The 72,089-nt window shown below is 36.4% G+C and overlaps 1 long non-coding RNA gene across 1 annotated transcript; it reads left to right on the top strand.

Moving 5' to 3' along the window:
- The first annotated feature begins 17,160 nt into the window (after positions 1 to 17,160).
- LOC111720295 lies at positions 17,161 to 23,804 on the top strand. Its single transcript, XR_004232906.1, has 3 exons — positions 17,161 to 17,267; positions 20,426 to 20,480; positions 23,602 to 23,804. It is a non-coding gene; the product is annotated as an uncharacterized LOC111720295 (long non-coding RNA).
- The last annotated feature ends 48,285 nt before the right edge of the window (positions 23,805 to 72,089 follow it).

Raw genomic sequence — 72,089 nt, forward strand, 5'->3', positions numbered from 1 at the left:
CTAGGCATCATTTCTGTCATACCATTTAACAAATTTCCCAGCAATTTTTTGTGCTGAGTTCTTATTCCAGAAGTGAGAGTCTTTGGGTTTCTCAAACAGCAAATTGCTTAAATGTACCTAACCTATTATTGCATTGAACCACCATTCTAATTTCTCAACCACTACTAAATGATTTTGATGACTGCCAATTTATATAGAAAAGCCAGTGCTTTATGTGGATTGATTTTCTATCCCACAAATTTGCTAAAATTACTTGTTTCTAGTAGTTTTTCAGTTTTTTTCTAAGATTCTCTAAATGTGCCATTATATCATCAGAAAAGAGTGATGGTTTTCTTTCTTTTTCTTCTCTTATAAATTCTCTCTTCTAAGTTAACATTTCTAGTACAATCTTGACTAATTGTAGTAATAATGGGCATCCTTGTTTCATCTCGATCTTAATGTGACTATTTATCCCCATTACATATAATACTGGTTCTGCTTTTAGATAGATAATACTTATCATTTTGAAGAAAACTCCATTTATTATCTATCTTCTCTAGTGTTTTGATGTGGATTTTTTTTAGGAATAAGTATTAAGATGTTTTCCTAATCCTTTCTCTGCATCTACTGAGATAATCATTTCATTTCTATTAATTTTGTTAATATGGTCAATACTGATAGGTCAATTAAGTTTTCAGTTCCTCTAAGCTGGGATGATAAAAGAAGTGAGTTTACTACTTTCCTAGCCCAGGCTCCAGTTTCTCAGTGATCATAAGCACTTTTTCTGCCCTGGAACTGTGAGGAGGGTCTCAGATCTACTCTGGCTCTAAGTTCCTGTGTGCCATGGTCCTCCTCCTCCTGTGACTGTGAGCCAGGACTGTCAGTCACAAATGTGTCCACTGAACTAGGGCAAAGCACCGGGGCCTTGCCCCAGTGCTATGACAGAGAGCCCGAAGTGACCAGCTTTTGGACTTCCTTACTCTGTGTTCTGTGTGCTGAGACTTCAGGAAGCTGCCAGCACAACTAGAATCAGAACTGTCATGGCCACTACTGCCACCACCCCCGATGGCACGGCTCTTGCTTTGCTGGTTTCCCAAGACCTTCTCCCCTTAGATAAATCTTGTCTGCAAACCTAAACTGTCTTGGGTGTCTTTTGCTTGAAAGGTCTGGAAACCATACTTGCTGCTACTAGTTTAGAAAGCCCAAAGCCCACTCCTGGACTGCTGAGGTCAGGCCTGCCCTGCTCTCCCACCCGAGTGCAGCAGACTTTGCCTGATGAACTTCTAAGTTTTCATCAGCTGGGAAATTGTTTCCCTGCCTTTGGGGGCGGGGGGTTAGATGCTCTCAGTTGGCTTAATCATTATTTAAAGGTATTTGGAGGAGTTTGGGGGAGAGCTCCGGTGAGTCCCTGCCTTTACTCTGCCATCTTGGCTCTGCCCTAGCAATTTTTCTGTAATTTCTGCAGACCAATGTGAATGATTTTGCAAAGTATAAGCCCAAGCATGAATCCGATGAGGATATATGAGACAAGGGACTGTTTCTCCTTTCTCCCTTACAAGGTGAGAAAGTGGTCAAAGGCATTGCAGTGTTACCTACACTTTGAAAATGTTGTCAGTGAACTAACTGGTTTTCCCAATTTTTTCCTTTTATTCCACTTTTCTTTTAATCTTTTAAAATATTTCTTGTAATGTCTCTAAGATTCTATGCAAGGAAGTAGAGACCCTACTAGAAAATGGGGTGATTTGACACACAAATGTTACAATAACCCTGAGCCATGGCAATATTGTTACTGTAAATAAAAAGAAAGGAATAAATTGCCAAAGATATTAAAGAGGTGGGTTGGGATAAGATTTGATAACTGACCTGATCATAATTGATAGTGAGGGAGAGCAAAGATTCAGAGATGAATGACAGCAGAACTGAGTGACTGGCCAGAAGCCAGTGTCCTCAATGGATGAAGAAAACTTTACTGGAGTGACAAATTTTTGGGGTAGATTATTTGGTCATGTGCAGGATGAGATTCATATTGATACATTGATTGTGTCTAATCTCAAGGAAGAGAATATTTCACGAGACAGATCTATGGATTAGGAAGTTTTGTGCAGAGATAATTATGCAGCCAAAAGGACATGATGAAATCAGCAAGAAAGAAGGGGTAGAGGTAACTATACTAGAGGATATCCTATTTTATTGAATATGTGATGGAAAGGGACCCATAGAGAGAAATGAGAAGTATACAGCTGAGAAAGGTGATCCAGCCAACTAGAGTATCATGAGAGTTTGAGGAAGAGAGAATCTCTACATGGAGAGAAAACCAAACTGTGCCAAAAGTGGTAAGTATAAAGATTGAAAATTTTAAAAACTACAAATCAGCTCCCTAAAAAAATAGCACAAGATACATTTACATGTGAATTTTACCAAACATTTGAAGGACAATTAACTTCAATACTATATAAATTATTTTTAAAAATAGGGAATAAAGGACTTCTACCAAATTCCTTTTATGATACATAGAGAGGGTACTAAACTAGATTAGATTAAAACAGAGAAAGAAAATTATAGACTAATATCCTTAATGAATATTTATGCAAAGATCTTAAATAAAATATTAGCAAAGAAATTACAGAAAATCATCCCAAGGATATAATACACCAAGTAGTATTTATACAAGGAATACAGGGCTGATTCAATATCAGGAAAACCATTAGCATAATTGACTATATCAATAGCCAAATTAAAAAACACCATATGATTATCTCAAGAGATGGAGAAAAAGCATTTGATAAAATCCAGCACCCATTCCTATTAAAAACACTAGAGAGTATAAGAATAAATGGACTTTTCCGTAAAATAGTCAGTAGCAACTATTTACAACCATCAGCAAGCATCATATGTAATGGGGATAAACTGGAACTATTTCCAATAAGATCAGGAATGAAATAAGGTTGCTTTCTATCACCATTACGATTCAATGTTGTACAATAAGAGAAGAAAAAGAGATTAAAGGAATTTAGAATAGGTCATGAGGAAACCAAATTATCACTCTTTGCAGATGATATGATGGTATATTTAGAGAACTCTAGAGAAACAGCTAAAAAGCTATTAGAAATAATCCACAACTTTAGCAAACTTGGTAAATTTGCAGGATGCAACAAACAACAAAGTTGCAGGATACAAAATAAATCCACATAGAGAATCAGCATTTTTATATATCACTAACAAAATCCCACAGCAAGAGATACAAAGAGAAATTCTCTTTAAAATAATTGTAGAATGTATAAAATATGTGGGACTCTATCTGCCGAGGGAAAGTTAGTAATTATATGAGCAAAACTACAAAACACTTCCACACAAAGAAAGTCAGATCTAAGCAAAAGGAAAAATATCAAGTGTTCTTCAATAGGTCAGGTGAATACAATAAAGATGCTAATACTCCCTAATCTATTTATTTAGTGCTATACCAATCCACCTCCCAAGAAATACCTTACTGACCTAGAAAAAAAATAAAATTCATCTGGAAGAATAAAAGGACAAGAATTTCAAAGGAATTAATGAAGACAAAAGAAAATGAAGGTGGCCTAGCTGTGCCAAATCTAAAACTGTATTACAAAGCAGCTGTCATGAAAACCATTTGATACTAGCAAAAAAAAAAAAAATAGAGAAGTTAATCAATGGAATGGGTAGGTTCACAGATCAAAATAGTCAATGACTATCGTGATCTAGTATTTAACAACCTTAAGCCTTCAACTTTTGGGATAAGAATTTATTATTTGACAAAAACTGCTGGGAATATTAGATACTATTATGGCACAAAGTAGGCATAGACCCACACCTAACACCCTATACCAAGATCAGGTTGAAATGGGTTCATGATCTAGACATGAAGAATGATATTATAAACAAATTAGAAGAACATAGGATAGTTTACCTCTCAGATTTGTGGAGGCTCGAGGAATTTGTCACCAAAGTAGAACTAGAGATCATTAATGATCACAAAATAGATCATTTTGATTATATTAAGTAAAAAATTTTTGTACAAACAAAACTAATGAAGACAAATTAGAAGGGAAGCAACAAACTGGGAAAACATTTTTACATCCAAAGGATCTGATAAAAGCCTCATTTCTAAAATAGAGAATTGATTCAAATGTATATTAGTTCAAGCCATTCCCTAATTATAAATGATTAAATGATATGAACAGACAATTTTCAGATAAAGAAATTGAAACTATTTGTAGTCACATGAAAATGTGCCCAAATCACTGTTTATCAGAGAAATGCAAATTAAGACAATTCTGAGATACCACTACATATCTCTGAGATTGGCTAAGATGACAGGAAAAGATAATGATTAATGTAGGAGGGGTATAGGAAAACTGGGACACTTGTTGGTGGAACTGTGAATAGATCCAACCATTCTGGAGAGCAATTTGGAACTATGCTCAAAAAGTGATCAGACTGTGCATACCCTTTGACCCACAGTATTAATACTGGGATTATATCCCAAAGAGATCTTAAAGGAGAGAAAGGGACCCACATGTGTAAAACTGTTTGTGGCAGCCCTTTTTGTAGTGGCAAGAAACTGGAAACTGAGTGGATGCCCATCCATTGGAAAATGGCTTAATAAATTATGCTATTTGAATGCTATGGAATACTAGTATTCTATAAGAAACTACCAGCAGGATAATTTCAGAGAGACCAACATGAACTGATGCTAAGTGAAATGAACAGTACCAGGAGAACATTATACATGGCAGCAACAATCAATTCTGATGGATGTGTCTCTCTTCAACAATGAAAGGATTCATGTGAAGACCGAGTTAGCACCCTGGATACCTTAGAATCAGCTGGAGTCAGGATAGCATTCAAAAAAAAAAAACTTTTCTTAAAAAAAAAGTGCATGTCTATTGATCAGAAATTGATTGAAAAAAATTGTGACATATGAAGAAAATGCAAAATAAATCTAGTCAAGAGGCATTTATTGGAGATTGACCATGTGTCACTCAAAGGGCTGAACTCTTGAGGAGAAAAGCAAAGGTAAAACAATCTCCCATCCTCAACTGGAAGACAATACAGCAAAAGTTTTGTGTTTTAGATGTAGAGAGCCACAAAGGAAACTAATCTCAGGAGGAAGGCATTGGTTGGGGGGGCAGGGTCTAAGAAAGGAAAGAACCATAGAAAAGAATTCTTTCAGAGCACAGAATCAGAGTCTCAGAGGATGAGGAAGCCAGGAGGTGGAGGCAAAATTACATACTTTCCAGTTAAAGGAGCCAGAGAGTGTAAGAAGCTTTTGGATCCTGGATCTGAGAGTACTTAGAGTAGTACAGATTCTAAGACTAAAGAGGTTGAAACAAGGCAAACTGGTGGAGGACTTTAAAAGCAAACATAGGATTTTATATGTTATCCAGGGGCCTTTGAATTTTATTGAATAGGGAAGAAATATGTGTCAGACCTTTCTTACCAGGTCTATTTTATTTTTTTTGCTTGGTGGGGGTAGAATACATTAAAATAGAGGGAGAATTGAGAAAGGGAGGGGACTGCACCAATGTGGTGATTGAAGATATGGAAAAAAGGGGATATTTGAAGGTAGAAATGACAAGGTTTGGCAAGAGATTATGTGGAATGATGATTCATTCAACTCATGGGAGATCCTTTGCTGTTTAAGGAGAGAAACGGAGGGAGAAGAAGGGAGGGAGAGGGAGAGAGGGAGGGAGAGACAGAGACAGAGACAGAGAGAGAAAGAGAGAGACAGAGAGAGACAGAGACAGAGAGAGAAAGAGGAGTTAAGAGGAAAGAGAACACCACCTTGGAGGAGGACATAGCCAGGTGGAGAGCCTCAGAGTGGATTCAGGTCAGACTGAAAAAACAGAAAAGCCCCAGCTGAGAGCAGAGTCATCACAACCACAGACAGGAAAGCTTATGTAGGAGAATACATGACCAGTGGTGTCAAACTTAGCCAAAAGAACAAGAATGAGAAGAACTGAGATAAAGTCTTAGATTGGCACCAGAAGACATCCTTTGTAACTTTGGAGAGTATAATTCAGATCTGTTAAAAAAGATAACTTCAAAGGATGCAGAGCAATCTAGGTAATGCTTTATGAACTGATGCAGGATGAGAGAAAAGCACAGTACCTATAACTAACATAAATAGAAAAGAAAACAAGCAGGAAAGATTGCCTTCTCTTGTTAATTGCATCAAAAAAATCCTAGGCATCTCCTAGAAAACAACAAAGGATATATGGTTCACTCCACAAGGTGGAGAAGCTAAGGATACAGGTACAACTCTCTTGGGAGCTTTTGTAAGCTGCTTCTTTAGGAAGTATGTGTGTGTGTGTGTGTGTGTGTGTATTCTTGCTTATATCTTTGTATGACAGGAAACTGCTCAATGGTGAAAGGGTGAACATGATTCTGAGAATGGCCAGGTTTTAAATATATAATATATAAATAAACCACATGAGCTAATCCATGACAAAAAACTGTCTCACTATTTTCACAGTGTTTACTAATGTTTTAAATTGTTGAAGCTAGGAATTATGATTTGCTATAAGAAAGTCATTTTGGAAACAATAGAAAATTTGTCACTATTACCAGTAGAAAAGATTAACATTGAAACACTGAAAAGAAAAATTCTTCAATAATTCAGATCTCCATGAACAGTTGAGAAGCCTTGATTCTCTGCAGAAATAAGAGTTTTAATTTTGGGGATGCCCACAAAAACTCCATTTGGCATCCTCCAATTTGGGAACATTGCATTAGACTTTTCCTACATCCCCCTCATTATATTCTCCAATTTTCTAGAGTTTGTATACAAGTATGTGCTGAGTAAATCCTTGTGGGAAAATATAGGGAATGTGTCCATGAATTGAAATCTTACTATAGCGTGCTCCAAGATTGTTTTAAAAAATTTTTCGAAAACATAATTTAATAAGGATTGTATGGCCTCCACTCCTCTGCCATATTCGATTTCTCTGGAAAAGACATGGCCTCCACTCCTCTGCCATATTCGATTTCTCTGGAAAAGACAATCAACAGTGTTTGTAGTTTAGATAGGGACCATGCTTACTTGGGGGTCCAGAATTTTGGAGACCAATTCCTCCATTGACATAGTTAAATGAAATAGGCATATTGGACTCCAGTTTAGTGCCTCTGACCTCCTCCCATTAAATTTTTCTACATCTATCGCTATCTACATAACATTTTTTTTTCTGGGCATATATATTCCTTTGTTAGAGGTCATTAAATTAATCTATACAGAAGATGGCGGAGAAGACACACGCGACTTTCTAAGCTCTTCTCTTACCCTCTTTATCAATATTATATCGAGCCTCAAAAATAGTCTTGACTGCTACACCGTAAAGATAAGAAGTAGAACAACTCACAGGCCGAAGAAAATCTGCAGTCCTCGCTAAAAAGGTTGAACTCCTGGGCCAGGGGGGAGACCTGCGCAGACGGGGAGAGAAAGTAGGTTCCGAGGAGAGTCTCAAAACCGAGGGTGAAGGCACAGATCTCAGCATTAGCCCGCAGCCCCAACCCACAGTACAGGGCTTTTCCTTGGGGTACAGATCCTGCACGGCAGGAGGACGAGTCAAGTTAGCCTCCAATCTGCTCAGTGGGAGCTCGGCTTGGGGCCATAGAGCTTTTCCAGGGCTGATTTGCATCAGGCAAAGACACTGGGCAGAGCTAGGTGGTCTGCAATCAGTTGCTAATACTCACAGTCCCACAAGAGCTCCCGCCTGGGGCTGTGACATACATCACCACTTAGTCTCTAGCCAAGGGCAATCGATAACCACCCAGCCCTACTTCACAGTTTGATAGCTCGGCCAGTGCTGAATCCACCTCCTGTTGGGGAAGGGAAAACTCTCACACTGAGTACACCCCATACCTCCCAGGCAGAAATCGGTTTACATCTCTCCCTATTCTGCAGAGGAAGCTGGTAACCCCTTGCCTAGGAGACCTACCCTAGGCTTTAAAACATGGAATAAAAAGATGAAGAACAATCGACAGCTTTACAGAAAAAGAGCAGGTCAGCAAACCTGAAGAGACCTCAAACAGCAAAAATGCATCAGACTGTCCTCCTTACATAGTTCTACAGAAGAGACCATTAAAAGTCTCAAAGAGAGTTAGAAGATAAAATGGGAAAGGAAAGAGAAGTTCATAAGAGAGCAAACAACCTCCTGAAATACGAATAACTGAAAAGTTAAAATTCCCAGGAAGTGCAGGAACAAAACAGAATGGAAAATAAAGAACTCAAAAGAAAGTAGGATCTGTGAATTGAAAGAAAACAATCTACTAAAAAAAAATTAGTGAAATGGAAAAAAATTCCACAGACCAAAAACAATATGACCAAAACTCCAATTGGACATATACAGAAAAAGTAAAAAAAAAAGCCATTGAAGAAAATAATCTTTTTAAAAATTAGAACTGTTCAAATTGAAACTAATGATTCATTGGAGACAGCAAGAATCAGTCAAGCAAAAACAAAAATGACAACTGAAAAACCATGAATTATCTACTTGCAAACCACAGACTTGGAAAAAAATAGATCTAGGAGAGATAATCTGAGGATTATTGACTTTCTGAAAACTATGATGAAAGAGCCAGATACTATTTTACAAGAAATCATCAAAGAGAACTTCCAGATGAATAGAATCAGAAGGTAAAGGTATTGAAAGAATTTCATCGAACACCTTCTGAAAGAAACCCCAAAAATAAACCCAAGGAATATTGCGTACCTCAGAACCATCAGATTAAGGAAAAAAATTTTACAAGCAGCCAAAAAAAACCATTTAAATACTGAGGTGCCACAATAAGGATCACCCAAAGATCTGGCTGCCTCTACATTGAAGGAAAGAAGGCCTGAACATGATGACCTGGAAAAAGGAAGTGCCAAGAACTTGAGATGCAGCCAGAATAAACTATCCAGCTGTTGAGCATTTTCTTCCAGGGAAGAAGATGGATATTTAATGAAACAAATGAATTCCATTTGTTTCTGAAGAAAAAACCAGAACTAAACAAAAATTTGATCTCCGAAGAATAGAACTCAAGAGATGCAGTAAAAATAACTTGAGAATTGTATTTCTGTTGTGATATACAAAAAGAATACATGTATAATTTGATTGTACTGATATATAAAAAGGGAAGTAGATATGGAAAAGGGATGATGGCAGAATAAGGTGGAAAGGAGGATAAAGAAGGAAACCACATCCCACAAAGAGGCTAAGGAAACTTATCATATCTGAGTGGGGAATTTAGAGGAGGAACATTGTGTGAATCTTACTCATCAGAGTTGGCTCAAAGAAAAATAATTGACATTTGTTTTAGAGAAAATTCTCTCGCCTCATTAAAAACGGGAGAGAGGAAAGGAAAGAAAAGAGTAATAAGGGAAGGAAGGGGAGACTCTTAAAGGGGGGAGGGAGGATTATAAAGAGGATAAGAATGTGATACAAGAGGGGTATATAAGTTTTGCAAGGGGAAAGAGGGTTAGGGGAGGCAAGAATAAGTAAAGCACAATTTGGGGTTATTAGGATGGCGGTGAAACATGATTTAGTAATTCTAACTGTAAATGTAAATGATGAACTCCCCATAAAGAGGAGGTAGATAGCAGACTGGGATCAAAGTCAGACCCATACAATATGTTGTTTACAAGAAACACATTTAAAGTAGGGATGCATATAGAGTAAAAGTAAAAGGTTGGAGCAAAATCTATTATGCTCAGGTGAAGTCAAAAGCAGGGGTAGCCATCCTATCTCAGATCAAGCAAAGTAAAATTGATCTAATTAAAAGAGATATGAAGGTAAATTCATATCCTGCTAAAGGGCAGTATAAACAACGAAGCAATATCGAATATTAAAATATATATGCACCAAGTGGTATGGCACTAACTTCCTAAAGGAGAAGTTAAGAGAGTTGCAATAGCCAGACAACAAAACTGTAATAGTAGGAGATCTCAACCTGGCACTCTCAGAATTAGACAAATCAAACCACAAAACAAATAAGAAAGAAATTAAAGAAGTTAAATAATATTAGAAAAAATTAGGTATGTTGGATCTTTGGAGAAATTGAATGGAGATAGAAGGAATATACTTTCTTCTCCTCAGCAGTTCATGGAACCTATTCAAAATTGACCATATTAGGACATAAAGACCAAAATTGAATGCAAGCAGAAATAGTAAACAGCGCTTTTCTGATCATGATGCAATAAAAACTTCATTCAAAAAAAAAAAAAGTTAGGGAAATAGACCAAAAGTAATTGGAAACTAAAACAATCTCATCTTAAAGAATGATTGGTGAAGCAGCAAATTATAGATACAATTAATAATTTCACTCAAGATAATGACAATGATGAGACATCATACCAAAAATTTGTGGGATGCAGCCAAAGCGGTAATAAGAGGAATTTTATATCCTTAGAGGCTTACTTTGAATAAAACAGAGAAAGAAAAGATTAATGAATTGGGCTTGCAACTAAAAAACCAAAAAAAAGACCAAATTGGAAAACCCCCAATCAAATACTAAATTGAAATTTAAAATTAAAAGGAGAAATTAAAATATTGAAAGTAAAAAACTATTGAACTAATTAATAAACTAAGAGTTGGTTCTATGAAAAGCCAATAAAACAGATGTTTCTTGGTAAATCTGATTAGAAAAAGGAGGGAGGAAAATGAAATTAGTAGTCTTAAAATGAAAAGGAGAACTTTCCACCAATGAAGAGGAAATTAGACAAATAATAAGGAGTTATTTTGCTCAACTTATGCCAATAAATTTGATAACCTAAGAAATGGTGGATGACTACCCAAAATACACAGACTTCCCAGGATTAACAGAGGAGGAAGTAAATTGCTTGAATAGTCCCATTTCAGAAAAAGAAATAGAACAGGCAATTAAACAACTCCCCAAGAAAAACTCTAGGACCAGATGGATTTACATGTGAATTTTACCAAATATTTAAAGAACAATTATTCCCACCATTTGAAAAATATCCACCCTTCTATGACACAGACATGGCAATGATGACTTCCAAACCAGGTAAGCTGAAACAGAGAAAGAAAATTATAGACCAATCTCCCACGAATATTGATGCTAAAATCTTAAATAAGATATTAGCAAAAAGACTAAGAAATCATCTCCAAGATAATACACTATGATCAAGTAGATTTATACCAGGAATGCAGGGCTGGTTCATTAGGAAAACTATCAATATAATTGGCCATGTTAATAACCAAATTAAATAAAAACCATATGATCATCTCAATAGATGCAGAAAAAGCATTTGATAAAATCCAACATCCATTCCTATTAAAAAACAATTTGAGTATAGGAACAAATGGACCTTTCCTTAAAAATAATCAGCATCTATTTAAACCATCAGTAAGCATCATATGTAATGGAGACAAACTGCAACCATTCCCAATAAGATCTGAGGAAATAAGGTTGCCTTACTTATCACCGTTATTTAATATTGTATTAGAAACGCTAGCTTAGCACAAGAGCTGAGAAAGAGATTAAAGAATAAGATTGTATGAGGAAAACCAAATTATCACTTTGCTGATGACATGATGGTATACTTAGAGAACCCTCAGAGACTTACATAAAAAGTTATTAGAAATAATCCACAACTTAGCAGAGTTATTATAAAATAAAACCCACATAAGTCATCAGCATTTTATATATCACTAACAAAACTAACAGTCAGAGTTACAAAGAGAAATTCCATTTAAAGTAACTACGATAATATAAAATAGGAATCATTCGCTAAGGAAAATCAGAAACTTTATGAGCAAAATTACAGACCACTTTTCACACAAATTAAGTCTGACTCCAACTAATTGGGAAAATATTAAATGCTCTTGGCTAGGGCTAGATAAATACAATACAAAGATGACAATATTACCTAAACTAATCTATTTATTTAGCGCTATACCAATCAGACTCCTAAAAAACTATTTTAATGACTCTAGAAAAAATAAATAAAGTTCATAAGTGGAAAACAAAAAGGTCAAGAATTTCATGAATTGAACAGTAAATGATGGTGGCTTAGCTAAAACAGATCAAAAACAGGCTATAGAGCAGTATCAAAACTATTTGGTATTGGCTAAGGAATAGATTAGTTGATCAGTGGAACAGATTGGGTCATGATAAAACAGTCAACAAATATAGCAACCTGTCTTGACAACCAAAGATCCCAGCTTTTTGGGATAAGAACTTACTGTTTGATAAAAATTGCTGGGAAAATTGGAAACTAATATGGCAGAAATTCAGGGCATTGATCCATACTTAACGCCGTACACCAAGATAAGGTCAAATGGGTTCAAGGACTTAGGTATAAAGAACAAATTATTAATAAATTAGGAGGAACATAGGATAGTTTACCTCAGACTCAGGAAGGAAGGTCTTTATGACCAAAGTAGAACTATCAATACTGATCACAAAATAGAAAATTTTGATTATACCAACTGAAAAGTTTTGTAGACAAACAAAACTAATGCAGACAAGATTGAAGCAAGCTAATAAACTGGGAAAATATTTACATGTTCTGATAAAGGCCTCATTTTAAAATATAGAGAATAACTCTAATTTAAAAATCAAGCCATTCTCCAATTGAAAAATGGTCAGTTGATATGAACAGACAATTCTCAGATGAAGAAATTCGAAACTATTTCTAGCTTCATGTAAAGATGCCCCAAGTCATTATTAATCAGAGAAATGCAAATTAAGACAACTCTAAGATACCACTACACACCTGTCAGATTGGCTAAGATGACAGGAAAAAATAACAGATTGTTGAGGGGATGTGGGAAAACTGACATTGATTCATTGTTATGGAGTTGTGAACGAATCCAACCATTTTGAGAGTAGTTTGGAACTATGCTCAAAAGTTATCAAACTGTGCATACCCTTTGATCCAGCAGTGTTACTTACTGGGATTATATCCCAAAGAGATTATAAAGAAGGGAAAGGGACCTGTATGTGCACGAATGTTTGTGGCAGCCCTTTTGTAGTGTGGCTAGAAACTGAAACTGAATGGATGTCCATCAGTTGGAGAATGGCTGAATAAATTGTGGTATATGAAAAATTATGGAATATTACTGTTCTGTAAGAAATGACCAACAGGATGATTGTGAAAGGCCTGGAGAGACAAGCACGAACTGGATGCTGAGGAAATGAGCAGACCAGGAGATCATTATATACTTCAACAACAATAGATGATGACCAGTTCTTGATGGATCAGCCATCCTCAGCAACGAGATCAATCCAAATCATTTCTAATGGAGCAGTAATGAACCGGAACTAGCTATACCCAGAAAAAGAACTCTGGGAGATGACTAAAACCATTACATTGAATTTCCAATCCCTATATTTATGCACACCTGCATTTTTGATTTCCTTTCGAAGCTAATTGCCAGACACACCAGAGTCTGATTTTGTACAGCAAATAATGTTTTGGTTTATACTTATTGTAGTATCTAAGTTATATTTTAATATATTTAACATCTACTGGTCATCCTGCCATTTAGGGAGGTGGGGTAAGAGGCAGAAAATTGGAACAAGAGGTTTGGCAATTGTTAATGCTGTAAAGTTACCCATGTATATATCCTGTAAATAAAAGGCTATTAAATAAAAAAAAAAAAAAAAAGAAAATAACCCATGCATACATCTTGTAAATAAAAAGTTATAAGAAAAAGAATAATTCTAACATCTCCATGATTGTTCCCTGAAATATCCCACTAAGGGGAGGTCATATTCTCATGTTTATTTTGATTTGTAAAGATATTTTATTCTACATAAATTCTATGCAATTTTAAAGTAATTAAATATTTTCTTTTAATTGTTTTCTTCCCTTCCACTTCCTGATAGGGTTCTATGTTCCTGAAAGAGAGAGTTTCCATGTCTTTCAAGTTCTCTCAAGCTCATAAAAGCTAGAGAGACAATTTGAATGTAAATCGATCTTTCCTAAATGAATTGTTAGGGTAGTTCTTGAAGAGCAGGTAGTACAGAGACGGGTTGTTTATTGTAAACTTCAAAATATCAGTTCTAAAAATAAGTAGAAAATATAAATCGGAATAACTGTCAAAGGAAGGAACAAACTTTTCTTTTTCAAAAATCTGTAGGGAGGAATGGAAAATATAACAAAAGATGAAGAAAATGAAAAAAATGATGGAACAATGAGAAATTTGGAACAAGACCAAGATGTAAGACTAGAGAGCAAAGATGATTCAAATTCTGGTAAGACTACATGATTTTACACGTAACTGATGCAGAGATTGAGAAAAACTTAGGTTTCTCAAAAGGGGCTTAAGGGAACAAAACTGAGATGACCTGATAAATTAAAATATTAATTGAAAACTAACATTTTGATTGAGTCTAGCAATGCAGGTACATATATGTTCATTAACAATTTTGATCCAAAGAAATATATTTTAAAATAAATTTTGAGTTCTTTCCTTAAGATATTAATTAGAGTGATTTTCACACTAATATATAAAGATCTTCCTTAAGCAAACCTTTTTGCGTATTAATCTCTAAGTGCATTTTGTTAATTTCTTACCAAATTTGTGAGTTTTCTTTCCCTTGCCTTCCAATCCTTTCCACCACTTCCCCTTTGTTTCTTTTCTTCCTTTTTGAATTTCATGTTTTGCTCCTCTTCTCCTCTTTCCTCATCCTCATTTTCTTCCCATTTCTCTTTCTTATTGCCATCTAACATTTTTTGTTTGTTATCTGTTAAGATAAAGCAAGAGAAATTGACTTAAAAAGTCAAATAAAAAGTCAAAGATGACAGGCTAAACTTTAGTCATTAAATTCTTAAGATCTTCTTATTAAAAATATGGAATTGTATTTCCACTTATTTAAAGCCATTAGAAATCAGGGTATTATTTGAAAGGAGTTAGAATGTTGTGAGATTTATATACATCCACTCACACACACAAATGTATTCATATATATTCCTATGTACATATATGTGTGTGTACAAAGAAATGTATCATATATATAAATATATATATATATACACATACATATATATTTTCACTTATAATCATACACATGTACACTGAGAGTGATACAGGTATATAGTTTGATAGACAGATATATGAGTTTCTGAATATAGGTTAAAATATTTCTAGAACTTTTATGGTTTTGGTGCATGTCAAGTTTTTCCCAGTAAATTCTTTCTATTTCTAGTGTCCCCACTAATTCTGAAAGATCTAGGCATTCTATAATTTTTTATTGCTGCTCATAGTCTTGAGGATAGTGCAGTGATTTTTCATTTCTCTCTCCTCAAAGTTTTTTTTTGTTTAAGAGGGTCAGAAGTTTTTGCTCTCTGGGGCTATATAACTTAATTTCAATAATTCTCCTTGTCCCATGGACACAAAAAACTCATTTTACGCTATTTTAACATTGTTTCTAGAATAGCATTATATAACTCATATTCCATGCTGCTTCATTCTCTCTCTACATATTTCAAAGTTCGTTGCTTTTTTGTTTTGTTCTCCAACACTGTGACTCTTCCCCCAACATTGAGACTAGATTTTCAAAGTAATTCTAGCCTTTTAATGAGGCAAAACATGAACTGTGTTTCTTTCATTCAAGTACATATTTTGCATGTCCTTTTTCTGGATTTGTTTCTTCAGCATTCCTGTCACTATCATAGAACTTTAGATTAACGTTCTTCCAGATTTCTACTCTTCAATTCAAATTACAGATTGTGTATTTGGGACAATAGTGGTTGCACATTAGGGTACATTGTCCACAATTTTTGACCTGTTGAGAATTTTTTCAGTGTTGTTGGGGGTCTGAGTATTAGAATATTTGAGGATCCTATAAATAACTCAGGCATGAAACCTGTAACCTTTCCAAGTATTCTTCCTCCGAGGAATATATGGATATTAAATTTTGATCTGTATTCTACAAGTTCCTGACCCAGGTTTGATTGTGTGCAACATGCTTAGCCTTCTTTAGGTTCCCTGTAGACTTATATTAGACTTGCCACTTAGAAAACTCTACATAAGATAATTTCAGGTGAGATTATTCTATTACAAAATTCAGGTTTATATAATATATGGAAATCCCAAGAAGGATTAATAGGAAACTGAATTCCCATTATGATCTAAGGGTCACAGTAAAAAAGCTACTGTTTACTTCTGAATTTCCTGCCATATGATTATCCAAACAAGGTCTTGCAACCAAAGAATACTTAGAAATGTGACATACAGGTACATGTTCCCCTCATCAGGTAACCTTGAATATTTGACCAAGAATTCAGAGAGTCAATGAAAGGAGTTCCTGACTCAGAACTATTTCCACATTCTGTCACAGGGCAGGGCACCACATAGATTGTTCTACTCCCTTGTTACCCAGATTGTCAGTCCTATCTATCTTTTAGTGCTTCCTTATTTCTTATTATTAGCTCTTCCTTCTTAGTCCATGCTCTGCCCTAGCACTTTCTTCTGAAAATGTCTTTCTTCTCCCTCAGGAATAAATCTTTCCAGGAAGAGCTCTGGGAAGAATTCTTTTCATTTTAACGATATGAAGCCAACTTCATTAGAGATACATAATTGTTAGTAAATCAAATGAAGAAAGACATTCAGAATACATGTTCTACCTATTGGAGACAACCTTCTCATAAGGTTCATTCTAAAATTAGGTTTTTCTCCCATGTGGCATTGTTGAATTGACTAAGACCTTTTAAGTTAGTTAAAACTTATTAAGCTAAGCTTAGAAGAAATGAATGTGGATAAGGAAATATCTACCTAGCCTTTCTCACTTTGTTGGGCCTTGCTTTATTGCCCTCCTAAAAAGTACCTTAAATAGCATCAAGTTAGTGTTCAGCTGATTGACTTTGATGAAAAAGTCATGTTTGGTTTTCTTAAATCCTATATTATTTTTGGTAGAGGAAATGGCAAATAACTTCCTGGAAAGAGATCTTGAGGTTAATATTGCATTAAACTGGAGAGGTCATTTGGTTCAAATCTGCCATCATTTTCCTTACTGAAATCAATGAGGCACAGAAAGCTTAATTACAACAGTTCGCTAAACATGGAGTAGAGATTCCAGGAATTCAGACTAATACAGTGCTGTTCATAGTACATCACCATATATGCTGCTACTATAAACTTGAGTGTCTAATATTCACAACTCAATGGGAGGTTGCTGTGGGCTGTTGCTAATGCAGTAATTTTCAGAGGTTTACACACCAAATTATTCTTATTTTTAGAAAATGACAATGAGACTGCAACAACCTCACACAGAGCACAGGAAAAGAAGTTTACAGGATGGATTCCCTCTTTTTTGGGGTAAGATCAATTTTGTAGTTTAACAACAAGAATTGAACAAAATGGTTTAGCCTCTACATGGTTTAAACTGTTAGCTACCATGTTTCCATCTTTTTTATTCTCAGGGTCCTTTTAGCTATGTCCTATGGTTCTCTTCCATTTTAGTTGTTCTCATCTAGTGTGAGTACAATGAGTTCTGAGCATGGGCACTTGAGAGGACCTAGGTTTAAATCCTTTTTCTCCCACTTTCAACAGTTTGCGCACATTTGAAGGGCTTTGATCTTCACTTGGTCTCAATTTGTACTTGTTAATTAAATATCAGGAAATGGGATTAGAGTGACACAAAACTTATCAAATTATGTCCTTAGCAGATACATTTGTGTGTTGGATTCAATCATCAGAAACTACTTGGGACATTTTTACAGTTCTATCCAACTGTGGGATCAGTATGTAACAGACCACTACAGTGGAAAAGGAAATTTTCTATTCATGTCCAAAAAATGAAAGTTCTTAAGGTATATGTGATGTTACGAAAAACCTTTCTATAAAGTCATTTTGGGAATGACATTATAGAATTTTCCTCCTTCCTTCAAACCCTCAAGAATAATAGAATAAAATTGACGTGTTTATATTCAATCATAATTAGTTCTTTCTCAGTGTAGAGATAATATTTTCCAGCCTACATTTTTCAGAATATTCTTGGATCATTGTATTACTGATAAAAGGAAAGGCACATTGTGAATAATTTGTACTTTTCGCTTTGCATGAGTTCGTGTAGATCTTTTCAGGTTTTCCAAAAATTATAGATCATAGCTTAATGATTTTCCTGTTGGAGAATGACTCTTTTAATTTTTCTTTTAATTCACCCAGGTGTTTATGTATTTAAAAAATGAGGCCTTCATCAGAGAATCTTGCTTCAAAACTCTTTTCTTTTTTTTAATAGCAGCAACTTATTTCCAAAATAGATGCAAACATAGTTTTCAACATTCAATACCTTGTGCTCAAATTTTTTTCTCCCTCCCTTGCCTCTATCCCTTACCCCTATTCCTTATCCTAGACAGCAAGTAATCTATATGTTAAATATGTACAATCATTCTATACGTATTATCACAATTATACGGCCAAACAAGAAAAATCAGATCAGAAAAAAAAAAACACTGAAAAAGAAAACAAAGCACAACAGACAACCAAAAAAATGAAAATACTATGCAAAGGTGCAGTTCCATTCAGTCCTGACATCCTCTTGAAAAGTCACATTCATCAGAATTATCACATAATTTTGTTGTTCTTGTGTACAATGTACTCTTGGTTCAACTCACTTCACTTAGCTTCAATTCATGTGAGTTTCTCCTGCAATTACTGAAATCTTCTGCTCATTATTTCCTTTAAAATAATATTTCTTGACATTTATATACCATAATTTATTCAGCCACTCCTCAACTTTTAGGCATCCACTCAGTTTCTAGTTCCTTGCAATTGCAAATAAAACTGCTACATTTTTCCACATATGGGTCCTTTTCCCTTTGTTATGATCTTTTTGGGGTATGGGCCCAGTAGAGACACACTGCCGGATCAAAGAGTATTCATGTTTTGATAGACCTTTGGGCTTAGTTCCATACTAAACTCCAGAATGATTGGATCAGTTCACAACTCTATCAAGCATGTACTAGTGTCTCAGTTTTCCCACATGCCCTACAATAATATTATGTTTCATTGTTATCTTAGTCAACCTGAGAAGTGTGTAGTGGGGTCACTAAGTTGTCTTAATTTGCATTTTTCTGATCACTAGTGATTTAGAGAATTTTTTTCATACGACAAGAATAGTGTTAATTTCTTCATTTCTAAATTGCCTTTTCTTTTTTTTTTTTTGACCATTTCTTAATTGGAGCCCATGTAATTTTTAAGTAATGATTTTCATCCAAAAGGTTTGTATTGCCATTTGTTAGTGTTCAATTCTACTTTTAAAGGAATTCTTCTTTTCAGTGAATTTCTGTTTTATCTTTTTTTTTCCATTTGGCTAATTCTGCCTTTCAATACAACCTGCTGCTTTTCAGAGTTTTATACATTTTTTTTTTTTTTTTTTACCATTTGACCTGTTCTGTTTTTAAGGAGTTATTTGCTTCAGCTTTTTTTTCTTCCTTCTTTAACAAATTGTGGGTTCCTTTTTCCCATTTTTAGCATCCTCATTTCAAGAAAACTGTTAAGTCAATAGAAATGGTTGAAATCCAAAAAGCTATTTTGATTAAAATAATTCCCTATCTCAATATTTACAGCAAAATTATCTAAGTGTCTCAAAAGTTCTATATAATTTTCTTTTGTCATTGATATTTCTCACAATATATATTTTTATTAAAGCTTTTTATTTTCAAAACATATGCAAGGATAATTTTCAACATTCACCCATGCAAAGACGTTGTGTTCCAAATTTTTTCCCTCCCTTCCCCCCATGTCCTCCATTAGATGGAAAGTAATCCACTATATGTTAAACATGTACAGCTCTTCTATACATATTTCCACAATTATCGAGTTGAAAAAGAAATAACAGATCAAAAAAGAAGAAAATGAATAAGATAATAAAATGAAAGCAAACAATAATAAAAGAGTTAAAAATACTATGTTGTGGTCCACACAGTTCCCACAGTCCTCTCTCTGGATGTATCAGTTGTAATTTTTAAGGAATTATTTTCCCATTTGGCCAATTTTTCATTTAATGACATTTTTCTCTTCCTGACCTTTTTGTATTACTCCTAGCATCACTCTCCTTTTCTTCCCAATTTTTCCTCTACATCTCTTATATGATTTCCAAAAGCTATTTTGAGCTCTTTCCCAGGCTGAGGCTGTACTGTCTTAGACAGTGCCACATCCTGTCCCACCCCAAAGTGACTGACCCCTCCTGCTACCTTCTAAGCTCTGTTTGCTTGGAAAATTATTTCACTGCATCTTTGTAGGGAGTCTATTGCTCAAAAATATTTTTGAGTGATTATTGAAAAGTATTTGGACACTGTGGGGGGGATGCTTTGGGGAAATCTCTGCCTTTGCTTAGTCAGTGGGGCTCTGCCTCCACACACATTTGTAGTAAGTAAATTTATTCAATTCTAACACATAATCTGACTTGATTTCTACTAAGCCTCCTTAACTGTTTATTAACATAGCTCCTCTTTCTTCACCTTGGATTTCAGAACTCTTCGAAAGAGAATCAGAAAGGGGACAAAAGAGATAAAAAAGACACCAAAGGTAAACTTTCGTCATGGCTAATTTGTCCTGTAGCTTTAACTACAAAGGCCAAGGGTAATGTCAGATGTGGGAGTTGGAGCAAAGGACTGCTTGGGTCCACATCAGGTCTAACATCTTAGGCCTCTCAAATAATATGGTATAGAAAAGTTGTTCTATGTTTGTGTGACATTAGTCAACTTTTTGCGGTATTATTGTTTCTTCTTTTCTCAATGTTTCCTGTTGCTTTTGCACCAAGGATTTTCTTCCCTGGATAAAGGAGAATGAAGTGAATTGGATCAATAACATTAGAAAATTTAATTTTTTTTTGGCCTCTCCCAAGTTTTGTCATTGAGTTCTTGTCATGCTTTCCTGTGGTCACTCTTAATCTTTGTTTGTGTATCAACAGCTCCCTGCAGAGTCCCTAACCCATTATGGATACTTCCTTAATACTTGTTTGTTGCTGGATTTAGGCTTTTAACTACTGGGTCTCTTTCTTGACTTTGCAGTTGCCAAGTAATTATAGCTTCTGTGGTACATCTCAGGCACAAATTTCAGAGGAGATGGACAAAAATACTATGAGTTGGAATTAAGAAATATATAGCAATTATTTTCAAAGGCCTTTCCCAATATGATCACTTAATAGTCCACAGAATTCATGAAATTTCAGGTCTGAATTAGAATCTACTCTTCTTGGTTTGGCAGTTTATCTTTATTGTCTAACACAGAAACACTATGTTGGCATTTCTTTAAAAAATGAAATTGCAAAGGAAGCTAAACAATGAAAGAGTACTGTGGAATGTGAGGCTCGAAGCAAAAGATCTTTATGGTCTATTCTGCTTCTGATATTTTATAATTTACAAATTTTATTATGTTCTAATTTTTGAAATTATATTCTCATTTTGTTTTACTGGCAGGATCAAGAAAATTTTCCAAAATGTCAACTAGAAACATCACACTATATGATAAAAAGAGTTTGACAGTTCAAATGCTAAAACAGATATAAAATCTTAGAGGATACTAGACTGAAAAAATGCATGATTGAATCAATATGAATGTTTGTGAAATACCACTTAAATCACTAATGTATTTCTTGTAAGAGCCACATCTGGCTATAACATTATAGAGGTTCTCCATGATGAGCTTCTCAGGGCACAGTCTCCTTCCTTTGACTTGGTAGTTTCCAGAAACTTTCCAGTATTAGCCTACCAACAATAATAGATTGGAGCTTAGAAGATGTGAATAATTAGTTCTACTCCTTTGGGATAGAATATCATTCCAATCAATTACCACTTGATAGCTGGACATTCTTCATGGACACCAAGAAATTATTGAAGATAAGCTTCAATAGGGAATTTCTTGTTAATACCATTAAATTACAAGAGGCTTTCAGTAATTTAGGTTACAAAAAGTTTTAGATGGAAAAATATATCTAGATAAGCAGACAATACAATATCTATGTGTGTATGTGTGTGTGTTTACAGAAAAATATAAAAATATTTATAACTACCAACATAAATATGTTTATATCTAACTACTGTATAACAAGCCCTACTTCCCCAAGCTTATATCTTCTCCTCTCTCACTAAACCCCTCCAAAGTCAATGAGTCTTTCCCAATAATTCCATTTCTTTTTTAAAAAATCAAAATTTAAAGTTTTTTCTTTGATCTTTATAATGAGCTATCATTATCTAATCCTAATGTTTACTTCACAGATGAGTAATGATGCACGGTGCTATCTTTTTATAATCACACTATGACAATTGAGACAAAAAAGTGGCACTCAGAACTTCAGTTCAGAAGAACAACTTCAGTGTTGAATGAAACCAGAAGTTTTCAAAGCTTGAATATAGATAGGCTATTTCCAGAATTGTCCTTTATTAGAGAGCCTCAAAGTTCCAGGCAGTGGACCATATTTTAAATATATTGATCAAACTGATTTAAAAATTTGCTAGTTAAGAATGAAAAAAATATATTTAGATTTTTTTCAATAGCAATTACCTTTGGGTTTGTTCTTTTAGGAAATATATCTCACGAATAAGAAATGCTATTTCCAAGTTTAAGTCATCATATAAGGAATCTTCACAATCTTCTTATGTTTTGGGGAGTTTTTGATTTAGCTTTTTGGAGAGCTACAGAATTATAAAAATATCTTCCCTTTTGGCATCACTACATAGCTAATCCTCTATCTATCCTGCTATTTAAAATAGAGCCTATAGTTGGTAGGTGGGAAATGATCTAGAGATTCAGTCTAATCTTTGAAAAGACAAATTAGGAAGGGCACTGTTAATAATCTGTTAATAATAATAATTCTAATTCGGGTAAATTTTGAGTGGGTCTCAACAAAATGTAAATATAGTGGCTAAAAGATCTTCATCTTTTGCTATGATTTACCATAGGAGCTTTACCATAATTTGGTTCATGATAATAGATTTTTCTCAAAATGGAAAGGCTGTATTTAAAGAGTTCCAGAGAATATGCCATTTCCCCTTGCTACTGAAAGTACCCTTTAGAAAGGAGTTGGGAAATTTGAGTTTAAGCCATTTATTCAGTATATGAGTGAACATCCATAAAAGATCAAAACTGATTGTCACATAGGGCTTCTTGGTTAAGTCTCCTGACTTTGCCACTTGTTATATAGGGCAGGTTAACTCTTTCAAATTATTATCACATAAAATATGGGAAATCCAGAGTATCCCATTTCTTTCCCCTCCAACTTAAATATGAATAGCACTTAATTAACATTGAGGGTTGTAATTAGGTGTAATTAGGTCATTCAAATTAGGTTTCTTTACTACTGATTAATTGCAAAAACTCATTCTGTAGAAGAGAAATGATTAGTGATTTCTGGAATCATTTTGCTCCTGTAGCTTTAAAAGATGAGAGCTTTTCCATGCCATAAATGAGTAAGTCTATCCTATATGTACACATTTTCTTCTCCTACTAATTCATCTTTCCAATTAATTGTCGTTATTGTTGTACATCCCATCAAGAGTTCCCTGATAACTTGTTAACCTAGGATATTCTTCCTGATGGAAATGTTGACTTCATCCAAATATGATGATAAAGAAATTTTAATTTTTGAAATTTAAGAAATCGTTTCTGACTGAAATTGAAAAGAACTCTTTCAATTTTCTTTCTAAAGCATTTGGATGTCAAAAATAGAACGTATCAGAAGATGCAAAAGGAGATTACAAAGCTCAAAGGAGACCCAGAAAGAGACAACGAAAATTAGAAGAGTTTTGCATACAGCAGTTCTAGAACATCCTATTTTAATAGGAATATTTATTCAAATTTGTTGTGATTGTTATTTAGTTTCCAATAAAATTTCGATATATTTTCCCCACAGCTCTTTAGTGTGCCTTTTATTTTATTGTATTCTTATCTGAAAATGATGCAGTTCATATTTCTGACTTTGGGGGGTTTATGCCCTAATATATGGTCAGTTTTTATATAGGTGTCATGTACTATTGAGAAAACGGTAGTAATGGTTTGGAGAAAAATTCAACAACTTGACAACTCCTTATAAAATATATTTAGTGAAATGAAAAACTATTCAGAAGTAAGCAACTTCTAAAACATAAATTTGATGAAATGGATAAAGAAAACTCCATAAAAATATATTTGGCAAAATGGAAAAAAAAATGTACCACTTCACAACTCTCAACTTTGCTGAGAAAACAGGAAAAGATAGTGATGAATGTTGAAGAGAATGTGGGAAAACTGGGACACTAATGCATTGTTGGTAGGTTTGTGAAAAGATGTATTCTGGAGAGTAATTTCAAAAAAATGCCCAAAGGGAAATTGTGCAAGCCCTTGGATTCAGTAGTGAATTTACTGGGTCTGTTTGCAAAAGAGGTCAACAAAGAGGCAAAAGGACACATGTGTAAAAATGTTTGTAACAGTCCTTTTTGTAGTGGTAAGAACTTAAACATTGTGTGTATGCTCCTCAGTTGAGGAAAAGTTGAATAAGCTATGGTATATGAATGTATTGGGATATTATTGTTCGCTAAGAAATGATGATGGAGGGGGGACCATTCTGGGAAGATAGCAGAGTAGGTTAATTTCAAATTCTCCAAATTTCCTGGATCCACAAAGAGAACAACTTTTCACTTCAAGATGGACATAGACTAGTGAAAAATTAAGATGACTTGAGGCAGAACAGGGTTTCTCCAGTTATAACCTGATAAATCTGAAAAAAAGATCCCTGGCCAGAATTAACCAGTGTGAGGAGCAGATAGTTCATAGCTAGAACAGAGAATATTCAAGTGGGGTGCCCTAGGGCTAGCTGCCTTTGGCTGGAACCTCAGCAGGACCCAAAGAAACTTTCATTTATCAGATGACTTGTAAAGTTTAACTTTGAGTACAGCCTAGTGAGGGAACTTCAAATGATAGGGAATACAGGCCTGGCTGGTGGGGTTGCAGGGACAAGCCCCAAGGTGAGAAGAAACCAGCACACCTGTGAGTGCAGGTGCTTTCAGCAGGCAGGGATGGTGCTGGATGCAGGCACTTGTTGAAGGATGGAGCTCTTAGTTTGGGGTTCTAGGTTGGACAGTAGAGCTCAAGTTCAGTTAAATGCATCATATCCCCACCACGCAATTAGAGTTCCTTAGGCTTATAACTTATTTAAACAAGAATAAACTTGCAAAAAACAACCCCACCATAGTAATGTATTATGGGAACAGGGAAGACCGGGGTTCATCTTCAGAGGATAACAGTGAAATAAAAAAAAAAAAAACTTTCAACCCAAAGAGTAATACAAAATGGCTCCAAGCCCAAAGAGAATTTACAAAAGAACTCAAAGAATTTAAAAATCTAATGAAAGACATTGAGGAAAATATTAAAAACTAAAAAGAAAAAAAATGAAAAAGTTAAACTAGAAAAGGAGATAGAATCTCAACACATAAAAATAACTTGGATAAGGAGAATCCAGTAAGGGTATGAGAAATCAAGAAGCAACCAAACAGATTTTAGAGAATGATAAAAGTAGGTCAGAATGTGAAACACCTTATGAGAGAGTATTATACCTGGGGAACAGATCAAGAGAAACTGAACTACCTGAAAACTGTGACCAAAAAAGACTTTAAAAAAAGACTGTTTTGTACCATCCCTGATATACTGCTGGGTGCATGATAATGTAATTTCTTGCTTTATTTTTCTATTCCTTTTCTGTTTTTCTCTTTCCTTATTCTGTATTTTTTTAATTTTTAAAGAAATGAACAGCCTGATTTCAGAAAGGCTGTCTGCCTTAATCTTTGGCCAATGACTGGGTCAGCTTTGCACCTCTAATGACTGTACAATCTGCACCTGTGTCTACCAACCTTTCCAATGGTATGCCATTTATATAGATAGCATAGGACCATCAACTGTAACCGCTGCAGTCTTGAATATTCCTGGATTCTGTTGTTGGGAGTCAAAATCTGGGCAAATATTGCCAGATTGCCTATTAGGAGTCTGTATCAGCAAACCTGATGCTACTACTTTTCCTGGGTGATAAGTCATACATTGTCTACCTGTATTAGTCACTGGGATATTAGCTACACATTCTCCAGTTTTTCAAAGCAGTGTATGGATGAACATTGTTTTGTAAGTGCTCTCAGGAGGCAAAATGGTGAAGCCTGTTGTGCCTGAAGGTAAAGAATCCATTAACCATTGCCTTATCAATTCCACCGAGTTAACCCCTTGTTGTAAGAATTCTTGCCTCAAGGATTTTTCTCCAGAGTTCTGGCCTATTACACCTACCTGAGTAGATATGCATTTACTCTGAAACCTATGGTCTTAAAGAGTTAACTGATACACTAAAAAGTCAGAGTCACCAAGAACAAGATCTAAACCCGTCTTCCTGACTCAAAGTTCAATGCATCCATACACACATGTACATGCATGCATACCCAAAGACACTCAGAATAAAGCCTCCCTAAATTAGAAATTATTTATTTCTTCCCTTAGGTTATCCCGTTCTAGTTTACTCTAAATGACCAGGATGCTGAGTTCACAAATGTTGCTGGTTGTCAGATTCCCTGTCTGTCGGGTCTGTGAGATTAATGAGTAACAATAATGAGGTGCTTAAAGTTGACACAGATGCAGAACAAAATTAGGTATTCATGATTTGGCCTGGTGATAGTTCAGTACTAAAAACACATTTCCTGAAGGTTCCTTCCTCCCTTTCTTGCTCTTCTGCAACCCCACTCCCCCAGATTGAACCTGAGCACAAGTTAGAACCAGACAACATCTCTAAACCATACAAATAGCACAGTAGTGACATGAAACACAGGCCCCTCTCACTTTTCCCTGTAAATATACCTTCTTGTACTTTGTGACACTTGTCTGGAACCCCAAAATTTTGGAGGTCCCACTTGTATTCTAATACCCAGTCTTCAGTCATTCCAGTTAATCATGGTTTAAACTTTATTTCCGATTGGGTATTGTTATCTTGTTCCATACCTATTACTCCCTAAATCTCTGAATACACATTTCAGAAGATCTATATATGACCCACAGAGGATCCTCTAGCTTGTAGAAATTCGATCCTGATAAAATTACATTAAATTGGGAGATTTTGCCAAGAAATTTTGCATAGAATCAAGAATGGTATTTTCACTTGCCTCCAGAATTTTCAAAGCTCTACTTTGGGTTAGATCTTTTTCATTTTTCTACTATGCAAAATTTTGACATTGTAAATGGAAATTTATCTATACAACTTAAAAATGTGTTGTTTTTTCTTAAACCCTAAACCTGTAGTAAGAATTTTGAGATTCCTTGCATAAAAATTTTAATCACATGATAAGTGAAGATTTGCTATATTTTCAATTTAGTGTAGATAAATGAAGTATTTCAAGAAGACCCCATAGGATAATTCTGCTACTTCAGTCTCTACCTCACTTCCCTTTCCTTAATCCTGATTGCCTCAAAAAAAAAAAAAAAAGTATTATTTCCTGACATTTGACAAATCATTAAAATGTTTATAACCTAATAAGAAATGTTTAGGTTTTCTAAAAAACCTTCTCACATTAGAAGTGATAAGCTGGTATGGAAATGTCAGGTGAATTTAACTCTCAAGGATTACATATCCTAAACAAGTATTGATTATAATCCTACATTAATAATGGTAAGAGATTCATTTAGAAAGTTCTTGAGTCAGAAGGCATGTCTATTTTAAATTTCCTTCTTTAATTTTGCATGTGTGTGTGTAGTTGAAGAACTTCCAGCATCTGTATGTAGTAAAGATAAGGTGAAGAACTTCCAGGAGCTGAACTTCCAAGGACATTTAACTTCCTCTTCTGTATTTTTAGTTTCTCTAGGTCTCTGTGACCTGTGTGGGAGTGTTGAGTGGTTGTGAAGACCGTGTACTTTTAAAATCAGCAGGAGTCTGGAGTTCAGGTTAGGGGAAAATCGTCAGTCTTTATTCTCAGTGAAGAAGGATAGGAGGTGGAAGAGAACTGGCGATAGAATGTGTGCAGCCGAGTCAAAAAGTTAGCTGAATCGGCAGCCACACGACCAGCAGCTCGAAGAAAAAAACCCAGCCCCATCTCTCCCAGCTTCTCTTCCTGTCTCTCTCTGCCTCCACCCACCAAAATGGTCATTTCCTGTACAACACATCAGGACTTGCACAGAGAGTGGGCAGGGACCATTCTTTATCCAACATTGTATATTAATAGAGTATAGTCCAATTACTATTTAGCCTCATGTACTTGGGACCTCAGTGCATCAACTCAAACCTCAGCCCATTACATCTCCCACTTTCTTTTATTTTAGAACACAGGTGGTCATGCCATCCCTGACTCCTCAGGGAGGTCAGAGCCCCCAAGGGGAGGTGATCACAGCCTCCCTAACTTCTCAGGAAAGGCAGTGAAAGCACTAAAAAGGAGATGATCACGCCCTCCCTGACATCTCAGGAAGGGAGATGAAAAGAACCAAAGGGAAGTGGGGGTTGCTAGCGGGTTTCTGGGCTGAAGGGTCTTATTATGCACAAACCCATCATTGTGGGAGGTATTACACAAGCACATAGCAATAACGCAGAGGCTATTAGGGATGATTCTCCCTTCAGTCAGTGCAGGCTGGATGTGGTGTAACAAACATGAATTGTACACGCAAGTAGCAGAATAGCAAACAATATAAATCAACATGGTGTTGGAAAATATCACCAGAAGTCCTAGAAGGAGGGTATGTAAACAACAGTCACACATACACCTTCTTCAGCAGCCAATAGATAGTCCAAAACCAATCTATTGTCCATTGCTTCACATGTCAGGGAATCAAATGATCCCCCTGAGTTTTTGAAGTCCTGTAACAGTCTTATCATTTCTCAGAGAATCCAATGATTCCTGAGGGTTTTCGAGGCCCATGTCTCAGAGAATCCAATGATTCCTGAAGGTTTTGAAGTCCAGCAATCTTTGATGTCTATGAGTCAAACACCATAACTGCCACGCTCTTTCAATGGTGAGCACAATCAGCAACAGAACCACTCGATATTTCTTGGGTCTTCTCTTTTGTTTCAAGGGTCTGCTCCATCTCTCTGCGATGGACAAGACAAATATGGCTCATTGGCACCAATCCGATTCCTTCTCCACCTGTAGAGATACAAGCAAACCCTCTCCCCAAAGCAGTTAGCCTATCTGGTCCTTTCCATTCACCACTTTCTGGGTCTCTGCACATCACCTGGGGATTATATAAAGATAGTGGAGCTGCTTGCACTGGACACTGCCCTTCCGGTGGGTTATAAAACCTGCCTGCGGGAGCCAGTGCATCTTTGTCAAAAATCAAGAAGTTAATAGTATAAAGAGCTAGATTTAGAAGTTCTCTAGGGTTACCTGTGGCTCCCCCTTTCTTTTGTTTTTGGAGGAGAGTCTTAATATGTTTCTCCTCTCTACTATTGCCTGCCCTTGAGGATTAAAAGGTATGCCCGTGGTGTGGAAAATCTTGTACTGTGCACAAAAGTGTGCAAAATGTTTCGAAGTATAAGCAGGACCATTATCTGTTTTTATTGCTTGTGGCACACCCATAATGGCAAATTCTTGTATGTGGAATTCAGTGACCACTTGGCTGTCTCTTTTGCTGCTGGTATTGCAAAAGTGAATCCCGAAAAGGTGTCTACCACAACGTGGATGAAAGACAGGCGACCAAAAGATTTATAATGGGTCACATCCATTTGCCAAATTTCATTGGGTCTCAAACCACAAGGGTCCTTCCCTGGAGGCAGTGTAGGAGCGTGGAAAGGAAGGCAAGCCCTACAGGCTTTTACTATGCTCCTAGCTTCCTCTCTTGTTATTCCAAATTGTAAACTTAAAGCTCCAGCAGCCTCATGATATTAGAATGAGATGCCTGGGCTTCTTGGAACAAAGGGGTATTGACCAACATAGTTAGAAGGCTATCTGCCTTTGAATTGCCATCAAATATGGGACCTGGAAGTCCACTATGAGAATGGACATGTAATATATAGATCTTATCTGGATGCTTTCTCACTTGCTCTTGAAGTTTCTTAAAGAGCTGATATATATTCAAGGCTGCAAATTTTATTTGGGGTGTGGCAATTCTTTGTACCACACCTACTGAATAGGCCGAATCAGATATTATATTTATGTCTCCTGGATAATAAGTAAGAGCTAGAATGATCGCATACAATTCATTCTGCTGCGTGGACTGAAAAAGTGTTCTGACTACTCTATAGTTAGATCATGAGAGTACACAGCACAAATATGTTAGGATGCATCCGTGAAGATAGTAGGTCCTTTAAGAGGAACTTTAGAAACTTTTTCTTCAAGAATCCATCGCCAATTATGTAATAGTCCAGTTATCTTTAACGGAGACCCATGTAAAAAATTTGGAGCCATGGCTAATAAAATTTGCCACCCTGGGATGGTCTCACAACACACATTAATTTGTGTATTGGTATAAAAGGTGTATATCTTGTCAGGTCTTGTCCCAGATAATTATACTGCTCATTTAGTGGTCTTTAATAAAATTCTAGCCACAAGCACTGGGTAAGGTGTAAGGCTTTGTTCTGGTTGTGCCGGGAGGTTCACCCACTCTATCACACTGTCTCCGTGATGAAGGACTGCTGTGGGTGCCTCTTGTGTGGCAAAAACTGATATCTCCAAGGGTTTTTGAGTGACTCTTTCAACCACATTGGATAAAGCCAGTTCAACTTCTCTCAAAGCCTCTTGAGCTTCTTTTGTAAGCTGGCGTGGTGAATTTAAAGCACTGTCTCCCCTTAAAATGTCATATAACGGTTGTAACTGATAGGTAGTCAAACCTAACACTGGTCGCATCCATTGGATATCTCCTATCAATTTCTGAAAATCATTCAATGTGTTTAGCTTTTCTGTTCTTAAGGAGAGTTTTTGAACTGTAAGCACCTTAGGGTATACTTCATATCCTAAATATTGAAAAGGAGCATGTCTTTGAATTTTTTCTGGTGCTATGTATAATTTGTAATTCCTTAGTGTTTCTATGGTCTTTTGTAGACATGCTTCTAACATTTGTTCCTCAGGTGCACATCCCAATATGTCATCCATGTAATGTAATAGCATAACTTTTGGGAATGCTTTTGTTACTGGAGCAAGAGCAGCAGCAACATACATTTGACACATAGTACGGCAGTTTTTCATTCCCTGTGGCAAAGCTGTCCATTCATATCTTTTATAAGGCTCAGCTAAGTTTATGCTGGGCACTGAAAAGGCAAATCTTTTCATATCCTCCTTATCCAGAGGAATAGGATAGAAACAATCCTTAATATCTATGACCCAAAGAGGCCATTCTCTAGGCAACTGAGTAGGAGATGGAAGTCCAGGCTGAAGAGTTCCCATAGTTTCCATCTGTTCATTCACTTTTCTTAAATCCGTTAACATCCTCCATTTTCCAGATTTCTTTTTCACAACAAACACTGGGGAATTCCAAGGACTTAGAGAAGGTTTTAAGTGTCCTTGGTCAAGCTGCTCCTGTACTATATCTAATAAGGCCTGAATTTTATCTTTACTTAAGGGCCACTGCTCTATCCACACTGGTGTATCAGTTTTCCATTGGATAGGAACAGGTGAAAGTGTTGGCAGGCCTTCAACAGCAGCCCTGCTTAAAAAACCGAAGTACTCATTTTTAACCCTAATTGCTGTAAAACGTCTCTTCCCCACAGATTGATGGGGATTTTTTCAACTATAAAAGGAGTAAAAACTCCTGTTTTGCCTTCAAAAGTCCATCTCATAGGGGCAGCACTAACTTCAGTTGCTATTGATCCTCCTACACCAGACATATAGGTGTCTGCTTTAATCTTTGGCCAGTGACTGGGCCAATTGGCACCTCTAATGACTGTTCGATCTGTACCAGTGTCTACCAATCCTTCCAGTGGAAGGCCATTTATATAAATCTACCAATCCTTCCAATGGAAGGCCATTTATATAGATTGTGAGCATAGGTCGGTCAGTTGTTACAGCTGCTGTCCAATATATTGCTGGATTTTGTGATCTGAAATCAGAATCTGGGTGACTATCACCAAGCTGCTTATTAGGATTCTGTATGAGTAAACTTGATGCTACTATTTCTCCTCGGTGATAAGTCACACATTGTCTGCCTGTATTGGTGACTGGGATATTATCTACACATTCCCCAGTTTCCCACATCAGTATGTGGATGGACACTGTTTTGTACGTACTCTCAGGAGGTGAAATGGTCAAGCCTACTGTGCCTGGAGGCAAGGGATCCATAGGCTGGAGAGGAACAGATTTAACCTCTCCGGGGGTATCTCAGCTGAATACAACTCTATTCTCCCTAATTGTAATCCCTTTCTCCCATCATATGGCTTCCTCTCAGTTGTCTCAGCTGCATACAACTCTATTCTCCCTAATTGTAATCCCTTTCTTCCATCAGGTTGCTTCCTGGCTGATTGATTGTGTAATCCCTTTCTGCCATCATATGGCTTCCTGGCTGATTGGTCATATTGGGGTATTGGCCGTCTAGGCACTCTCTGGGTGCACCATTGGCTGCCATCATGCCCCAAGTGTTTTTTGCCTGGGGCCCTGGGGCCCTGGGGCTGGGCCCCTCATCCCATTTCCCTGAACCTGTCTACATTCTGAGGCCCAATGGAAACCTCTGTTGCATTTTGGACATGGGGTACTGGGTCTTGTTCTCCCACCCTGCCTCTATACATTTACTGGGTCTTGTTCTCCCACCCTGTTTTCTCACTCTGCCTCTATACCAACATTGAGCTTTCAGATGCCCTACTTTACCACACTGAAAGCATTGACATGTCTCTCTAGAAGTCCCTTGCCGGAAGGGACCCTGTCTACCCATGTTGGGATCTTGGGAAGTCTGCATCAGACTCTGGCTATTAAAGGCATTTGTACCCACTGTGGCACAGCGTCTTATGAACTCCTCTCAAGGAGCATCCTTCTGCAGTCCTAGTATCATCCTTCTGCACACCTCATTAGAATTTTCCTTAGCAAGTTGCCTTATTAAAACATCTGTTGATGAATTTTCCCCATTAGTTCTTGCGATAGCAATCTGTAAACGTCCCACAAAGTCAACAAAAGGCTCATCTGGCCCTTGTGTTATTTTTGTGAAGGCCTCACCTTTGTCATTTTTATTGTGAATCGAAGTCCACGCTTTGATAGCATTAGCAGCAATTTGCTCATATGCTGCTACTGGATAATTAATCTGTGATGTGACGTCTGCATATGGACCTATACCTGTTAGTAGGTCACAGGTGATCGCAGCATGAACAGCATTTTGACTATTTTGTTGGGTTTGTATCCTACAGAGCTCACTATATACAGAAAGCCACATGTAATTTTGTCCAGGTTCCAGGCATACCTTTGCTATAGATTTCCAGTCATTAGGAGTCAAGATTTCAAAAACCAAATTCTGTAATAGCATCTTAACATAAACTGATGTAGCCCCATAAAGAGTCCAAGCCTTTTTTAGGTCTTTGATGATTTCTATGTTAAAAGGGGCGTATCTTTGACTTTGTTGACCAGAGGCATTAAAATGGGAAATTACAGGAAAGATATGTGGCTGGAGCTCCCTGACTTCCACGCCCTTTTCTTTGGCCTTCATTAAGCCCTCTTGTAATCTACTCTTAATTGGATACTGGGGATGCTGGGGGGGAGGTGCTGGTGCTGTCACTGCCCCCCCCCCCACTGCCCCTCCTCCCTCCATCCTGGAGGTTGGAGTTGATGGAGGAGATTCAATCACTTGCTCCTGAGGTGGGGCTGAAGCTGCCTTCTGAGGTGGAAAGTCACCACAGCCTTGCTCACTTAAGTCTCTATGCCCTGTGGGGATATATGGGCATTAATCTCCTCATTGCCTTCCTCCTTAATATCAGGCCTCCCTCTTTGGCTACTCTGAGCGAGAGGAATGGGTTTTTTCCTTCTTCTAGGGATAGGGTTTCTTAATGCTAACTGAATTATATTGTATAAATAAAATACCTCAATGGAAATTGAATGAGAACCATTTTCATTGTAATATGCAGACACTGTTGTCCAACCAGGGACCAGATCTCTAGAGAGATCTGCTCCTGCTCTATGAACCAAGAAGAGATGCGGTTTAATGTACCCAGAAGTCTAGCTACCTGTTCCCAAGTTACAAGTAGCCCTTGTCCTTCTATCAGCTTAAGCATGCTTTCTATAGCACCACTAGTGGGTGGGGTTAGTGGGGTTGAAGGGGTTGGGGGCGGGGATGGAGAGTCTTTATCTAGCATTTGTCCCATTTTAGCCAAAAAAAAAAAAAAAAAAGATTACTGGATTAGTTTTTAAGAAAATAAGTTCCCTGTTTGTCTATTAACAATACTCACCCAAGTTCCTGGTCACCGGAGACTTCTTCAGTCCTTGGTTCCCACCGTTGGGCACCAAATGTGAAGACCGTGTATTTTTAAAATCAGCAGGAGTCCAGAGTTCAGGTTAGGGGAAAATCGTCAGTCTTTATTCTCAGTGAAGAAGTATCGGAGATGGAAAAGAATCTGCGATAGCAATGTGTGCTTCTGAGTCAAGAAGGTAGCTGGATCAGCAGCTACACGACCAGCAGCTCGGAGAAAAAAACCCAGCCCCATCTCTCCCAACTTCTCTTCCTGTTCCTCTCTCTGCCTCCACCCACCAAAATCGTCATTTCCTGTACAACACATCAGGACTTGCACAGAGAGTGGGCAGGGACCATTCTTTATCCAATCATGTATATTAATAGAGTATAGTCCAATTACTATTTAGCCTCATGTACTTGGGACCCCAGTGCATCAACTCAAACCTCAGCCCATTACAAGTGGTAGCCAATATGTACGTAGATTTTAGACATTTGTATTTAACCTCGAATGATGACATTTATCGCTGTTCAAGTTACCAACATCTGGACAATCAGTTGCCTGATGTATGGTTCCTCCCAGAACTAGGGAATCTGCTGTTTTTGGCACAAATAACATCCAATTAAGGGATTGGGGGGTAGGGGGGTACCTATCTCTTAATGTTCTCCAAACTGTATACCTTATCACCTTCTTTAGCCCTTCTACCATGAGCTCTCTCTCTCTGTTTCCCTCCTCAAGGTGGAATTGCTCATTCTCATGAGAATTAAATAAACAACTTTTCTGCTTATTACTTCGAGAGATCTCTGAGTAGTCATTTTTGGATAGGATTTTCTATCCCTCACATAGGTATTTGGCAAAGTAGAGTATAAGCATTAGGAGTCACTGGCTGATGCACTAAAACCAACTGATTTACTTCCCTCATATCTCGTAGCAGCCAATATGTCCCATCAGTAGGACTAGGAGCACTGGGTGTTAAAGGGAGACAGGTGTGGTTCCAAAAGCCTGTCTTTTTAACAGTTGAGCTTATAGCTTCCTTCCCTCCATTGGGATAGAATACTGTCTAATACAGGATACTGCCTAAGGATTCTTTAGTTTAATTTCCATTGGATTAATCTTCATCCCTCCATGATTTCCTGCTCCTACTCAAAATTTTGATCTAATATCTTAATAAGTTTCAGTACTTAACAAATGTAATTTAACAGCCTGTTCCTGTATCACTTTTATGTCTAGATCTAATTTAGGAATTAAAATCTCTTCCCAAAAGGTTTATTCCTGCTTCTGGGACAAATAAAAATTTGGTAGTAGTTTGTTTATTTTTACACCAAATAGTTGTTTCATTAAAAATTGATAATTGAAAATGTCCGCCTTTCACTCCAGAGATTTTAAGGCTATCCCCACTCAAACTTCATCCTCTCAGGTTTTGTGCTAAGTGAGAATTTTTCTACCCCTGTATCTACAAGAAATAGCATATCTTCTCTGGAGTTCCTGACCTCTATATTAACTAGGGATTCTTGGTTGGATTTCATGATAAGAAACCCCGAATTCCCTGTCTTTTTGCTCAAATGTCATAAGGGGTGCTACTCACTCCTTTTCCCCCTCAAGGGCAATTCTTCTTAAAATGCCCTGGCTTTCCATATCTGTAACACTTATTCTCTCCCCACCGCCTGTCCATTATTTCTCATTATTTTCTCCTCTCTTTCCCCTGCTGGTATCTCTGTCCTGATCTTGATTCCTTCTTAGTTCCCTCTGATCTTACAATCTCCTTCACTGTTTGTACCATTATTTGAGTTTTCTGTCTTTGTTTCTCATCTTCCCTTCAGACATAAAATTTGTGACTCTCCCTCAAAAGTTCCTCTAGAAGCTTAGTATTTCATTGTTCTGATTTTTGGAGTTTTTTATTTATATCTGGCCAAGAGTTGGTCACAAATGTGCCTTGAATATCATTTCTGTTAGGGGGATCCTGTGGGTCTAAGCCAGAATACCCTCTAAAAATTCAGATGAAGACCCCTTCCTTTTTTTTTTTTTGTGAATTTCAAACACCTTGTTCAGATCCTCAGATTTTGTTATTACTCTTTTGTAAGGATAGATATAACGAATTCCCTAAGGTCTTGCATATCAGTCCGGTGGGCCTGATTATTATGATCCCAGCAAGGGTCTACTTTGGGATACTTGATCTCCACTGAAACCACTCCTGTAAATGTTTTGGTCATGTATACTTATTGTGTATCTAAGTTATATTTTAATATATTTAACATCTACTGGTCATCCTGCCATTTAGGGGATGGGGTTGGGGGGGGTAAGGGGTGAAAAATTGGAACAAGAGGTTTGGCAATTGTTAATGCTGTAAAGTTACCCATGTATATATCCTGTAAATAAAAGGCTATTAAATAAAAAAAAAAAAAAAAAAAAAAAAAAGAAACCACTCCTGTGGGAGGGTGTCTCCTTTCCCACCCTGCCATCACAGTCCTTCTTATCATACTCTTTTCCTCTACAGTTAAAAAGAATGTACTTCCTCCAAGTATAGAAATTTGGATCTAAGAACAGTTTAATTGTTCAAGACCCTACCAGGTCTTCATTCAAAGATTTCATTTCTTTCTTAAATACTCTCCCTTCAGTAGTGCTTAAGGAAGCATTAACAAACCCACTCTCTCCCCCTGAGCCTCTCACTGGGACCTTCTTTAAGGGAAACATGGGGCTGGTATTAGGAGTAGGAATGGAAAAGAGTTTGATTTGATCCCACCCTTCTCATTACACTTAAAAGGAAGCTTCTGAATGTCTTGTTTCCACTGTTCTAATTCTTTTCTTAGGCTGGAGTAAAGTTTCTCTTCCACCTCCTTTTTCTCTGAAATTGGTAGATTAGTAGTAGTATTAGCAGTAGTAGAGGGTAAGGAAGAAAGAAGCAGGGAACTGGAAGCATTAAGTGGAGATAGATTATAGGGAGGGGAAAAAGCTAAAACAACAAGAATATTCCATTTAGAAAATGACTCTTGAATTTCCTTATTCTTTTCCTTTTACTCATTTAGAAAAATTCCTGCAGCTGTTGAAGTCCCAGGACCCTAACAAATGGCATAATCCTTTTCCTCTGTGACTCCTTTCTTATAATGTACATATAAGTTTAGTAATTGACAAACCCAATCTTCATCAGATCCAAATTTTGGCCAAAACACTGAGGGTGCCAAGATAGATTCCTTAGTCCACTCTTAACAATATTTGATTATTTTCATCTTTTCTTTTCCTTTAGTCCTGGGAACATAGTCCTATTCCCCTAACATTTTCCTGAGAGGACTTTCAGGAAAAATATTTTGCTGGAGATTCCTCCCCTTTTCCTAGGCCTAGAACCTACTCCTCCAATCTGCAGTTTTGGCACAGCCCAAAGCTACCTGGTCAAAAGTTCTGTGTGGATTCCTGCTAGATGGTTTCTACAAAGCCAGAACAGCTCAAAGCCACCCATTTTGGCCCTGTGCTAGAAAGAAATATGTCCAACCAACAAAGGGTGATTTTCACCTTTATTTGATAAAGGTGACTTGAATGGTTTTTCCAGCTGGCTCCCTGTTAAGATTCTTCAGGCTAACTCAAGGCTTGTGGCTGGAAATGGCAAATTCAAAAGGAATGGAGTTCAACCTCCAGGACCATTGAAATCAAGAGAGGTACTCTTTCAAGGAGTCTTACCCTGCTCTCCACCTGAGGTCTGCAAGTCACTCCTATTGGTTGCCAAAAATTGTTAGAAAGACATTCTTAACCCTGAAAAACTGCTATCAAGGAACCTTAAAGAAGAATCTTAAGGAATCATCTTAAAGCAGATGCTTTAAGAAGGCTCCGCCCCTTTTTGGGAAGAAGGAACCCCTAGCACAGAAGGGGAAAAAACTTTTTACTTTCTAGTTTGGCACAGTCCCTTCCTTCAGAGAACAGATTGGTCTGTTTCATTCAGGTTACAATCTTTCTGATACACCCACTACATGTTTTCCCCTAAATATGTACAAACATGTCCCCTTCCCCCATCACACATCCCATGTTCAAAACTGATGGTGTGTGTTGTTTAATATTCAATTAGGCAATTAAGTAGGTATAGTAATGATCTGGTCAAGTCAGATCATTGCCCCAATTAATTTGGGCTGGATCAGCTATTATCTTAAGTTCCTCAAAATCACAAGACTCTTTCTGATTAGCTAAATCCAGCTTTACCTTCCTAGTTCCCCAATTCCTTGTTTACTCAAGGTTTCTATAGATTACCTGACTGTTCTGTGGAATCTTAACCTTCCTTAAGCTCTCACATTCTGAAAATGTTTTGGTCAGTGGTGCCCATTATCCCACGCTATCTCAAAGTTTGAAATACTGTGGAAACCCAACTTTTCATTTCTCACACAACTAAGAGTATGTAGTATAATATTTGGGCACCAGAAAGTGCTGAGACAATCTGTCAATACCATTTCGGATTGTAGTTCTCTTAGCCAACAATTAGATTTACAAGGCCATAGCAGATGCTCAAGTTCTAGAGAGATCTAGATGTATGATTTGCAGTATGATTCCCAATCTCCCCCTCACACACACATACCCTCAAGAAAAAGAAAGATTATAATTTTTTTCTCTTCAGGTCCTTATTCTAAGGTTTCATCCTTCTTTCAGAATTCCTATTCATAGGGTTTAGCATGTCTTTCATAATGGTCATGTTGATGCAAATTGTGTCTCCCTTGACTGTTAGGAGTGAACTCTGAAACTCTCCTCTGACAGACACTCACCCTTCAGGGCAGTTAAGTAGTTTCATTCTGTTGGAAATCTTGATGGGGACTAGCTGCACCCTCCACTGCGTTGAAGATTAGCCCAGGACCACACCCAGTAGCTTGAATTTAAGGAGTCTCATTCAGTTGGAGATCTAGTCTTATTATTGAGTGACTTGAAACTCCAAGATAACTACTCTTTTTTCAATTTGAAATCTAAGCCCTAGACAGTGACAACATTGAAGGAATTTCATTCAATAGAAACCCCAGCCTCAGACTTCTTATAAAAAAGCAATTTTGAACTCCAAATCTCTGCAGAAGTCCGAAGTAGGATTGTGCTTTGACGAGGAATCTCTTGGCACAGCTGCCTGCCAGGACTCTTGCCCGCTGTGAAGATACCCTCTTCTCAATGATAACCTTTCATTATTTCTCTGCCAGGACCTGTGGCCACTGAGGAGTCTTTCTAACTAAGCAAGATAGCAATTAGAGAACAATTTACTAATTTATTTCATGGAGAGATTTACTGGGACCAAATGGATCAATGGTTTGTCCCAGGGCCGAATGATACCATCATCTCAAAGAATCTAGATTCATTTATAAAGTAACAAGAACAATGACATAATGGGGGAGGCACCTAGGATGACATAATGGGAGGTACTGGAGAGGCTCCTGATATTCTAATGACATCTAAAATGGATAAAGAACTTTATCCCATCAAACATTAAGAGGGAATGATTACAGGCTAAGGTCTAAGATATAAAACCTTTACCCTAACATCAAGAGGGAATGGTTATAACCTGAAGCAGAGAAACTGAATAGGACAATTAGGGAAACTGGATCAGGACATTAAGAGAACTGTGGCACAACAACACAACACAAGGTATCAGACAAAGGTAAGCTATAGCCTTTGGAGTTCCTTCCCCGGAGGATTCTACTGGCAGCTCAGTTGTGAGGGATATATGGGAGTCATTTCTTGAGGGTCTATGTGGAAGTCCCTGTGACCAGCTCAGTGGCATAAACAACTAGTTGCCTGGGACTTGACAGAGTCATTTCATGAATAGGTGGACTGGGTACTCAACATTTGCTGACTGGGTAGTTTCTTCTTTGTGGCAGCCCCTGTGAACAGCTCAGGTAAACTGTGCAGGAGTTGGAGGAGGAGATCCTTGCAAAGGCCCCTGAGGGGCTTGCAGAGCCATTGTGAAAGTTGAGAATTTACTGAATTAGCTAAAGGATGGAGTGTGTTCTAAGCCTAAAAAAAGGAAAATCCCCAAAATATATTCCCTTTGAAAGTTTTTTTTTTTTTTTTTTTTTTTTTTTTTTTTTTTTCAGAAGGATGCTGAGAAGTTAAGAGGATATTCCTGGGACTAAGAGGAAAAACAGGATAAAAATCATCAAATATTGTTTGCAAGAGTGGACAAAGGAAACTTTCTTGGAATTCTGTTTTTTGACCAAAATTTGCATTTGATGAGGATTAGATTTGTCCACTGCAAAATTTGTATGTAAATGGCAAGAAAAATGTTACAGAAGAGTTATGTTAGCTGCTGAATTATTGAAAATTCAAAGGCAGATGAAATTTTTCTACATCAAAAAGAGACAATGAAAAGGAAGGTTGCTAAATATCCTCTAACGGGAAGCCTCTTCTTGCCTTACCTCCCCTTTGCCTAATGATCCACTTCCCCCACTTTCTGCTTTCTTCCCATCCCCTACTGCCGAAGCTGCTACTAACCTGTAAATTCTGGTAGGAGGAAAGGTGGAGGAAAAACTATATTCCAGGATATGGAAGGAATTATAGCAGTGCCAACAACTTATTCAGAATTGGCTGTTTAAGTCTGTTAAAAACAAAGAAACCACAAAAGAGTCAGGTTTAATTTCTTCTCCAACTCCCACCCCCATGTTCCCTTTGTTATGCCACATTTTCCTTTTAATGTCCTGACCCAATTTCCCTAATTGTCTTTTTCAGTTACTCTGTCTCAGGTTATAACCATTCCTTATTAATGTTTGATAGGATAAAGATCTTATATCTTAGACCTCAGGCTATAATCATTCCCTCTTAATGTTTGATGGGATAGAGATCTTTATCCATTTTAGACATCCTTAGAATATCAGGAGCCCTCCATTATATCATCCTAGGTGCCTCCCCCCATTATGTCATTCTTCTTGTTACCCTATAAAAGAATCTTATATCTAATATTCACTGCTGGATTCTTGGATCCATTTGGCCCCAATAAATCTCTCCCTTTTAAATAAAATATCAAATTGTTCTCTAATCTCTATCCTGCCTCAGTTTCTCCAGCATTATACATTATGAGAAGTTTCTATGGAAGGACAGGGGGAAGAGGGGAAATGGGATTTGTAAATGCTCCCCTGAGTACCAATGAAGTGAGGGTCTTTAAAAAGGAGATGAAAATAGCTAATCAAAGACCCAGTCGAAATGTGCTCTTTTGGAGTGAATTCATGTCAATCCTTAATATTTTATTTACTGCAGTGCAGAAGAGTATGATGAGAACTCCAATGACAGGATGGGAAAGGAGACACCCTCCTGCAATAAAAGTGCTACCAGCTGAGGTCAATTATCCCAAAGTGGACCCAGGCTGGGATCATAATAATCAGGCTCATTTAAGTCACATGCAAAATGTTAAACAATTGATTGTTAATGTCATTAAGGAAGCTGTATCCAAAATGTCAAAATTTGAATAAAGTTTTTGAGATTCATTGGAAAAAGGATGAGTCTCTTGGGAGTTTTTAGAATGAGGGAGTTTTAGAAAACACTCTGACCAGGACCCATAGGATTCCCTAGGAAAGGGGATGTTTGAGGCATACTTTGTAACTAATTCTTGACTTGATATAAATGGGAAACTTCAAAAATTAGAACAATGGACCACTTAACCTCTTGAACGAGATGAGGTGAGATCTTTCAAGACAGTTGTGAAAATGTAGTAAGGCTTCATTTATTTCAAAGTTTGAGTAGGCCTGAAGGACTTTAAGCATTAAGTCAAGGGCATACTTAAGTCCCCTTGTTATCCTCCTATGACATCAGTGTCTTTCCTTTTAGGTCAGATATGGGCAACTATGTCCTTACTGGTCAAGTTCAATTTCTTGGGTAGTTCCCTGTTTAGAATGTAAGATCCTCAGCCAATAAGGATGAGGGTCAGTGGTGGGAGGGGGTATTTGCCTTAGGGAAAAAAAGTGTTGACTCTGCCCCCAAAGGTGCCTCCTCCCTTAGATTGTCTGCTTGATGGGTGGGACTTCCCATTCTCACTAGAACGTATAATAAACTTTGCTTTGCTTCTAGATCTCTCTCCAACTTTTATTATCCAGCTTTATTAAATGCTGTCTGAACCACACACTCTGGAAGAATTACTAAGGGAAGCTCAGAAAGCACGTTTGAAGGGAAGATGAGAAACAAAAGCAAAAGACAAGAATTCCTTGAAAGACCTTTTCAACTTGTACTTTCTTTAAAGATAGTTGGGACCTCTTTGTATTCACCTGGGGAAATGCAGAAAACAGAAATTCTATATAAGTGGACAGTTTTGCCCAAGGGATTCACAGAGATTCCAAATCTTTTTGGACGGATTCTAGAGTCTTTTAGAAAAATATAAACTTCCAAGGAGCATGAATTTGTTACAATATGTAGATGACTTACTTCTCTCTGATAAAGGAGGTTTTAAGATCAGAAGGAACTAGACAGTTAGCTAGATTGGGGCACACATATCAACAGAGAAGGAAAGGGAGAGATAAATATAGGGAATGGAAAGATAGGGAGTGGAGTGGAAAAAACAAGTGCCATCGATATGGAAAACTGAGCCGTTTCACGAAAAATTGTCCTCAGTTGCAGAGAGAGGAATGAGTAGCACCTCTCATGAGATATGAGGAAGAAGACTACAGAATTCTGGGGCTCTTTTTCCTTCGACATGACTGAGAGCTCCTGGGTTAACAGAGGTTGGAAGCTTCTGAGAAAATAAGCTGTTCCTTGTGGATAACAGAGGCAGAGAGATTCTCCCTCAGGATCCATTTTGAGGGGATCCCTAGAGTAAAAGAAGAAAATTTTCACATACCAATTTTTTAATGAGAACCTTTAGGTGTGGAAATAAGATTGGCACTCCTAGGTTTTTGTTTGTCCCAGAAGCAGGAGTAAACCTGTTAGGAAGAGATTTAATTCTTAAACTGGATTTAGAGATAAAAGTGGTACAGGAACAATCGGCTATTACGTTGTATTTGTTAACTACTGAGACCTGTAAAGAAATCAAACCAGTCTAATATCCTATTAGAAGGGAGGAAGGGGTTACAACTAGTTATTGCACATCTCCCTTGAACATTCTGGTGCTTCCAATTTGAAAATATGACAGAACATATGGTCTGTTACAAGAGTTAAGGAAAGTGAATCTGTTGGTTTCATGGGCGCCACCCAGTGGTCCCATGTGGACACACAGTGGTCCCTAATAAGGATTAGTCCTTATGCCCTCCTTTGCCAAATAGCTATTACCCACTTCTATCCAAATAATAAAGGTGTCAACAAAAACCAAAAGCAACTTGAAACCTCTGCAAGGGGGCATGTGCCAGTGTGTGACCAGTAAAAATCACAAGGGATTGAAGAGCATTTCTTCCCAAGTAGGTATTATGCTGAAAACTAAAAATAAGTTTCCACTAATTTGCCTCTGGAATTAAAAGCCAGACTGAGTGTTTGAAACCAGTAAGGGTGCATCCCCTTTCTTCTGCCAGGGCTTGTTCCTGTGAGATATATGAAGGGGTGTAAAAATCAGGGAGCTGGGGGATTAAAGGTGCCATAGTCAGGGATGAATGGACAGCAGCTTGAGCAACTGAATCTGCAACCCTATTTCCCTTGGCCTGATGTGAATCTCTCTTCTTGTGTGCTTTATGAAATATGACAGAAACCTCTCTAGGTTTATGGGCAACTTGCAATAGTTGTATAATCTTCCCTTCATATTTAATAGAATTTTTTGCTGTCAAAAGTCCCCTTTCTCTATATCCCTATGAGCATGTAAAAGATGAAAAGCATATTTGGAGAAGTGGGTTGTGGTCCCTTTAAGAAACTGTATTTCCTATTGCTCTGTGATTCCTTTCAGATTCTCAGCCCCTCCTGGCGGAGGCCTCTCCTCCCCAGAGTTGTCTTTCCAGGATGCCAGAGCCTTTGATTCAATTACAAATTCTGGTCGAAAAGCATCCCTTTGAATTCCAATAGGAGAGCCAGGCTCTCCCAGCCCCCACTAGAACACAATAGAAAACAGCCAAACTAAAACCCTCTCTTTGCAGAGGTTCCAAACATTCCATGCTATGTCATGCTTGGGATGCCAAAGGCCTCTGTCCACTGGAATATTCTCTTCCAGAAGGGAAGGGAGTCTTACAGTTGATCAATTACAGGCTGTAATGTTGGAGAAACTGAAGCAAGATAAAGATTAGAGAATATTTAATAATTTATTTAAAGGGAGAGTTTTACCGGGACCAAATGGATTCATGGTTTGGTCCCAGGGCTGAATGAGACTATCGGCTCCAAGAATCCAGCAGCCAATGTGAGTTCTCAATGACATATATACATGTGACTTAGATGCAGGGGGTAGACCAAGGCAGGGGAGTCAGGGTGCTGAAAGCAGGAACACTGGACTCACAATCAGGTTCTGATGGGGTAAGGGGAGGCATGGGGGATATCTGATAATTGAGATTAAAGAATAGGGAGAGGCACCCAACATTCTGATGCTTAAGATAGAAGGTCTTTCTCCTTATCTGGATCATCATGATTAGGAGGGAGAGGTAGAAAATGAGGCAGAACAATTCAGGAAAACCGAGGCAGGACAATTTAGGGAAACTGAGTCAGGACAATAAAAGAGAACTGTGGCACAAAATCCTCTTTTCTCTCCTTCCCTCTCTCCCTCCCTTCCCTTCCTCACTTCCTCCCTTTTTCCCTCTCTCCCTTCTTTCCTCTCTCCCCCTTTTCCCTTCCTCCCTTCCTTTTTCCCCTCCCTCCCTCTCTTCCCTTCCTTCCTTTCTCCCTCTTTTCCTCTCTTCTTCCTTTCCTCCCTCCCTTCCTCCTTTTCCCCCTCCCTCCCTTCCTCCTTTTCCCCCTCTCTCCCTCCCTCCTTTCTTCCTTCCCTCCCTGGAATTGGAGGCTGGTCTGCTCTGCTACTGATCTAGTACTAAGGGTCTTATTTGCTGATCTGCTATGATTAAGACCCTTTTAATGACTCCTGGACACTGTCTGAGCTGAGCCAAGCACTCCTTTTATTCCAGTGATAATGAACTTGAAGTACTTCTTATCTATCGAGTTAGAAAACAGTTTCATTCTGTCTCTTTGTAGGGTCTGTCATTCCAGACTCTATTCAGAGACTTGGTTTCATGTAGTTTTCAAGGGAAACTGGGAAAGCTTGAAAAACTTCCTAGCTTCACTGGTCCAACATCTTGGCTCTGCCCCCTGGAAGTCCCTAGTTGCTTTTTTAAAATAAAGGTTTGGGGAGAAATTCATCAAGAAGAGAAGAATTTAGAGGTGGGACCATCTTTAATGGGATTAGTTGGCTAGGATAGCCCAGATAGCAAAGACTTAAGCCGAGTTAAAAGAAACAGAAACTGGAAGTACTTAGTTCTTGTTCCTGACAGCTAAAGTAATTAGGATTTTGCTGGAATCTGAGCCAGTGAATCCTGTGATTTAGACTTTACATGGAAGTTTTATTGACAACCTAGCAGACAGTAAGTTTGTTTGCATGATTAACTGAGCAAAGATAGTTCCAGGTTTCATATATCTGATTCTTCATGATCTAGAATGTACCTGGCTAGAGACCCTGATAATTGACCTTGTCTAACATCAGAGGAATATCCAGGAAAACTTTTGCTTGCTCCTAACCTACTGTTGAATAGAAAACCCAAAATATTTTTAGTCAAGACATAGAGGTAGAAGATAAAGTATCACGAGATAAACAATAAATTTATTTTAAATGGACTCTAGAGAGTTGTGAAGAAGAAAATTGAAGTTCAAAAACAGATAAAAGGCTAACAACAACAAACTATAAAAGAATGAAACTGGACACTTCAAGGTAAAAAATTGTATTTTTAGGAATGGTATTAGTTTCTTACTCTCAGTCATCTTGCAGGAAGTTATTACCAGTTCTTTGGTCATTTACCAATGAGTTGACCCATTACTAAAATAACTGAAACACATCCATATTGTTATACTTGCAATACTAAACCTAGAATAACATAATTATATTGTGCTTCAGAGTTTATAAGGTACTTTCATTGCAAAAATCCAATAAAGAAAATAGCTAAAAAAAAATTTTAAACCATTTTTCTGATTAGGAAATGGAGAGATTAAATTAATTGCCCAAGGTCACAAATCTAGTAAATGAGAGAGGATTTGAATGCAGTGCTAAATCCAGTATTTTTCTTTTTATACCATGCTGCTAGAAAGACTTCCAAGATACTTCTTTGCCAGAAAGACAAAGAAAGTATAGCTAACTAGAATGCCAGCTTATTTCAAAGATATCTATAGTCTTTTCAGTGGCCACACTCTGGTAAAACTGACTCGGGCAGACAGTCTCAACCAGGTTGAAGACAACCAATAAACCTCAAATGCACTGGTGAGTTAAGGGGATGTTTACTGCTATCAGGTGAAGACTTCCTCTAGCAGAAGACATAGATGAGATCAATTTGTTGCAATGACCATGAAGGAGGCTGAAGTCAGACATAGAAGATACCCTTGTACTCTGAGCCATTGCCAGGCATCTTCACTATTGTCCTGTCACTGGACTTTGATGACTCTGGAAGATAGAATGAAGCTGATGATGTTGCACAACCCTGTCTCACTTAAATCCAATTTTTGTTGAGTCAAAATATCATCCAAGACATATCACTGGATCTCTTAGAAAATGAAGTATGAACAACAACAGCAAGAATAGGAATACAAACGTTTCTGCTTAACACCACAAGTTTACACTCTCTACTATACTATGTGGCTTTCTGGGTGGGGAAAATGAGCTTAAACTAATGTAGTTTCTGCAGAACATATTGGTCCTACCAAATTCATTTGATTGAGTTGATTGAAGTGAGGTACAGTAAATTCTGACTCAGGTCCCTGAAGGTGTCAATACGGCTGTCTAGTGGTAATCATTTGAAGGTTAATTGACCAAAGTCTAGAGAAAAATAAACCTAAAAGTGAAAGTGAGTTTAGGACCCTAGTCCCTAAACACAAGGGATATAGCCAACCAATATTGAAATTTATGGGCCAAAATCTGGGACAATTATTAAGTAGTGTCCAGATACAGGGAGTGAATGAAATACAGTGGTCTGTGGAGTTGACATATTACAGAGATGAACTGAAGCCAAAGTGTGTTGACCACACAGGGTACCAAATTGATTAGTTTGCACCAATCTGGAGGCCCAATGAGACACTGAGTAGCATTTTGCTGGGTTCATTCACTCCAACAATCAGTTTCTCTCCAAGATAATGGGGCCCAAAGTCCTTTGAGATGTGGGGATGATTTCATCTTCTGAAATAACTTTCTGCTGGGAATGTACATAGTTGTCCTGTAGGGTCCCTAGTTGCTAGAGTGGGCTAGGAGTTGATTGAAGTGAGGTACAGGAAATTCTGACTCGGGTCCCTAAAGGTGGTCAATATGGCTGTCTAGTGGTAATCATTTGAAGGTTAATTGACCAAAGTCTGGAGAAAAATAAACCTAACAAGCAAAGGTTAGATAGAGATAGGAGCATTGTAAGCAGCAAAGGATTCCTTTGGGTAGCCAAGGACACATGTGGCAAAGTGTTCAAAAGGACTTGGGCTTTGGCTAGAGAGGCGAACAGGTTGAGATCAGGCTTTGTCATAGTCTGACCAACAGTTATCCTATCCCTCAATGACAGAAGTCCACAAGGGGAAGGGATAGTTTGAGACAGAACACTGAGATCAGGAGTCTCAATCTAGGGATATATTGTTAACAAAAGCAGAAATAAAAATGACTCTAAAAGTATGGGGGGAAAAAAACAATTTGCTTTGCTTTCAGAAAGCATGACAGTTTTGTTTACATCCCCTGAAGATTGAACATGCCTGACAGAGTGGAGATAATAACCAATATTGAATACCTTAGTCACAGTTTGGATTATTTGTGTTAAGCTAGAGCCAGCTAGCCAAAATAAAATATGATCTCTTTTAGTAGAGATTTCAATGTTCTTGTGTTGGCGTGGCTTTTCTTCCTGATTAACTTTCTCTGCTTTAGGAGTAAAAACAGTGTTTACTGGGGAGATATGATATCAGCAGGGAAATAAAACCTTTATGTTTTTATATAAAGTTTGCTTTCTGAAGATTCTTGAAAGACTTTGCTGAACAAAATGGTCTAATGATGTTTATGACTAAAGAAAATGGGATAGAGTAGAGTCTAATAGATCAAGGAAAAGGTGACTACAATACACCAGGCAGACTGAAAAGATTTAGAGATGGATTCAGGGAAATTTGGCATTTGATTAGTTTTTTGAAGGATGAGGAGATTGATATTGAATATGCGAATTCTTGTTAGCATTATGAAACTTCTAATCTAATTAGATTAGAAACATCTAATTATTTCAATATAGCAATTTTAAAATTTGCTTGTGATTTTTAATTTTTTTAATTTGTTGCACTAATTTGTAAGTATTTTTCAATTGGCACTCAGATTTTTCTTTGAAGTAGTTTAAAATTCAGGCTTGGCTTGGGTTGGGTTAGGCTAATAAGGCCTCTGGAGACCAAAGAAGTTTATGCTAATTACTTCTGAATTCCAGCTGGAGAAAACATCTGATTAAGAATTTTAGGATGATTCTAAATTTGTGGGAAATAATTTTACTATTGCCTTTGCATGCCAGATTTGTTGTGAGTATTCTTTTGGGCAGTTATAAAATTGTGGGAAATAATTTTATTGTTGCCTATGTAGGCTAGATTTAGTTATCTTTAAATATGAGTCTTAAAAGAACAATAGCTTGTTAAAGAAGTTCTGTTGACTTGCCTGAAAAGGGTCATGTACCTCTAATTAGGTAAAGAAGGGTCTGACTTTTCTAAAGGCTCCAACTCTGGCCAAAGTAGAGCTTAGGAAAAGTCCATTGGGAATAATGGCCAAGTGGGGCCAGGAAAAAACCAAAACAAACAAAATAAAACAAAAAACTATGATGTTTAGTGAAATTCATTATTGAAATATGATAGCAAAAGCAGTTTTATATTATTGAGAATTTAAAGCTGTAATTGATTGAATTTTAAGTTAAAATATAGGTTATTAAAACAAAATGCCAGCAGTTTACCTTGGGAGGTCATGTTTGTATCTCCCTACTTAGATGGTATGTTGCTTTCTAGAAGTATTGGGTAATTTGTAAATGCTGTGTTGGGAATATGTATAAGTTTTATAAAATTTGGTTCAAAGTTATTTGTGAATCTTGAAGTTTAAAGTTTAAAAAAAGTAATTTAAAGACAAGGGACGAGAGAGATTTGATTTGTAAAAGCAATTAATAGTTTAAATAGAGCAGTTAGTATTGGTTTGAGAGTGTTTAAAGTATGTCAGAGAAGGTTTGAGCAAGTAAGCACTGGAAGGAAGAGAGACAGAGATGGGAGAGGAAGAGATGGTGTGATAGGAGGAGGAAGAGAGAGGAAAATGGCTTTCCAGAAATAGGGAACAAAAAGGCACAAATCCCTAGTTAATTTGCCATTTCCCATAGAAAAGGGGATACCCATGAGGTTGGGCCCTGTCTTTACCTGGCAGATTGGATCCTGGGGGAAATGGCACCCTAAAAATGTTAGCTGTGAGAAGTTAGGGTCGGGAAGCATGGTGGAATGGGGGAAGGGTGATCACGTGTAAAGGGACAATCTAACCTTCCTCTCCCCATTAAGATGGTGGTGGTGGTGGTGTTTTGTTTTGTTTTTTTAAACAAACTGTGGCTCCTTGCTGGTTTGACTATTAATTGCTTCTACTGTTTGATTCATATTTTAAAGAATCTTTCAGCTACTTTTATGTGGAATTGGGTATTCTGTATACCTTTAATTAATTGTATCCTGAGGTTGTGCCCATAATTTAAAGGGCTTCTGAAAATAATAGTTTTTCCTTGTCCTTTTGAAAATGTTTCTGTTAAATATGAAAGATAACTTGTGAACTCACTGAAACAAATTTATTACTGTTATCAATATGAGGTTATGGTATTTCTAAGTTTAATATTTTTAAGAACATCTTGGATTCTTTTATGTGGTATTAGGATATTCTGTATAGGATATTCTAAGTTTTGATTGATTGTTTTGGGTCATCCTGAGGTCATTTAAAGAGCCTCTGAAAATAATATATTTTTTTGTACTTTTGAAAATGTTTCTGTTATGGACAATATGCAATTTGAAATATTTGTCTATGTATTGGGTATTTTAAAGCAAAATGATTTGTATGTATAATGTTCACTTATGAAACTGTCTACTTAGATATGAAAGAAGTAAACATACAGAGAAATTTTTACTGTTATAAATATAAGATTATGGTAAATATCTGTTTCGGATTTATCTGAAACTTTGGTTAATGGGATTTGTTATTGAAGGTAAAATTTCTTGGGCGTGTAATTAATATTATTTGGGAGTTTTAGAGCTCCATTGAGACAATTATCTGGAGTAAACTGGATTAAAGTGGCTTATTTACGCTGTATGAGGTTAGGGATCAGTTTTGATTGCTTATGTTATGTTATAGTTATGTCCCTGCATTTTTCTTCTTGTAACTAATTTCTATAATCAGATCAATGGTCAATAAAAAACTGTTAATGCAATTCAATTATGTCATACCTTGCTGTTTCCAACCTGGTTATATGTAATCATTATATCTTTAATATTTGGGCCAGTAAGTATTTCGTCTAATCATCTATCTGTTACTGCATATTCTGTCTGGATATTCAAGTTTTTTTTTAAGGTTTATGACTAATGAAAGGACAAAAGCCTAACCAGAGCAATGGTCAATAAGAAACTGTTAATGCAATTCAATTATGCCATACCTTGCTATTTCCAATCTGGTTATATGTCTGTCATACCTTGCTTTTTCCAACCTGATTATATGTAATCATTATATTCTTAATACTTGGGCAAATAACTATTTAGTCTAATCATCTATCTGTTACTGGATATTGTGTCTGGATATTCAACTTTTTTTTTTTTTTTTTTTTAAGGTTTATAACTAATTAAAGGACAAAAGCCTAACTGCCGTTTTATCTATTGGGACTACAGCTGACCACCATTTGCCTGTCCTGTGAAGAAAACCTATTAAGCTGCTGGCCAATTCATATTGGCCTCTTCACATTTTGAATCACCTTTATTTGTTTGATTTGTATTTTTTGTTCTAGATTTTGATCAAATTACAGGTATCAACTTGCTTTTAGGACCTAGATCAGCTTTGATTGTCAGCATGTCAGGCCACACCACATGTATCCCCTGCATGGATTGAAAGTCTCCAGCCAATGCCCAGCCTGAAGCAGTTTTGAATAAAGCTTTGTCCCTTACCCATGATGGACTGATATGGGGGAATTTGGAAACCCTGATTAGGTCATCTATTACTTTGTTTAAAATTTGGGGTGGATTTATTAAAACTGTAACTATTGCTGTATGTTTGAGGGATTTTTTGGAAACTTACTGTACTAGTCTGTTATGTATAGGAATTTTGATTCACTCTTGGGATTTATATGTGGAATGGTCATTTGATAATTCCTTTCTATGAGAAAAAAAGGAAGGAAGAAACTGGTTAGGAAATTGGGGAAACTGATGTATTTTTCTTAGGCACTTCTTCTCCACCCCCTATCTCATTAGTTCAGCCTGAGATGGAAATTATTTAAACAGTCCTTTTTTTCCTTTTCCTTTTCCTTTTCCTCCTTGCTTAAAATTTATTGGACTATGATTTGCTGGTTATCTTAACTTTGAAATCTCTTATTCTGTTGGAATTGCCCTGGCAGACTCAGTTTTGGGGATTATTTTTTTAGAAACAACCAGAAATCAGACACCTGTCTTGGGACTGGCAGTCTCTCTAATCTGTTTCTCCACTCCTGTAACCCCAGTTCCTTAATTAGTATTTCAGCATTCTCAAAGGACTTTGCAATTTAACATCAGGCCTCTAAAAGTTGCCTGCTTTGATCTGTGTGTATAGACTGACACTCTGCTCAGAAATCTGTTTCCTAGTAGCAGCTCCTGTTCTATCAAGAGTGGATATGTGGAGATACTCCAGGCCCCACTTTTTCCCCGCTTTGGAGTCCCTGACAGATTTGGGTTGTCCCTCTTAGGATGGGCATGGGACTGTCTTGAGCACTTCTACTCAGCAGAGGTTGAGTTAAGTAGACAAATGACCACAGACCTAACTCACAGTGAATTGTCCATCTCAAACTGATTCGGCTGAGATTCTCCCTAACACAAAGGACCTGCTATTTTGCAACAGGGAGGCCTGTATCCCCAAATGAGGAATTTTTTCGTAATAACTCTGGAGTTATCAGGGAGAGACCTGTCCTTGACAGAAGTCCTTGCATTTTTCTAGTTTCATTTTGGTTTATTTGCTTTATGTATGGTTGGTCAAAATTATGGTGTAAGACCTTCTAGAGCAAGGTAATTCAATGATTTGAATTTTCAGAAGAGAGTGTGGAATGTTATTCCACATTTTATTATCCTGACTCAGTTTATAGTTGTTCTGCCCAATCCTGAAAAACCTCCCCTCCCTCTTAATCAGGATATTTGATAAGGATAAAAGATCTTATGTTTTAGACTATCAGAATACCTGTCCCCATCCCAAACTCTCAGAATGTCAGATACCATTTTATCAAGATGCCTCTCCCCATCTCTGGGGTGCCTCCCCACATTATGTCATCCTCCTTTCCCATGGATCACCCCACCCTGTCAGAGTCTCATACTTGCTCTCAGCACCCTGACTCCACCCCTGCCTCAGTCTACCCCCTGAGTTTGAGCCATGTGTATATATATTATGGAGAACTCACATTGTTTGCTGAATTCATGGAGACAATAGTCTCATTCAGCCCTGGGATCAAACTATGAATCCATTTGGTCCCAGAAAATCTCTTCCTTTCAAATAAAATATCATCATATCAAGTGTTTTGGGGGGACTTTAGTTTATAAATCTTAATAATATATTGTGTATTTATAATTTTGTTTTTCTCAAACTCAATGTCTACATTTTCACCATTGAACAATTTCTTGTAATTCAAAAAAACACACATGTATGCAAATAATACATACATACAAAAATATATATATGTATGTATAAAAACAAAACAGATCCATTAATTATTCATCACCACCTGGCAACATAAGTGTGTCTGACAGAACATACAGCATTCTGCATCATGACCCATTGCCTCATTAACAAGTTGTAGGGACTTGTATTTCATTTGGTGGGCCATGCTTGCCCTTTAAATTTTGCAACATTTTTGCAACATTGTATAATGAATAATCAAAAACAATTGCAGATGTGTGACTACGATTTGCTTTCTGTGCTCATCAATTTGAGACTAGTTGAGCTTTTGGCCCCTATTCCTGAGGATGTATATACAAAGCTGGTAGCCTGAATGATGTTGAAAATAACAACTTTCTTGCAGACTACACCCTTTGGAGGCTGATTCAAAGTCGATATTGTCCTTTCACATATTCTGCCTTGGAAAGGGCATTGAGAAAATTACTCTAATCTTTAGACATCTTTCCTGATTAAAAAAATCATCAGAACAAAATGACAAAATATTCTCATCTCAAACATTTGAATTTTTATTCTTCTCTCGCTAAATATATCTCTTTTCTATAGGAAAATACTGAAACAAAATATATATATATATATATATATATATATATATATAAAACTGAGAAGGAAAATGATCTTTATGATCATTTGATTGTGTTCTCTGTCTGTACTACCAGGTACACTTATGAACTATGCTTTCAGAAGAGTACATTCATTTAGGAAACAATGAGGTAGTATTGTAGTTGAGTAAAAAAAAAGTATTTCTCTTCTGTCTCCTGTCATTCTTTTAATGGCTTTATCCAAATAAGTATGTATTATGCAAATGAATCAGAGAATTTAACTCAAATGACAATTCTAGTAGTATTCTGTTTCTACAAAAACCGGAAGAGTGAAATGTGACATGTGAAATTGAAAAAATTCTAGATGATTAAACTAAAAGAATAAACCAAAGAATTGAAATTGATCAATATAAGGAAAAGGAAACTTGTAGATACAACTATATCGCTTAGTATGAGCACCAGAAAATACAAACAGAATACAAGATTATGCACTAATTTAGAAACACTCAGGAGAGAGCTCTCTGCTTTGAATTAAAAAAGAAATGCTATACAGGGAGGGATGGACAAAATGGTTAAGTAGACTCACAAAGAATCACTAATAAGTTGTCAATATCATATAGACAACATTGAATGGAAGACAATAGGGTTAATTCTACTCTTTTAGGAAAAGCACTCTCCATACTTAAAATACACACCTTGTTTGTGTGTAGCTATTTATGAGAAAAGGAATTTCAAATGTTTTTGAAAGAAAAATATTTTTCCATCAAATAAGCATGTTATGTATTATGGTAAGCCAACTATTTCTCCAGCAATTGCAAAAAATATACAGTATGGTAAGAGACTTCAATTCATGGGTACTTTTCTCATTTCTATTCCACAAGTATTTATTCAGCTTCAGTTTTGTGCACTTTCTCCTATAAATTGTCTGATGCAGTGAGGAATATGTAGAAGAGGTATAAAACAATTATCCCAACGTGGGGTTACCAGCAGTTTTATTGGGAACCTCCAAACACAAAAAGAGATTTCTACAGAGGCAAAGCTACTTCTTTATTGCTAGGAATTCTGAAGGAAGAGTTCCTCACTCTTTCCCCTTTTTGCATTGTCATGTTATTCTTGTCAAGTAGCAATGGTGATATGGATTCACAATTGTCCCCAAATGACTATTATATAGTGCGTGAAATTCTGAGAGACCAATGTGGGAACGATTGATTTATTGATGAGGGTAGCAAATAAGCAACAGATGAGACACCTTCAATCTAGGTGTCTTGCTTCTGACAGTGCCTCATTGTGCAAAAGGTAACTCTGAATAATGGGCATTTAAAAAGGATTTAGGCTTAGAATTCTCCATTGTTCCCAACTATTTCTTCATTGGGGGAAAAGAGTAAGGAGAAAGAATGTCCTCTGATAATCTGGATTTAGGCAGAATTTCTGCTTTCCCTTTTGTAGCCCAGATTATCCCCTCATGGTGATTAGAAACAGAGAGCATAGGGCTCATCCTCCAATTGTTAAACACAATCCCCCAAGGGTAAGCTGGAAGGCTCAGTCATGGGACCCATCATATTCCTTAGAAAATTCCGGGACACTTCTTTTGAGACAAATGGAAAATAGTTTTGAAAAGAAAAAAATCGCCAAAATGAAAAGAAGTTAGAATATATTTATTAATTTTCCTCATTTCCCTCATGCATTGGGCACATTTCTCCTCGATGAGTGACTGAGAGAACAATTATCAAGTTTCAGGAGTGGCTCATCATGTTATAGATAACAAAGAATTATTCCGACTTCCTCCGGGTTTAAACCAAGAAACTTCAATGATTTATCCTATGGGAAGAGTGTGAAGGGAGGAAGAGATGACTGGTCAGATGCATTGCCAAAAATCCCTAGGGGACTTGAAGTCCTCTTGGTAAGCAGGCCTTACAGAGAATGAAGGCACATGGGGAAGAAGTGCAAGGAAAATGGAAGAGTCAGTGTTGTGTTCAGAAGCCCATTTCTAATGTTGGTTCATTAGATGTTCCATACTCATAGGTTCTTCCATGAAGGCTGCTACAAAAGAATGTATACTTCCTTTAGAAATCTTTTCATCTTGAAAAAAATTTCTCATAGAAACCTAAGGTAAAGTAGTCTCTGCTCAAATATGTGGATTTTCATTTCTTTAAAAAAAATTCATTTCTTTTTCTAAAAATGTTTTTCCCTAAAGAAAATATAAGGAGAATAAAGATATCACCACAAAGAAAATGTAATGGAAAAGAAAAACATTTATGAAATTTCCACATTTATTTATCTTTTGGAACAAAAGGTATAGTCATGTCATACTAATGGGATTTCAGAAGGGTGGAATGTTTCTGGGAAAAACTGTGGCAGATCCTTGTGAATTTACAAAAAATAAGTATATCCACCCCTTTTGCCCCTTTGTCATTTAACCCTTTTTTTGTGAAAATACTAAATAGGAGTGCATTATGCTAATAAGTAAAAAGGGAGGTTAAAGCAAATAAATTTCTAGTACTATTCTTTTTTTACCCCAAACCAGATATAAAAAAAATTAACTGGAGAAGAAAAAATTCCCCCTTCGTTGAAGAATTCTAATCATCAAAAAGAACAACAGAACTGAAATTGACTATAGAGGAAAAAAAAAATTTAAAATATTCTGAATTTTGAACCACAAAACCTAAATCTCAGAATAATAGAATAGAGATTAATTTTTTTTAGTTTGGATTAAAAGGGAAATATTATGTAGAGAGTGATGAATGAACAGAAGGTTAAATGGGAAGGGCCAAACATCACAGAAATGGAGCCTTGCATTGAAGACAAAAATATGATGATAAAACACAATCCGAAGAAAATTGAAAACCCCCTGAAGTTAAAAATTACAGAATATAGGAAATATCTCTAGAGAAAGAATTTGGAACTCTTGGTTTACAGGTAATTGATTTTATTAATGGTATTTAAACCCTCAAATTTTTCATTAAACAAAAATGACAGATCCTTGAACGTCCCAAATAACCGGACACCATTTATATCCTTCTCACTTTACTGGCAAAATACCAGCTGGTGTGCAATACAGAAACAAATTTAAAAAGAAATTAAGCTCTACAAAGATTTTACTAGTAATCCTTTCTTTGTTCAAAATCTGGAGAGGCCTAGAATGTTTGACAAGTTGGGCCTGAAAAATTCTTGATCACAACGAATTAAATTGATCAATATGAAGAAAATTTAGAAATATATCTGCATTGTTTTGATTACAACAAAACATAAAACTAGAATAAAATATTTTGGAATAGTTCAGAAGCTACTGATAATGAATACAGATGCTTTCAATTCAAAGAGAAATAGGATACAGAAATGAATGGATAAAATTTTCAAAATGACACTCAAGAGAATGTACTTAGCTGATGTGAAGACTGAGGAATGGTTTGGTTTCTCAAAAATGTAAGTGACATTAAGACTGATGACACTATAAATTGAGAATTAACATTTATGTGGATTGCGTTCAGTGATGGGTTAAGTTTATATTCATCAACGATTTTGATGACAAATTGTTCCATATAGAATAGCTGCTAAGAAATATATTAAAGGAAATATTTTTTTGAATTTCTCCCTTATGATCTCATGAGTGATTATCAAATAAATAAAGGTCTTCTTTAAAGAAGCAGAATAGATCCAAGAGAACATTGTTCACAATAACAAGAATACATAATGATCCATTGTATTAGATTTGGCTCTTTTCAACAATGAAGTGATTCAAGGTGATTCCAATTGTCTTGTGATGGAGAAAGTGATCTGCATGCAGAGAGAGAATTGTGGGGACTGAGTATGGATCACAGTATAGTAGTTTCACCTTTTTTTTTTTTGTTTGTTTGCTTGTTTTTTCTTTCTTGTTTTTCCTTTTTGATCTGATTTTTCTTATGTAACCTAACACATTTCTCTCCCAATTTGCTTATACAATTCATACAATGTCTAAATCACAAATATCTTTTGACTGAACCTTGATAGATGGTATGAGATGTTGATCTATGTTTTGTTTTGTACCTGTAAACCAAAAATTTACTTTCCGCAATTTTTTAAAAATGATTCTTATTCAGGTTGGAAAATTTGGGTTTCTCAAACATTATATCACTATAGTAATTACCTAGTATATGTCTTAAATATACATTCCAATGACCCATCCTTCCTATTTTTTTTTTTCCTTCTTTGGTTTTGGCTTTTAAATGGTTTTTTATGATCAAATATTAAAGATAATTTTCAAAATTTTTTTCAAACCTTTTATTTCCAAAATTTTCTTCCCCCCCCCCCTCCTCTAGATAGCGTTACCCAATATATTTAAATATATACAATTAACCTTCAAACATATTTCCACTTTTCATCTACTATTTCTTTTAGGCTGTACAAATGATATGGTTCCTTCTTTAAAATATTTTATAGTTCCATTATCGGGGCATTTTCCTTTTTTTTTTCCTTCTAATTCCCGATATTCTTAAAGTTAGGTAATTCATTTTATATTTCTAATTCTATAAAATATTTTTGACAAGTTGATTGGTTTGACACTAAATAAGTAGGTGATTTAAGGCAGAAATGTAATTTTTATTGTATTAGCTCAGTCTAGATATTAGTAATTTATCTTTTTCCAAATGTTTGGATCTGATTTTGGGCCACAATTTTATTGCAGTTGTGTTCATAAAATTCCTGGGTTTGTCTTGGTAGGTACACTTCCAAAATTTTAGATGTTTCATAGTTATTTTAAATGTGATTTCTCTGTTAGTACTGGGCTTTGTTGGTCCTAAAATGTTGATGCTTTTTGTGATTTTTTTCCTACAACTTTTTACAGTTTTTTTTAATTATTATTTGGGATTCTTGAAAAAACCCTCAATCATCTCAAAAATGTGTTTTTTTCCATTAGCTTTTTGCAATTCTTTCCTTTTTTATTCTTCTTTTGGCCAAAATTAACAGTTCTGGAAATACTGAATAATAAGGATGATTGGGCATCTTTTGTTATACATCTACCTTTGGAAATGCTTTTCTTATTTGGACATTACATATAATTTCTAATTATTTTGATAACTATAATTATTTAAGAAAATCCATTTTATTCCTAAATTTTTAGTCTTTTTATTAGGAAAACTCTTTGTTTTTAAATTTTATTTTTTTCATTTGACAAATTATCTTTTGTTAGATTTATTGTTAATATTGTCAGTTATGCAAAAGATTATCTTGAACCGGCTCTGTAAGGGATCGTCCCCCTTTCAGATTAATTTCTTGGTGATTAATAGTAGCAAACTTTTAGTTAAGATTTTTGTATAAATATTCATTTCTTTATCTATTTTCTTTCTGAATGAATATTCTTTAGGGAACTTTATTTCTCTGTTTTGCTCTTCCAAATTCAGGTATCAGCACCAAAATTACAATCAAAAAAGGAATTTGCATGATCTTTGTCACCTCTGTCTCCCAAATATTTTATGTAGTATTGGAATTAATTAATTAATAAAATTTTATTAATATTGAATTATTAGATTGGAATTTTGTATTATTCATTCTAAATCCTTGGCACTAGAATTTTTTCGGGGTTAATTGATGTTTTAATTTCTTTTTTTAATTTTCAATGTATTTTTTTTTAAATACATACAAAATATTTTCAAGATTTGTTTTTGAAGACTTGTATTTTAATTTTTTTTTATTGCCTCTTTCCTTGCCACCCATTTCAAAACAGCAACAATCTGATAAAGGTTAAAAGACTTGTCTTTAAAATGTATTTATTATTTGTCATATTGGCAAGAAAAATCAAACCAAAAGTGAAAAACATTATAAAAAACAAAAGTGAAAATACTATGCTTTGGTGCATATTCAATTCCGTTCTCTTTAGGATGGTTGGATTTTCCATCTGTTTATGATGTCCTCTTTGCCCCAAGAAAAAAAAAGATACATTTCAAAAAATTACAAATGCCATTTTTCCATCTAAGGTGAAAACAGTTTAACCTTTAAATATATATTTTTTCCCATTTTACCTTTTTGTGGTTCTTTTCAAATATTTTGGTTTTGAAACCGGGTCTTTTTCTCTTGAAGAATCTATCCAGGCTCTTTTTTGGGTTTTTTTTTTCAATGACTAATATTTAAAAATCATGTCTCCTGGATCTAGTTTGCTCAGCTGTTTTCCCGGGTATTTTATTTTCTTTCCTTTTTTTTCATTCTTTTTGATTTTACTGATTCTTGATGTCTCCTAAGAGTCATTAGCTTCAATTTATCTGGTTCTACTTTTTAATGTGGGATTTTCTTCCATTAACATTTGTATTTCTTTTTTCATTTGATTAGTTCTACTTTTGAAGGTGTTTTATTCAGTGGGTTTTTATTTGTTTGTTTTTTTTTTGTTTTTGTTTTTTTTTGCATTTAGTCCATTAAAAAAAAAAAAAACAAAACTGTTTTCCTTTCCCAAACTGTTGACTCTCTCTCTTGTTTACTCTCATTCTTTTTCCCAGTCTTTCTTCTACCTCTCTTATTTGCCTTTGAAAATCTTTCATAAGCCTTTCCAAGAGGCCTCTTTGGGCTTGAGATCAATTCCTATCATCTTTTGATTTTTCCCCAATGGACATTTTGTCCTCATTTGAGGGGGTCTTTTGGTTTTCTCTGTCATCCCAGTAGCTTTGCAGGCTTTTTTCTGTTTTTTGCTCATTTTCTTTTCCCAGACTATGTGACTTTTATGTTGAACACTGCTCCTGGGGTGCAGCTGTCCCAAGCTTCTTGTGCAGCTCTGAGCCTCGGCTTGGAGTACAGTTTGTTTGGTGTCTTGCTCTCAGCAGGGGCAGTGCTACTTTGTCTCTCCAGGCAAGAGCCTGATTTCCTAGGCTTGCAATTTGCCTGGGCACTGTCCTTCTGGTCTCTCTGGCACTGAGCCAGGACAGAGGATCTCAGTTTCTGATCTCGACAAGACCCTCCCACGGCTTTCCTGACCATCAGCTGGGCTGAATCCCCTTTCCCTTAGCGACACGACCTTTTCTTGAAATCCTTCATCGTCTTGAGGAGGGAATAGTTTTTTTAATCAGACCTGTCAGAGATTTGGTTTTTGGTATTTAAGGAACCTGGGAGAGCTCGAGCATTCCTTTTCCCTCCCCATCCCTCTGCCATCTCTTTCTGCGTGCCTCCGCCATCTTGGTCATTCAGAACTACGTAACGTTCATTTCTTTCTTCATTTTCTTCTGCCTCTTGACTTGATTTCTATAATTTCTCTGAGCGATCTTCACCAAATCTTTTTGAGCTTGAGACCATTTCATGTTCCAATTCCAATTTCACATAACGCCTGATACTTTGCTGTCCTTTGGTCATTTTATGTTCGATCTTCCATGTCACCATGGCAGCTTTCCAATATAGGACTCTTTATGCTTTTCTTTTAATATGTTAACACTGCCCTCAGGGCCCAGGAGCACTGTCCTCTTCTTTTCGGGGAAAGGGGATATTTCCTTTTGACAGGGGGCAGTGCCCAGCTTTCCTCTGGGCTGTTTGACTGGCCAGACTCACCCTTGGGCTGTCAGCTTGCCTTCTTTTGATTGAATCTCATAGCAGCCTGTTGAACTGACATTGGCTGGACCAAGGGGACTCAAATGCGATTGTTTGTGGCTAAATTCCTCCCAGAATCCCCGATCCTGCTTTATGGGCCCTGCCCTTTTAGCCAAGTGAACAGACCTTTCCTGAATCCCCAAAATATCCTAAGTTCGAAAATGTTTTCTCAATTTTTTGTGTTCTGTTCCTCCAGTTCAGTTGAGGCTTGGTTACTTTGTGACCAAGGAAACGAAAGAACTTGGCAACCCTGGATTTTTCCACCATCTTCCTCTCTTTACATGCTTATTGTTTCACGTTTACTTTCTGTATATGTCTTGAATCTCCTGTTTGAACCTTAATATTTCCTTTGCTTCATCTTTCAAGTTTTTCGAATAAATTATTCTTTAATAGGCCTACTTCTTTTTAGATGAAAGGATTCTGGGGTTTTTTCACAGAGCAAGATGCAAATCAAACAAGCTTGATTCCATTTTTTAATTTGAATTTTCCTAAGGGCTTTGGTTCACCCAAAACAGGGACGCCAGGCACACATGGACACAAAAACACCAGAAAGGTTAGAAGATGGTAGTTATTTTTTTAACCCAGACTTTCGATGATATAAAAAATTTTAAATTTTCATTTTTTTTGCATTTCAAGTTTTTTAATAAGAAAAATTTCATTTCACCCTTCCTTCTGGGACAAGGATTCATTCTTTTAAGAAAATTGTGGAGATTTGGAAAAATTAAAGAAAGAGCAGCAACAAAACCAACACCCCATACTGATAATGTCAAATGGCCTCGACCCAACAATAAATATACATAGGAAAAAGGTTGTGTTTCTCAGACTTGGAAGGTAAGAATTATACCAAAGAAGAACCAGAAACATTATGAAATGGAAATGGATAAGTTGTTGTTTATACTAATTTAAAAGGTTTTTGTTCAAACAAAACCAAAGGTAACATTAGAAGGAAGTAAAGTTTGGAAACCATTTTTACAGCTGTGTTTTTAATAAAGGTCTCATTTCTAAATTTTATAAAAATTGATCAAATTTATAAAAGAATACAAACTACTACAGGTAGATATTCAAAGGTATGACATAAGTTTCAAGAAAAAAGCCGTTTCAATTTGTCCAAACAGTTATTTACCCCAATGTTGGACACCAGACTTGAAAGGGGAGGTCTGTGGATTTGGGACGAAACTTTTTCTCAAGACTTGGGACCAGATTCGACCTTTGAAATCCTCCTGAACATTCTTTCAATTCCTACTAGGTTAGCAATAAAAAGTTCTGAGATCAAGTTTACCAGAAGGTTTTAGAACTCCCAAAGACCACCCCATCCCACCCACAAAGTCTTTTTAAAAATAGAAACCCCCAAACACCCAAATACAATTTAAAATAAAAAATTTAAAACCATTGGGAGGCAAAAACCACTATGATGAAAATTAAAAAAATTTTTAAATTCCAACCCCAAAGTCAATAGAAAAAAAAGCACTTTCTTTAACTTTCAATCCCATGAATATTACCATCCAGGTGGTGCTGGCCTTTTACTAATTATATCACTGATATTTTGAAAGCACAACACATATCAAATAAGATTAGGCCCTTTCCAGGACATTCTCCATCTTGATCTGATTGCTTGTGACAGAGGGGACTCTGGAAGATTACTGGAGGGATAACTATACGCCAGTTCCAGGCAAACTGAGTATGGACACTAGAGTAGGGAGCTAGAGGATTTCCTTCCGCCCATTATTACAGCAAAGGAAATGTATCAGAAAATGAGGGAACATATAAAATTAGGTTTCCACAAAAATACAGGATTAGGAATGGAAGGCAGCAGGCCTAGCAGAAAATTTATAGAACTTGTGTTTTTTCATTGCTGTATAATTTATTCTTTTTTTCTTTTTTCCTTCCCCTTTCTTTTCTCTTTTCCCTCTTCTTCTCTTCTCCACCTTCATTTCATTTTTCTTCTTCTTTCTGTTTTCTTTCTGTCCTCCTCTTTCTCTTTCCATACATCTTCCTCTTCCCTTTCCTCTCTTCATTATCCGATTTCACTGATAATTTAAAATTTCTTCTTCTTCTAGATTTATTTTGATTAAGTTTACCTATAAAATGATACTTTGGTGATTTGATTAAGACACTATACTCAATAAAAAAATTTTAACTTTCATCATAGTGGCTTTGCCTCCCAATGAGCCTTTAATATTTCTCCAATTTTTTTCAAATTGTATTCATGTGAAAAGTATTTGGTAATTGTGTTCATGTTGTTCTGTTGTGTGTTGGCAGACCCAGATTTTAATACTGTATACAAGTATTTATTATCTAAACATTCCTTTGTTTATTTGTTTTGGTTTTTTTGGCAAACATCAAAGATTTTATGCTTTTTCTTGAGATTTTGTCTCCTTTTTGTTGCTAATGGGTTCATTTTTGACTAAAGTTTTTTGTTTTAAGATTCCTAAGTTTACTAGCATATCCTTTGAAAAGTATGATAGTTTTGTTTCCTCATTGCCTTTTTTGATTCCTTGCATTTCTTTTTGATTTCTTATTGTGATAGCTGACATTTCTAGTGGAATATTGAACAATATCGGTGAAAATTAACATGCTTGTTTCACTCCTGTTATTATTGAAAAGGCTTCTATTTTATCTACACTCCAAATAGTGCTTACATTGAGTTTTAGATAAATATTATTTATCATTTTAAGAAAAGCTTCATTTAATTCTGTGCTTTTAGATTTTTCACAAGAATAAAAATTTAATTTGTTAAAAGTTTTTCCTGTTTAAATAAATTTCTAATATTTCCCATTCTATTAAAATCCAATTCCCAATAATTGAATCAGCCTGATATTCCTAGTCCAAACTAACAGTCCTATTCACAACCTTATTGAATATTGCGCCATTGCCATTGATATTTTTTAAATTTGGGAAAGGGGCTAGATAGTCAGGAATAAGTACCAACCTAATTTGGGGCACTTGGTTCAAAGCGCACTTGATACTTTCTAGCTGTGTGACCTGGGCAGGTAATACTTAAACCCAATGGCCTTGAGAAACAAATAAACCAATAAATTATAAATCTAATTAAAAAAAAAGAAATGAAAGAAAAATAAATTTTGGTTATATATTTTTCTTTCTTTGTTTTTCTTCCTAGTTTAGTATTTGAATCCAATTTGTGTTATAGAAGGAATTTAGTCAAACTCTGTCATTTAATTTCACTTGTGTATTAGAATTAGTTGTTCTTTAAATATTTGGGAGAATTCACTTGTAAATCCATCTTGTTGTGGGAATTTTTTTCTCAAGAACAATTTATGGTTTGATCCTTCCCTCTACTAGGTTATTTAATTACTCGATTTTCTTCTGTTGAGGAATTAATCTTCGAATCCTGCTCTTTGACTCAGCATCAGTTCTTAAGTCTTTCCGAGCCCTCTCTATTCATCCTGCTGTATTTCTGACAGAACAAAATATTCCATAACATTCTATGCCACAGTTTACCCAATCATTTCCAATTGATGGGCATCCATTCACTTTCCAGTTTCTAGCCACACAAACAGGACCCACAAAATTTTGGACATACAGGTCCCTTTCCTTTTTTTAGTATCTCTTTGGGTATAGGCCCAGTAGAGCACTGCTGGACAAATTGCACAGTTTAAACTTTTGGGATAATTCCGCTTCTTTCCAAAGTTGGATTCTTCACAACCCACCAACAATGCATCAGGTTCCCAGTTTTCCTGCATCCTCCAACATTCATCATTATTTTTCCTGTCATTTTTAAATTTGGGTGTGGTATTTCAGAGGTTAATTTGACTTCGATCAATAGTGATTTGGAACATTCTTTCATTTTCCAGGGTATAAATCAGAGCGGACTTATGAGACTACGTGAGCAGGAAGATGATTGAGGATGGAAAGAAAAGTGGGGAGACCAACAGGGAGGTGGCTGCAGACAAATAGAATCCACAAGTCACAATAAATTGGTAGGCGTTTCCAGCTTGGAAAGAGGAAAGATCTCTTTTCCACAGTATTGCCCATAGTGACAGATGAGGAGAGAAGGCCCCCTCCCGAGGTGGGGGAGGTAAAAGTGTTCAAAAGTATACAGACATGGCTACTGTCTCCAAGCTCTTTAGAGTCCAATGCCATTGGCTATCTGCTCTGGGTTCTGTTGTTGACAACCTGTGTGATGAAGGTTAGTGAATTCCAATGGAATGAAGAGGTGCTTAAAAGGCATGTCCCTGAAGAAACTGTGGCATTTGCCTTTTACTCATCTCAACCGACAAAGTAGGTTTAATTTGTTAACTTATAAATTTTGACTTTAATTTTATATAAAATCTATTTTATTTTAACCCTTTCTGATTTTAACTTTCTTTTTCTATTTTCTTATGAAAACACTAAAGAAAAGATTCGCATTCAAGAATGTTTCTGGATGAGAATATCCTCTCCTATTTATGGCGTATAAGGTATACTTTGTATTACTAATGGGTTTTTAGAATGGCAGGATATCTTTAGTAAAAAAATGTGCCAATATGCTTGTCACATTACAAAATTAAATGTTTGTTTACTATGTCTATCCCTTTTGTACCTTTAATGGGATTATAGCAAATGAAGTATATTAGGTAAGGTTAAAAGGATGCTAGTATCCATAAAACATTTATTCTTTTTTAATTTTTATTATTCAAATTAACTTTTTATTACTTCTGAGGGCCAAAATCCAGCAAATTGAGACTATAGAAATTTACATTATCCACATAAAAGGATATCAAGAATTTAAAATAGATCTGTAATTCAAAAAGAAAGGACACCCTTCTATATCTCTTTGAATTTGTTAAGGGCAACACACACAAAATAGAACAAAAAACAGAAAAATGTTAGATTAATTTAAGCCTAAACAAAGGAACATATATGCTCAGAAAAAAATTAAATGTTAGGTAGATAGCAATATATGTAGAAAAATTTAATGGGGGAGTGCGGGGCGGGGCACTTAGCTGGAGTCCAATATGCCTATTTCATTCAACTATGGTCAATGGAGGAATTGGTCTCCAAAATTCTGGACTCCCAAGTAAGCATGGTCCCTGTCTAAACTACAAACACTGTTGATTGTCTTTTCCAGAGAAATCGAATATGGCAGAGGAGTGGAGGCCATACAATCCATATTAAAATATGTCTTTGAAAATTTTATAAAAACCATCTTGGAGCGCGCTATGGTAAGATTTCAATTCATGGACACATTCCCTATATTTTCCCACAAGGATTTACTCAGCACATAATTTTACAAACCCAAAAATTGGAGAATATAATAGGGGGATGTAGGGAAAATTAATCACCCCAAATTGGGGATGCCTGGAATTTTTGGATCCCAAAATTAAAACTTATTTTAAGAATCAAGGTTTCAACTGTTCATTCTCAACTAATTATTAAAATTTTTCTTTCAGTGTTTCAATGTTAATCTTTTCTACTGGAAGACAAATTTTTTTTTTAAAAGCACTTATAGGGTAAATTCCTAGCTTCAAAATTTAAAACATTAGTAAACACTGAAAATAGTGAGACATTTTTTCATGGATTAAAATGGTTTTTTTTTATTATATTTTAAAACCTCATTTCGAATCTTCACCCTTTCACCATTGAGCAGTTTCCTGAAAAATTAAGCAAGAATAAAACACACACACACACACACACACAAACAACTTCCTAAACAAGCAGCTTACAAAAGCCCCAAGAGGTTGACCTGTATCCTTGCTTTCCACCTTTGGATGAACCCTATATCCTTTGTTGTTTTCGAATTTGGTTTTTGATTAATTAACAAGGAAGGGCAATCTTTCCTGTTTTTCTTTTCTTTTATGTTAGTTAGGTTGTGCTTTTCTCTCATCCTGCATCAGTTCAAAAGCATTACCTAGATTGCTCTGCATCCTTTAGTTATCTTTTAAAGATCGAATTATACTCCAAAGTTACAAAGGATGTCTTCTGTGCCAATCTAAGACTTTATCTCAGTTTTCTCATTCTTGTTCTTTGGCTAAGTTTGACACCATGGTATGTTTCTCCACATAACTTTCCTTCTGTGGCGGATGACTCCCTCAGCTGGGGCTTTTCTGTTTTTTCATTGACCTGAATCCACCTGAGGTCTCCACCTGGCTTGTCCTCCCTCCAAGGTGGTGCTCCTTCCCAACTCCTCTTTTCTCTGTCTCGTCTCCTTCTCTTTTTCTCTCTGTCTCTTCTCTGTCTCCCTCCCTCTCTCCGTCCCTCCTCCTTCTCCCTCCCTTTCTCTCCTTCAGCAAAGGATTCCCTTGGGAATGAATCATCATTCCACATAATCAACCCTCTTAAAGCATTTCTTCCTTCAAATATCCCCTTTTTTCCATATCTTCAATCACCACATTGGTGCAGTCCCCTCCCTTTCTCAATTCTCCCTCCATTTTCATGTATTCTACCACCACCAAGCAAAAAAATAAAATAGACCTGGTAAGAAAGGTCTGACACATATTTCTTCCCTATTCAATAAAATTCAAAGGCCCCTGGATAACATATAAAATCCTATGTTTGCTTTTAAAGTCCTCCACCAGTTTGCCTTGTTTCAACCTCTTTAGTCTTAGAATCTGTACTACTCTAAGTACTCTCAGATCCAGGATCCAAAAGCTTCTTACACTCTCTGGCTCCTTTAACTGGAAAGTATGTAATTTTGCCTCCACCTCCTGGCTTCCTCATCCTCTGAGACTCTGATTCTGCACTCCGAAAGAATTCTTTTCTATGGATCTTTCCTTTCTTAGACCCTGCCCCCAACCAATGCCTTCCTCCTGAGATTATTTTCCTTTGTGGCTCTCTACATCTAAAACACAAAACTTTTGCTGTATTGTCTTCCAGTTGAGGATGGGAGATTGTTTTACCTTTGCTTTTCTCCTCAAGAGTTCAGCCCTTTGAGTGACACATGGTCAATCTCCAATAAATGCCTCTTGACTAGATTTATTTTACATTTTCTTCATATGTCACAATTTTTTTCAATCTTTCGATAGACATGCACTTTTTTTAAGAAAAGTTTTTTTTTTTTTTTTTGAATGCTATCCTGACTCCGGCTGATTCTAAGGTATCCAGGGTACTAAAACTCAGTCTTCACATGAATCCTTACATTGTTGAAGAGAGACACATCCATCAGAATTGATTGTCATAGTTTTGTTTTTCAATAATGTTTCCTGGTACTGTTTTTCACTTAACGTCAGTTCATGTTGGTTCTCTGAAACACCTGCCGGTAGTTTCTTAAGAACACATTTCCATAGCACAAATAGAAATTTTTGCCATTTTCCAATGGATGGGCACCACTGTTTGTTTTGCCACTACAAAAAGGGCGCCCAAACAGCTTTGGGTCCCTTTTCTCTCCTTTAAATCTCGGGAATAATCCCAGTATTAATACTGTGGGTCAAAGGGTATGCACAGCTGATCCTTTTAATAGTTCCAAAGTTCCAGAAGGTTGGATCTATTCACAGTTCCACCAACAAGTATCCCAGTTTTCCCAATTTTTAACAAAATATTTTTTCCTGTATCTTAGCCAACCAGAGATATGAGTGGTATCTCAAATTGTCTTAATTTGATTTCTCTGATAAAAGCATTTGGGCACATTTTTTCATGTGACTACAAATAGTTTCAATTTCTTTTTAAATTGGTTTTCATATCATTTAATCATTTATAATTAGGGGCGAACTATTATACATTTACAATTCTCTATTTTAGAAATGAGGCTTTTATAATCCTTTGGATGTAAAAAATGTTTTCCCAGTTTTGTTCCCCTTCTAATCTTGTCTTCATTAGTTTGTTTGCCAAAATTTTTAACAAAAATCAAAATCATTTTTGATCATTAATGATCTCTAGTTCTACTTTTGGTCACAAATTCCTCCAGCCTCCACAAATCTGAGAGGTAAACTATCCTATGATCTTCTAATTTGTTTATAATATCATTCTTCATGTCTTGATCATGAACCCATTTCAACCTGATCTCGGTATAGGGTGTTAGGTGTGGGTCTATGCCTACTTTGTGCCATAATAGTTTCCAATTTTCCCAGCAGTTTTTGTCAAATAATAAATTCTTATCCCAAAAGTTGAAGCCTTAAGGTTGTTAAATACTAGATCACGATAGTCATTGACTATTTTGATCTGTGAACCCACCCATTCCATTGATTAACTTCTCTATTTTTTTTTTAGCGAGGATCAAATGATTTTGATGACAGCTGCTTTATAATACAGTTTTAGATTTGGCACAGCTAGGCCACCTTCGTTTTCTTTTGTCTTCATTAATTCCTTTGAAATTCTTGTCCTTTTATTCTTCCAGATGAATTTTATTTTTTTCTAGGTCAGTAAAGTATTTCTTGGGAGTTTGATTGGTATAGCACTAAATAAATAGATTAGGGGGTATTAGCATCTTTATTGTATTCACCTGACCTATTGAAGAACACTTGATATTTTTCCTTTTGCTTAGATCTGATTTTATTTGTGTGGAAGTGTTTTGTAGTTTTGCTCATATAATTACTAACTATCCCTCGGCAGATAGAGTCCCACATATTTTATACATTCTACAATTATTTTAAAGAGAATTTCTCTTTGTATCTCTTGCTGTGGGATTTTGTTAGTGATATATAAAAATGCTGATGATCCATGTGGATTTATTTTGTATCCTGCAACTTTGTTGTTTGTTGCATCCTGCAAATTTAGCAAGTTTGCTAAAGTTGTGGATTATTTCTAATAGCTTTTTAGCTGTTTCTCTAGAGTTCTCTAAATATACCATCATATCATCTGCAAAGAGTGATAATTTGGTTTCCTCATGACCTATTCTAATTCCTTTAATCTCTTTTTCTTCTCTTATTGTACAATATTGAATCGTAATGGTGATAGTAAGCAACCTTATTTCATTCCTGATCTTATTGGAAATAGTTTCAGTTTATCCCCATTATATATGATGCTTGCTGATGGTTGTAAATCGTTGCTACTGACTATTTTACGGAAAAGTCCATTTATTCTTATACTCTCTAGTGTTTTTAATAGGAATGGGTGCTGGATTTTATCAAATGCTTTTTCTCCATCTCTTGAGATAATCATATGGTGTTTGTTAATTTGGCTATTGATATAGTCAATTATGCTAATGGTTTTCCTGATATTGAATCAGCCCTGTATTCCTTATATAAATACTACTTGGTGTATTATATCCTTGGGATGATTTTCTGTAATTTTTTTGCTGATATTTTATTTAAGATCTTTGCATCAATATTCATTAAGGATATTAGTCTATAATTTTCTTTCTCTGTTTTAATCTGATCTAGTTTAGTACCCTCTCTATGTATCATAAAAGGAATTTGGTAGAAGTCCTTTATTCCCTATTTTTTCAAATAATTTGTATAGTATTGAAGTTAATTGTCCTTCAAATGTTTGGTAAAATTCACATGTAAATCTATCTTGTGCTGGGGATTTTTTTTTAGGGAGCTGATTTGTAGTTTTTAAAATTTTCAATCTTTATACTTACCACTTTTGGCACAGTATAGCTTTCTCTCCATGTAGAGATTCTCTCTTCCTCAAACTCTCATGATACTCTAGTTGGCTGGTTCAACTTTCTCAGCTGTATACTTCTCATTTCTCTCTATGGGTCCCTTTCCATCACATATTCAATAGGATATCCTCTAGTATAGTTACCTCTACCCCTTCTTTCTTGCTGATTTCATCATGTCCTTTTGGCTGCATAATTATCTCTGCACAAAACTTCCTAATCCACAGATCTGTCTCGTGAAATATTCTCTTCCTTGAGATTAGACACAGTCAATGTATCAATATGAATCTCATCCTGCACATCACCAAATAATCTATCCCCAAAATTTGTCACTCCAGTAAAGTTTTCTTCATCCATGGAGGACACTGGCTTCTGGCCAGTCACTCAGTTCTGCTGTCATTCATCTCTGAATCTTTGCTCTCCCTCACTATCTATTATGATCAGGTCAGTTATCAAATCTTATCCCAACCCACCTCTTTAATATCTCTGGCAATTTATTCCTTTCTTTTTACTTACAGTAACAATATTGCCATGGCTCAGGGTTATTGTAACATTTGTGTGTCAAAATCACCCCATTTTCTAGTAGGGTCTCTACTTCCTTGCATGGAATCTTAGAGACATTACAAGAAATATTTTAAAAGATTAAAAGAAAAGTGGAATAAAAGGAAAATAATTGGGAAAACCAGTTAGTTCACTGACAACATTTTCAAAGTGTAGGTAACATTGCAATGCCTTTGACCACTTTCTTACCTTGTAAGGGAGAAAGGAGAGAGAGTCCTTTGTCTCATATATCCTCATTGGGTTTATGCCTGGGCTTATACTTTGCAAAATTATTCACATTGGTCTGCAGAGATTACAGAAAAATTGCTAGGGCAAAGCCATGATGGCAGAGTAAAGGCAGGGACTCACCGGAGCTCTCCCCCAAACTCCTCCAAATACCTTTAAATAATGATTAAGCCAACTGAGAGCATCTAACCCCCCGCCCCCAAAGGCAGGGAAACAATTTCCCATCTGATGAAAACTTAGAAGTTCATCAGGCAAAGTATGCTGCACTCGGGTGGGAGAGCAGGGCAGGCCTGACCTCAGCAGTCCAGGAGTGGGCCTTGGGCTTTCTAAACTAGTAGCAGCAAGTATGGTTTCCAGACCTTTCAAGCAAAAGACACCCAAGACAGTTTAGGTTTGCAGACAAGATTTATCTAAGGGGAGAAGGTCTTGGGAAACCAGCAAAGCAAGAGCCGTGCCATCGGGGGTGGTGGCAATAGTGGCCATGGCAGTTCTGATTCTAGTTGTGCTGGCAGCTTCCTGAAGTCTCAGCACACAGAACACAGAGTAAGGAAGTCCAAAAGCTGGTCACTTGGGGCTCTCT

This window comes from Sarcophilus harrisii, chromosome 3 (genome assembly GCF_902635505.1).
Source record: "Sarcophilus harrisii chromosome 3, mSarHar1.11, whole genome shotgun sequence".
In the NCBI taxonomy this organism is placed as follows: domain Eukaryota; kingdom Metazoa; phylum Chordata; class Mammalia; order Dasyuromorphia; family Dasyuridae; genus Sarcophilus; species Sarcophilus harrisii.